The 70,972-nt window shown below is 39.8% G+C and overlaps 7 protein-coding genes across 9 annotated transcripts in view; 4 read left to right on the top strand and 3 right to left on the bottom strand.

Moving 5' to 3' along the window:
* LOC120294407 overlaps nt 1–82 on the bottom strand; it is a 768-nt gene extending 686 nt beyond the window's left edge. Inside the window, exon 1 of the mRNA XM_039314473.1 lies at nt 1–82. This exon is cut by the window's left edge and continues 287 nt beyond it. Coding sequence (XP_039170407.1) covers nt 1–82 — 82 coding nt within the window.
* Nucleotides 83–5,166: 5,084 nt separating this feature from the next.
* LOC104449097 (LRR receptor-like serine/threonine-protein kinase) lies at nt 5,167–8,678 on the top strand. The gene is given in 3 exon segments (XM_018875557.2): nt 5,167–8,130; nt 8,226–8,643; nt 8,645–8,678. Coding segments are annotated over 3 exon segments (3,267 nt in total). The 5' UTR covers nt 5,167–5,315.
* A 522-nt stretch (nt 8,679–9,200) lies between these two features.
* On the bottom strand, nt 9,201–14,450 carry LOC104449096. The gene is made up of 6 exons (XM_010063117.3): nt 14,235–14,450; nt 13,811–14,118; nt 13,140–13,323; nt 12,471–12,563; nt 11,540–11,627; nt 9,201–10,115 (listed from the first exon to the last, which is right to left on the bottom strand). Exons 1-6 carry the CDS (start codon nt 14,306–14,308, stop codon nt 9,825–9,827), a joined length of 1,038 nt encoding a protein of 345 aa, XP_010061419.2. The 5' UTR covers nt 14,309–14,450; the 3' UTR covers nt 9,201–9,824.
* Nucleotides 14,451–29,467: 15,017 nt separating this feature from the next.
* On the top strand, nt 29,468–38,373 carry LOC104449095 (uridine kinase-like protein 3). Of its 3 annotated transcripts, none has more exons than XM_039315050.1 (15): nt 29,468–29,689; nt 30,402–30,583; nt 31,047–31,138; nt 32,074–32,143; nt 32,445–32,563; nt 33,226–33,322; nt 34,635–34,714; nt 35,348–35,542; nt 35,691–35,774; nt 35,883–35,943; nt 36,525–36,585; nt 37,160–37,253; nt 37,367–37,431; nt 37,794–37,884; nt 37,994–38,373. In XM_039315050.1, the coding sequence occupies exons 2-15, from the start codon at nt 30,427–30,429 to the stop codon at nt 38,168–38,170; spliced, it is 1,443 nt and encodes a 480-aa protein (XP_039170984.1). In that variant the 5' UTR covers nt 29,468–29,689; nt 30,402–30,426; the 3' UTR covers nt 38,171–38,373. The 3 variants fall into 3 exon arrangements, with proteins under 3 accessions (XP_039170984.1, XP_010061417.2, XP_010061418.2); XM_010063115.3 differs by having other exon boundaries at nt 29,469–29,689; nt 37,367–37,438; nt 37,802–37,884; XM_010063116.3 differs by having other exon boundaries at nt 29,478–29,689; nt 30,410–30,583; nt 37,367–37,438; nt 37,802–37,884.
* Nucleotides 38,374–38,952: 579 nt separating this feature from the next.
* LOC104449094 (fructose-bisphosphate aldolase, cytoplasmic isozyme 1) lies at nt 38,953–40,772 on the top strand. The gene is made up of 3 exons (XM_010063113.3): nt 38,953–39,114; nt 39,380–40,062; nt 40,175–40,772. Exons 1-3 carry the CDS (start codon nt 39,087–39,089, stop codon nt 40,535–40,537), a joined length of 1,074 nt encoding a protein of 357 aa, XP_010061415.1. The 5' UTR covers nt 38,953–39,086; the 3' UTR covers nt 40,538–40,772.
* A 5,180-nt stretch (nt 40,773–45,952) lies between these two features.
* Nucleotides 45,953–47,355, top strand: LOC104449093 (sufE-like protein 1, chloroplastic/mitochondrial). The gene has a single exon (XM_039315837.1). The coding sequence runs from the start codon at nt 46,051–46,053 to the stop codon at nt 47,137–47,139; it is 1,089 nt and encodes a 362-aa protein (XP_039171771.1). The 5' UTR covers nt 45,953–46,050; the 3' UTR covers nt 47,140–47,355.
* A 529-nt stretch (nt 47,356–47,884) lies between these two features.
* Nucleotides 47,885–49,221, bottom strand: LOC104449092 (NDR1/HIN1-like protein 10). The gene has a single exon (XM_010063111.3). It carries the CDS (start codon nt 48,832–48,834, stop codon nt 48,013–48,015), a length of 822 nt encoding a protein of 273 aa, XP_010061413.2. The 5' UTR covers nt 48,835–49,221; the 3' UTR covers nt 47,885–48,012.
* Nucleotides 49,222–70,972: the final 21,751 nt, after the last annotated feature.

Below are 70,972 nucleotides of genomic sequence, written 5' to 3'. Positions count from 1 at the left end.
TGATAGCTTGTCTATCCTTAGAGAAGAGATTGGCAACCAAAGCCTGCCTAGAGAGACCGGAACTATAGATGTGGGGATCCATGAAATATAAATTCAAAGGACCCCTAGGATACCAATTATCAAACCAAAGCGACGCTGATAAGCCATTGCCTAACCTCCAGTGGAAGCGAAGCCGGCGTCTGTCCTGAGTTGTAAGATTTTTCTCCACGCCTAGGAGCAACAGGTTGGCTTTTTAACTATCTAGAAGTTCTTGGTTTTTAAGAAGGTTGAGTGGACCCACTTACACCATAACGACTCCTTATCTGAAAATAAATTCCAGATATGGATCATTGGTATCTTTAAAGTGTGTCGACGACAATAATTAGTTGTTAGCTTCATATCTTCATCGTCGAACTCTGCTTCTCATCTATATGAACTAACCACTCGAGGGCAAATAGTAGATGGACCATAAGCAACATAATAGCCATACTTTCCACTATGTTTTCCTAGAGTCCCAATAGTAGGGTCTCCTTCTTTGTATCTTTGTTTGAATGACTTTTTAGCTATTCAATGCGTATGAAACTTCCTGGAGAGCCTTATTTCATATACAACGGGTTCTCTTTGGTTAGAAGCACCAAAGTTGCGTACCTCATTACTAATCATTGCGCAATATTGATTGTGATGCCCCCTAGAGTAATACTTCCGTTGCTGGATCAACTGCTTACATTTAAACACAGCTGAGGACCTTGATTCTTACCAGATTCTGAATCGCATAGTTCAACCCTTTTCTTTCGATAAGCATAATGTTGACTAGGATAAGCAGGCTCATTTGGCATTGGTCATTTTTGAAATAGGGCAATCAAGCTTGAGTTGAGTTCCCTACCAACAACCCTTTAACTAAATTCATGATACTTGCACTTGGGACTATACCTCCCCTGTCTAATCACTCACTTACATCTTACATAGAATCGAAGCTGGTGATGACCCACAAGTATGAGTCTTACTTTAGATGATATCATTCCAGTCATGACAGGGAATGGGTCCACATCAACTTCCATGGGAACTTTATTCTTGTCATCAACAAACTTTATTTTCCATTACTTGATCGCATTGTGAATGTTTAAAAAAAAACCATGCAATTGTTGGTACTATGACTCCTTGAATAATGTCATTTATAGTATCTCTTCCCTGCTAATTCTTCTTTAGCAAGTATACTCTGCCCTTCAGTCAATCTTATCTGGCCATTAGCTAGTAATAGATCAAATATCAATTCAGTCTTTTTGGCATCGAAAGAGTAGTAGACAAGCGCCTTGGCTTTAGGCATGAGGTTGGACTTCTTCTTTACTTTGGCTGGCTTTAATGCTTGAGAAATATATAGTTTATCTATAATCATTTTAGCAATAGCAACTTCTGCTATGTCCACCTATTCCAGCTCTTCATCTGCTTCCACAACATCAGCCCATTGAACTTCTACTCTTCTACCATGTCTCTTGTCTTTTTCTTTGAGTAAGCTCTCTTACTTAGTGCTTATGGTGGATAGCTGAAACAAGTCATAATAGGGTTGTCCTACCATCCTTTCCTGGATCTCAAATTTCAAATCGTCAAATGCAAGATCTACAAATGTTTTCTCAAGCAAGGGGACCAAGCACTTACTGGCTCTCTTAAACCTAAAAATGAACTGATTGACTGACTCATTATGCAGTTGTTTCATAGTCAATAAATAAACGACTGACAATTATGGGACAGCTCTTTGGAACTAGGTATGAATAGTCTTTCCATTTGTTCCCACAAATTAACCGAGTTTGATGGTAATGTCATATATCAAGTGAAGACAGTTTTTAAAGATAAAGGGAATAACATTAACTTTCAATGATATGCATGTGTTGCATCCCCACATTATGCCAAGAAACAACTAACATGCTCGAAGGTTGACCAATCCTCTTCATTAGTAAACATAGTAAACTTAGGTATATTGAAACCCCTCAGGTGTAGTATAGTATCCATCCAATTCGAGTATGGCTTTCTGTAAATATTAACCAAACATACAATGTCACTACCTTATCCCCTTAATAATGGTTCACTATTGGCTAATTTGGAATTAAAGCCATATTAGGAAACCCTAGGCCCTATTGTACAACATGATTGGGTTGTAATGCTAGATTTGTATTTTGTTGAGGAGCTTAATAGTATTACTGCTAAGACCCATAGAACTATGGTTGTAGTTGCACTACAGGTACCAGATTTATTTGTGGGTTAGGGATATTCACCTAAGTAGAAAGAAGAAGTTGCTGCAAAATTTGGGTTGAACATTCAGAGGTACTTGGGGTTGGACATTTGGCATCCCCATTTAGGGTAACTGGGCCTGAATGTTCACTTGTTGCAGTTGGTCATGTCCCCTAACTAGGCTCATTACAACTCTAGGGACTTTCACCATGATGGGGAACTTGTCTGAGGCATCAGAATGTGGCCTGGCTAAGTTAGACCCATTCCTGAAGCATTCTCCATGAATGCGTTTTGTTGAGTCACTAGCGGAATGAACACTGTAGGATTATGATTAGCGTTTGTAACAACATGCGTATTAGTAAACCCATTTGCTTGCACGGTTACAAGAACTTCTCCCCTTTGTAGGATTCTAAGGGAGCCCAATCGACATGGATTGTCTTGCATTACTTAATGTTACTTGTGAAGCTGATGATACAGGAACATGCCTGGTTGAAATAAGGACTTGTCCGATTTGAGGCTAAGTTGGGTTCGTTAGGACTCCATGTTGTCCTTGGGTACACTCATGATAAGTATTGATGATTAATGGCCTGACAATGTCAATAATTTGCTTGATCATGTAATCTGCAAACTCATTTTGAGTCTCTTCCATTGTTCACCTCATGGTAACAAGCATGACCGGTGTGAGGTCCGCCTACCTTCTTTCTTCTACACGATGCCTCGAAGCATCAACTCCTTCCTCTTGGACTTGATTTGTGACTTCATTTCGAGGATGTTGGTTGCTCGTCAGTGGCGTTATTCAAGTTAATTCAACTTCAAGTCCGTGGCGTGGCAATCTCTCAACTCAATGCAATGGAGGTCCCATTAGGCGTGCCCTAAAGAAGTCTCATCAGTTTTGATTCCTGCGAAAAATCTTTCACCAAATGCTGCATTTTGGTTTTATTATAGGAGACTCAGGTCCTATGTTGAGTTTGGATAGAGAATGTCAAATGCAAAGGAAAAATTTATTATTAACTTGTATATATAACCCTAACGATTGATACTTGGAAGGCTCAAAGAATACTGATTATGGGCACAAATTACACTAGAATCTAATCGATGATGTATAGGACACTAGTAACTAGATAGTCTATGTTTCAGACTCAAGCTATGTCAGAATTTAATCAATGACACAACTTATTTTAGGCATAAAGCTGGAATCTAATCAATAACAATACCCCTAGATAGGAAACACGACGTCAGACTTTAATCAACAACGCTGGGCTTGTGGAACAACATTAGAATTTAATTGACAATGCTGGACCAAATAGAGATGCCCGCTAGAATTTAATCAACAACGAGAATCTTGAAAACTACAGCTAAAAATGCGATAGAGTAAAAGTAAAGTAAAGATAGTTGTTGTGTTGCTCAGGAGGGCTCTTCGTTGAACAAACTGTGGTATTTAAAGGATGAACTAGTGGCCATCAGTTGATTTCCTTTCCTTGGGCATTACTCCTAACATTTTCCACATTTTCCATTCCTTCTTAGCACCTTTATCCATGAGTAACTGCTTCTTGACTTGTCAACAATGCCCGTGCTACTTCCCCATCAATTAGATAACTGCTCCTTATTTTTACGCGCATTTCTCACAGCAGTTGTTCTAGGTTGAGTTTTAATGCTAATTTCACTTAATCTTCAAATTTGGTGTACTATCCCCATAGCTTGACACGTGGCAATCAGTTACCTGGCTATCAATTTTAGAACTCACTTCTAGAATTCGATTAAGGCTCAACTTAAGTAACCTCCACGAAAGTTGTTTACTTTTGACTTTATGAATGAAATGGAGTGTTTCACCTATTATCTCCTCGTGACCAACACGTAATACCAGAGGTAATTTGGGTGTAAACACAATGCCACCGGATCGCTGTGCTGAACCAAAACATAAGCTGGGATGAATAAACAATTCGGAGCCGGCGGGACATTGTCTCTTCCACTTTAAGAACTGGGTGTTTAATTTAATATTCTCTTGGCTTTCTTCTAGTCTTTAGTGGCCAAAAGCTACAACTAGACAGCATGATCATATCTGGATCCCATGTATCTAGCAATGTCGAAAGGCTCCGAGACATCATTTTCCTTCCCTGCATGTGCATTTAACCGCTCCATTTCATTTGACATGCACACACAGCACGCACACATACTCCCCACAATAAGCAAACTGAAGCTGATATGCATTATTGCTCTTAAACAATTACTAAACGGGAACTCTAGTGCTTCACTCAAACAGTGACTCTTCAGATCTGTAAAGTCCCATCTTTCCCCAACAAGACAATGTGAAAACGTTCATAAGGACTCCCTCTGGTGAGACCCAGTTCGCCAATCCGAGACTTGATCATGTTCCCTCCTTTCTTCTGTCTGATTTATACTGCTCGAATTGAATTTCATCAGCAACCGGTTAACAGCAGACTTTGGCGAGATGCATTAGAGTAGTACTGGGTTATGGATCGCTTTAGACTGTGTATGTTTTAGCAAACATGGGTCATTTTGAAAGCTTATTATTAGCTAAAGCACTGGGAGAGTGTTCTATACTCGAACTGTTGTATTCAAACCCGCCTTTCCATCATGCTCGTTGGATGTAAAACCAACTCAGCAGAGTGACTTTAATGCGATAGGAAAACTTGGTGTGGTGAGATAAGACGATCATACAAGGAAACAAGATGTAATGAGCAAGCAGCATCGAAGTTGCTTGCCTGAAAGCTACTCAACGTATTTAAAAATCACAGATGATTATACAATGAAGCAGAGCGTAATGGGTGAGCAGCTTCGAAGTTGCTCTCTCAGGAAAAGCTACTTGAAATATAAAAATCGGCAAAGCAGTGAGAAATTGAAGCGGACATTAATTCCATTAAACTTTTTCTCATTCCTTTACATTCATAGAAAAACAAAAAGAGAGAGATTTAAAGAAGGGCAAACAACGCATCTTCGTCACCATCTCCATAATAAACAATTTAACTATCTAGTATAATATTCGGAAAATGAAGGCACTCCCGATCTGGATCCTCTGGTTTTCTTCTATATAAACAAAACATGGGGTTTCGCCCTCAACAATCCCAAAGCAGATTGACTGTTCTTCTGCGGCAATGCCTGCAACTCTAAGGAACCCCCTGCTCTTTCCAAACATCTTCACTTTCGCCTTACTTCTGTCAATAAACCGCCACCTTTTCCCATACTGTGAATGTATCGATATTCAGGGTCAGGCTCTTTTAACATGGAAAGAAAGCCTGAACAGCTCTGCAGGTGCATTAAGATCATGGAATCCCCTGGACCCGACACCATGTAAATGGTTCGGAATACGTTGCAACTCGAATGGCGAGGTGATTGAAGTGAGCTTGAGATTAGTGAATCTGCAAGGCTCATTGCCTGTCAATTTCCAGTCTCTCATGTCCTTGAAGAGCCTCATCCTCTCGTCGGCAGACCTTACAGGCACAATCCCAAAAGAGTTTGGGGAATATCAGGAGCTCAGCCTGATTGACCTCAGCGACAATTCCCTCTCAGGCGAAATACCAGAAGAAATATGCAGGCTGAGCAAGCTACAAACTCTATCTCTCAATACAAACTTGCTCGAAGGCAAAATCCCCATTGCGATTGGAAACCTTTCAAGTCTCACCTATCTGGCACTCTACGACAATCAACTTAGTAGCAAGATACCAAGAAGCATTGGAGCACTGAGCAAGTTAGAAGTCTTCCGGACAGGGGTGAATAAGAATCTCCGAGGTGAGCTGCCTTTGGGGATTGGGAATTGCACCAACTTGGTCATGCTAGGATTTGCTGAAACCAGCCTTTCTGGAAGTCTTCCTAAATCGATTGGATCCCTGCAAAGGCTTCACACTTTAGCCATATACACGGCTTTATTGTCGGGCCCCATTCCTGAAGAGATAGGGAACTGCAGCCAGTTGCACAACCTGTACCTGTATCAAAACTGGCTCTCAGGTCCAATCCCGTGGCAAATTGGGCAGCTAAGAAAGCTCCAGAGCCTGCTTCTGTGGCTGAATAGATTGGCTGGTGCAATCCCTTACAAGCTTGGAAGCTGCACGGAGATAACGGTTATAGATTTGTCTGAGAATCTTTTAACCCGAAGCATCCCCGATAGTTTTGGAAACCTTTCAAAACTTCAAGTATTGCAGCTGAGCACCAACCAGTTATCTGGTACCATACCATTAGAAATGATGAACTGTACTGCACTGACTCATCTGGAGGTTGATAACAATGACCTCTCGGGCAGCATTCCCTCGCTTATCGGCAATTTGAGGAGCTTGAGTATCCTCTTTGCATGGCAGAACAAGTTCACCGGCATCATTCCTGGTAACCTCTCCAACTGCCGAGGTCTTCAGGCTCTTGATCTTTCATACAACAATCTATCTGGTCCAATACCGAAACAGATATTCAGACTAAGGAATCTCAACAAGCTGCTGCTGATCTCCAACCATTTATCTGGTTTCATACCGCCTGATATCGGAAATTGCACAGCTATGTATCGCCTGCGGCTGAAGGGCAACAGGTTCGTGGGCCCCATACCAGCAGAAATTGGAAAACTGAAGAGCTTGAATTTCCTTGATCTGAGTAACAACCAACTTACGGGAGGAATCCCTCCATCAATTTCGGGATGTGGGAATCTCAAGTCCATCGATCTCCATTCAAATGGGCTCACAGGTCCTGTGCCAGATATGCTACCAAGGAACCTAAGTTTTGTGGACGTCTCCGACAATCAGCTAAGTGGTCTGCTGACTCAAGAGATCGGATCACTGACTGAATTAACGAAACTCAATCTCCAAAGGAATCAACTCTCTGGCAGAATTCCAGCGGAGATTCTGTCTTGCAGTAAGCTTCAAATGCTTGATCTTGGAAGCAACAACTTTTCAGATGACATTCCAAAGGAGCTGGGCTTGATTCCATCGCTGGAAATTTCTCTGAATCTTAGCTGCAATCAATTCTCTGGCAAGATTCCGTCCCAGTTTTCTGGTCTAACTAAGTTATCGGTCCTTGACCTCTCACACAACAAGCTACAGGGCGATCTGAATGCCCTGGCAAGCCTCCAAAGTCTGGTTGCACTCAACATCTCTTTCAACGATTTCTCCGGTGAATTACCAGATACCCTAATTTTCAGAAATCTACCCTTTAGTGATCTTGCTGGAAATAAGGGTCTCTACATCACTGCTGAACCTGCAAACACAGACGGCCATGTCGAATCTGCGAACAGTGCAAGATCTGCTGCAAAGTTAGTGATGCTAATCCTAGCAAGTACTGTTGTTGTGCTGCTTCTGCTAGGAATCTACGTGCTCGTCCATGCTCACACTAACAGACCCCCGGGAGATGAAACTTGGGAGATGACTCTCTACCAAAAACTCAATTTTTCCATTGACGACATTGTCAAGAGTCTAACAACATCCACCGTCATCGGCACTGGGAGTTCTGGAATAGTATACAGAGTGACGACTCCAAATGGAGAAACACTTGCAGTGAAGAAAATGTGGGCCCAAGAACAGTCAGGAGCATTCGGTTCAGAGATTCAGACTCTGGGTTCTATCCGACACAAGAACATCGTTCGGCTTCTGGGTTGGGGATCGAGCCAGAACATAAAACTGCTGTTTTATGACTACCTTCCGAATGGAAGCTTGAGTTCCCTCCTCCATGGTGCGGGGAGGGGAGGAGCGGAGTGGGAGACTAGATATGATATAGTGTTAGGAGTAGCACACGCACTTGAGTATTTGCACCACAGTTGTGTGCCGCCAATCCTTCATGGAGATGTGAAAGCCATGAACATTCTGTTGGGTCCTCGATACGAACCTTACCTTGCTGATTTCGGATTGGCTCGCATTTTGAATTGTGACGATGATGATATCTCCAAACAGGGTGATAAACCTCACCTCGCTGGTTCTTACGGATACATGGCTCCAGGTAGAGATCTTGACGGTCCAGTCTCAGTTTCAATGACGCATTTACATAGTACTTCCACTGAACTACAACTCATTTATAGTCTTTTGGTGATACAGAGCATGCGTCCCTGCAACCAATTATTGAGCAGAGCGATGTCTACAGCTTCGGAGTGGTTCTTCTTGAGGTATTAACTGGAAGGCACCCACTGGATCCTTCTTTGCCCGGGGGAGCTCACTTGGTGCAATGGGTTCAAGGCCACGTAGCAAGGAAGGGAGACCCGGAGGATGTTCTTGATCCAAAGCTTAGAGGAAGGCCTGACCTGCTTTCGCAAAAAATGCTGCAGACACTGTCTATATCTTTAATGTGCGTAAATACCAAGACCGATGATCGTTTACTGATGAAAGATGTCGTTACTCTGCTGAAGGCAATTTGACATGTAGAGCTCATACGGCCAGGATCCGATGCGAAGAAAGGAGGTCTATTGGTCGCTCGCTCATCGCCTCCTTTGAGGCATGTTGTCTCGCAAAAATCGTCACTGCTCATTCGCTTTCTCTGATGATTCAGTGTGACAGGAAATTAGTCAGGTTTCAATTATCTGCTAATCCCGTGTCACGGGTCGTGTTGTGCAGGAGAATATGTACAGCTGCTGTATTTTCGTGATTCGATGTTACTCTAGGTTTAAGTATCCGACATATTGTGGTAGTTTTACATTCCATGCAGTATACCAAGGATCAATCAGGGAATGTGAAGGAACTTCTAAGGTTTTGTAATAAAATAAGCTATCTCTAGGTTTGACTTGTCTTGGTGTACTTGAGCTTATGATTGGTGTCCTTGGATCACGCAACTTATAATCAATAAAATACATACTCTCTCCCTCTCTCTCCCTCTCCCTCTCCTCTCTCTCTCTCTCTCTCTGTGCAGACATTCGAGCCTTGCTCACAAGGTCCCAAATTTCTCCATGGGCTGCACAGAGAGACTTTTCATGGCCGAAGGTCCTGAAAACTTGTCAATACCGACTTCCAGGATTTGTACTCTCCAATTTTCTCACATGCTCTCGGAGGAATTTGAAAACTAACTTCCGAAGAAATCAATGAGCAAAAATTAGGCTTGGCCAGCCGAGTTCATTGAATTTTCTGGACTCATGTCACAAATTTACACAGGAATGAGTTTCCTGAGAAAAAAAAGAGAAAGACTAGAAGTCCATGCTCACTGGAGAGGGATCTTGTGTAGACATTGCAAAATGTCCAAGATAAACAAAGATACAGTGATTTCTACAACTGCAAATCGACGAACTTAAAATACAGAACATTAAATGAGGAGAGAAAAAACCCACTCACTCAGATATGGTTAGCAACATCCCATTAAACTTCCCAAGTGGACAACTCAGATATGGTTAGTAACATTCCATAAAGCTTCCCAAGTGGACAACATCACCTGTGTCTGTAACGAGGTTTGCACGGTTATGTTATTTACTGAAACGAGAGGAAGCCTTGGCTTTGTGATGCAACATTGGCAGAATGAACAGCTTGAGTGACTCCTTTAGCAGTCCCATTGCACAACCAGTAATCCATGTAGGTGAACTGCATTGCGCCCTCCAAAATTTAAGATGATTGCCAACAACATTATTTTTAGGGCAGCGGAGGACAGTTGCGAAATCAATGTCCACCAAAACAGATGCTGATCCTTTTAGGAACAATTGCACCAGAAGGTTCATTTTATTTCTTCTCCAAAGAAGCCTGGGATTCTAATTTTTTTAGGATGACGCTTATAACACCCCAATTGAACCCACGGTACTGAAGCCACCTGACAATCCTTGATTTCCGCGTATCAATAGGCACACCCCCACTTCGGAGCCACTGCTTTGAGGCCTGAGAAAATAAGTGATCCAGTGCCACCTTTGACAGACCGAGTCTTGACTCTTGCTCAGTGCTAGAATCACACTCCTCAAAAACCAGTTTTACAGCTTTCTCAGCATCAAATTTGCTGACTCCCTTCTTGAACAGTTCCTGATCCAGAAACCACAATGCATCAAAATTTTACCATCATACAGGAAACCAAACAAATGTGCACAATTCGCTGGCTTTCTCAGTACATCATGTATGACAAACTAATGAAGCTCCTGCATACATATGCAGATCTTCTAAACATAGATTTGTTAAAAGCAACAACTCATGGATGGTAAAAATAGGTGAAATGACACCAGTAGTTCCTCAACTTTTTGCCCAAAACTTAAAACCGTCTTTCTCCTATTTTGGTTCAAAATGTACCTCTATTTTTGAAAAAGTGTCCATGGCAGTCATTGAGTCGGTCTAGTGACGGAATTTGCTGACGTGGACTTGATGCCACCAAATGTTGACTTTTGTGGACTTTTTAAAAAGAAACAAACCTGACCCCCCCCTTCTCCCCTCATGGCCATGACCGCTTGAGCTCAAGCTTGCGACATCCCTGGTCACTTGTCCTCGAGCTCATGGAAACTGGGGCTGCTCATTGTCCACAGCTGCGATCAGCTCAAGCTCACAGCATCCATGGCTTGAGTTCGATCTTGCCACATCAATGACCACTCAAGCTCGAGCTTGCGCCATCATGGCCATTGCTTATGGCATCTAGGGCTGCAATCCACTTCAGCTCGAACTCACGCCATCCATGGCGACTTGCCACTCAAACTCATGGCGTCCATGACCACAATCTGCTTGAGCTCATGCCATCCATGGCCGCAACTTGACTTCACAGCGTCCATTGCTGCGATCAGCTCAAGCTCAAGGCAGCTATGGCTACTCAAGCTCAAGCTCGCAGCATCCATGGTCCACTTGAGCTCGAGCTCATGATCATGACCACCAGATCCGAGCAGAACAGCAATGAGCAGTGCCATCAACATCAGTGAGGTTGTCCAGGCTGCAGGGGCAATGGCCAGGGTGGGGAAGGCCGGCAGCCGATGGTGGGGAGTGCTTGGATGTGGATGATTTAAGGTTAGGGTTTGTTAACTTTTTAATTTTTTAGCACCACATAAAAATTGAGTGTATTTTAACAAGACGTGTAATCCTACAGTTCATGTCAACAATTTGATAGTCCACATCAGCAAAAATCGATTGGCAATAGAAGAAGTATAACAGAAGGAATAAAGTGTGGAACATTTTAAAAAGTAGGACGGTTTTGAATTTTGGGCAAAGTTTAAAGGGACTGCTAGTGCGATTTCACCTAAAACTTTTTGTACTCCAAAAGCCTAGCATCAATAACTAAAACTCAAGGGCAAACCAACAAAACAATCAGAATGGTATAAAGCTGTTAAATAATATAAAAGGAAAATCAGAAAGAAAGCAACTATAAGCAACACTGGCACAAATAGCATCATTTAAAGAATTTGACTCATGATCTTGCATGCAAAACTGCACAAAAGAAAGGAACAATTGAAAGATGCATGCAGTCTACATACTTGCTTTATTCTCCTAGGACCCCAGCAGGATGAAGACCATCTAGATCGCGAATACGTCTCAGCATAAAGACCATCATTGATGAACCCTCTACAATAGATTGAAAGGCAAAAGAAATGCCAAACCATGTTAAATGCAGATCTCACTTGAGTGTAATTGTACATGAATATAGTGGGAAGCAAAAATATGGATCTTTATCTAATATAAATATATTTGGTTATGCCAAAGTTATAGCTTTATGTCAGCTATTGTGATGCATCTAAGGACCGTAGTAAAATGCTCAAAATTGGCTGCACTCTCCTCCAAGGAAGAAATGTCCTGACAACATAAACAACTTACTGACAAATCATTCCAAGTTTTCACTCTGAGGATAAACCATGCCATATCATCAATGATGAATGCACATCGATCAAAAAGGACATGATGATGCTTGCTTTTTATTAATATCTACCATGACGGAATAAAGAGATATACTTAAAAAATGGAAATGCGACACAAAAATATCAATAGTGAAAACGCAGTTGCTCTCACTGAATGCTCCAGTTTTTTGCCAGCTGAGAAGCAGAGATGCATCATGCCGCAATCAATCAACTTCTAGAATTTCTAAATTAGTACAATTTGACTGGAGACCTAATTGGACAATAAAGGTACTATTTGGAAAACAAATTGACAGAGAGACTTCTTTGTTCTTTCAGATTTTGTTCCTGCATTTGTAATCAGTATGATTCTAAATAATCCCAAAATGGAAATAAACTATTGACGAGTACATGTTCATATATTATACCAGAACTACCTTACGACATAGTGTCCCATCCCCCTACCCCCACTAGGCCCCAAACCAAAAAAGGAAAAGCAAAAAAAAAATGTACTTATAGAAAACAAAATGTGGCCAGTCCCTCAATGGGGATGCTCTCTTGCTTTTCATTTACTAACCTGCTCTTGAAATCATTCACCACAGCTTCAACAATAGCAGGAGGAAATCTCTTCCCTTGCAATTTCTTTGTCATTGCCACTGCTGTATATGCCCTGTAGCGAGAGTCTGGAATTAAAACTAAAACCTCTAAATTTTTTCTGTGGCATAAGCCGTGAGGAGATACTACTGCCATCGCTTAGAAGTTAACTAAAGAAATTTTTTTTTTTTTTTTTTAACTTCCTTTGGTCATTTTTTTCAAAAGTCAGAAATGTCAGTGGCAGTGATGTACTAAAGGGAGTTGATCATACTCAGAGCATTCTCAACAATCACACGAAAGCCCAAAGCCAGTTCCCTTAGTGGCATCTGCCTTCTCTAAACAGGAAGAGGTCATGGATTTGAACCTTGGACATCAAGTTGGAGTGGGGAAACCACTCTCCCTTGCCATCATTTTACTTATGGGAGAAAAATTAACAATTTGATAACAATGCTTTGAGTAGCCAAGATGGATTTAGATAATTTCCTGTCTCATCTCTTCAGTTCATTAGCCTGGAAATTGACAATTGGCCCGACAGCCTAGCCAGCCTAACAGTTAGCTTGCAACTTACTACTGCTGCAACAACTGAGACTTGAATTTACAATGATTTGAATGTACAAATCTATTCATAAGTAACATAAGATATAATCAAAACCTGGTAGCCAGCAATTTAAAGGCCAAATCTTCGGCATCTTTTCTAGATTTGCCACCTCTTAGCTCACTGCCAACATTACTGTTATCCCCTTGATGAACTTCAATCTCGTCAGCATCTGCTTCTATTCCTTCAATAAAGTCATCATTGGTCTCAATGATATCCTCAATGGTTTCTTCCCCCAACCCTACAATCAAGTACTGCTACATTACATCCGGAAAAACTTGTTAAGAAAACAGATGTCGTGATGTAACACGAGAGCTGATGCTCATTGTAACAACATACCTACTCAATTTGAAAAATCATACACGACACACCTAAAAAGCAAGCACACAAGCACAGATGCACCTGAGCTCACACAGATGTGCCGTCATACTTGGTGGGCACAGCTCATACAAGCATGGCACAGCCATGCAGCAAGAGCTGAAACAGCTGAAAAGGAAATATATAGAAAACCAACTACGAGTAAAACTAAAAAGACCCAATACTACCATTCAATTTTTAATCCCTGCAGATTCAAACCCCGATTTTCATCAACAGAAGAAATGGAGAGGATCGTACCAAGATAGAATTAACTGTTCAAGCCCATTACACTATCCTCAAGAAAACCGCATATTAAGCACAATCTCATAACCTCAACATCACAGCCAAATATAATTTGATCAAATTCCTACCGGGCGTGGCATCAGTAACATTGACTACTGGCATCTGCTTGTTTACAGGGCTCCGAAACTCTGCACACACTAAACCATTTGCGACCGCTTCTCCTTGACCTTTGCGATAAACCCGAGACCTCATCACATCAGCATTTGACATGCTCCGAGCTTCACTTATCTCTGGACTCTTGGCTGGTGGAGTTTCAGGTTTCTCATGCTTGTCAGCCTTGTCCATTTTCAAAGGCACTTTGGGAACGTACCTGACTGGAACGGAAGAACCAAGGTCCCTCCTTCCCAAACACTGGATTGCACCACTCTTCCTAACCCTAGAAACCCAATCAGAAAAAAAAAAAAAAAAAAAAAAAACCTCAAAACCTATTGTTGAAGCAGCCTTAGAACGATATCCTATGAAATTCGGGTCGATTAAGGAGAAATCACTCACCATGCGATGGAGAGGGCCCTGCTCTGAAGCTGAAGTGTCATCCTGAGGGAGAGATTTCCAGGGAAAACCGCCATTTTCGTTCAAAATTTGCAGAGGAATCAAGCAGACCCAGAATAAGAAGATGGAGAATACAAAAGGTTGGATTATTACAGCGGCTCCGCTTCCGTTAAGAGACCCCGGCCACCGCCAGGCCCAATTTTGATCAAGTCATGTAGACGCAAATGACCGAAACGTGAGCTTTGGTCCAATTAATTCAATTTGTTCTTGAAATTTAACCTAACTCGAGAATTTTTAATTTATTCAGTATGGTCTCTAAATTTTTTATACACATGTAATTTAATTATTAAATTATATAAAAATATTCAATATTATCATTGAATTTGAATTAATGGAGGAACAAATTGAACATTTTTATACGGTCGGAAAACTAAATTGAACATGCACTGAAAATTCATAGATTATATGAAACAAATTAAAAGCTCAAAGACGACATTACACGTTGGGTAAAGTTCAATGACTACATTGAATAAATTTAAATTTAATAGACCATATTATATATTAGGTCAAAATTCAAATACCATTTGTGTTATTATCCCTAAATCATAATATCTAGCCGAGATGATTACCGAACAATGTTATGTGATGACATGGATTAAATTTCTAGTTGGCTAACTTTATCCACATCATGCTCTAATATTATCTAAATTGACTAGATTTTTTCATACTGGGCTCATGTTGGACATTCGCATCATATGTCAGCATTGTTCGATAGCCAAGTAAGCCGAATTCAACAAGATTCAATGTTAGGGGACTTAATTAGAAAATTTGCGAAAGCAAAAGCACTTGATCAAATAAATTAAACATACATAGACTTGATTAAGAAGCCTAAAAATATAGAGATAAGAAGTAGATATTTCCCGATGTACCCCCTTTTTTCTTAAATAAAGTTCGAAGTGGATATTGTATCAAATAAGAGACGTGTAGTCTTAAATAAGAACCTAAAGTGGCTAAGGTAATTTCAAATAAAAGCATAACCTTGTCAGTCGTCCGGCCAGTTAAGTATTCCAACTAATCAATGACATTTTCATCAAAAACTCAAAAAAGGTGAAGTACGAAAATGATCTTGACCCAACTAGAAAGTCAAGCCCTTTTTAGGGAAAAAAAGCACTTCACGCATTTATTTAGAAAAAGCTCACTTCAAATTCTTATTTGAAAAAATAATAGCATATAAAATCCTCATTTGAAATTTTTCCTTAAAACTAGACAAAAGCTTCCTTTTCTATTCCGTTTTCTCTTTTCCTTTTTATGGATAGATAGATAAACTGTAGATAGCTTTCTGTTAACCAAATTCCCTCCGATAGGCGACAACTATGTTTTAAATACTTTTTCTGTATTTTGTATTTATGAGACTTTGGGCCTGCATGGTTGTGTTCTTTTTTTTTTGTTCAAGAACGGATTTTCTATTTTTTCGTTTCCGGGAATAAAAAAGAAACAAAAAAACTTATTTCTTGTTTTTGAAACAATTTTTAAGAACAAATTTTCTCTCTCCTTTCTTTTCTTCTCTTTTTTTCTTCTTCTTTTTTTCTTTTTTCTTTCGACGGATTGCCGCCTCGCCCATGGCAACGACCGTCGCCGCCGAGGGCCGCCGACCTCGAGCGTCGCCGGCCCCCGGCAAGGCCAAGCATCGCCGACCTCGGGCGAGGCTCGGCCTCGTTGGGCCACCGCCAGGTGATCGGTGGCTGGGCGAGGCTTGGCCTCGCCCAACCACGACGAGGCTCAGTCGCCGGGCGGCGAGCCTCATTGTAGCCGGGTGAGACCGAGTCCTCGTCGAATGGCCGACGACCGCCGAAGAAGAAAAAATGAAAAAAGAAAGAAAAATATTAAAAATAAAATAAAAATATTAAAAATTAAAAGAAACAAAAAAAGAATACAAATTTACCAAACATGTTTCTATTCTTTTTTTTATTCTCAAAACAAGTTTACCAAACGCGTTTTCTAGTCAAAAATTATTTGGAACAAAAATAGTTTTTTCTATTTCTATTCCGTGGAATACTTTTGAACAAGTAAAAACACAAACAAATGCACTCTTTTTTAGACTATATTTTATTGAAGAAGCCTAATCTTTCATATCTTATCATTCAAAAAGTTATGATAAAATGGCTGATATGACATAAAAGATAAGAACAAAAAGGGGTGGAAAAAGTTCCCCCAAAACAAATAGAAAATGAGAGTAGGGGAAAAATCGAGGTTTGAAAATGAAATATACATTTGTCTTATGAAAAATCAACAACTCGAAAAATATTTTTCTAAAATAATCGTTTTAATTGAGAATAATTGTACGAAAAGTCTTAAACCTATTGTACAAAGACTCAATTTAATCTTAAACCTTTCAATTTTGCCAATTTAATTCAAAATCTTCTAACAACTTATCAATTTGGTAATAAACATTTTAAATGTGCTAATATAATTCTAAAATTTTTAAAGATTTGCCCAATTAGTCCTAACTCTTCTAACAAATTGCAATTTGGTCATTCCGTTTAATTCTGGTCAGATATCGTTGAGTTATGGCCCAATCAATGCCAACTGTCCTATTGGTGTAGTCGGCGCTAACATGAATTTTTTTAATTTAAAATAAATAGAATTTAATAATTAATTTAATAATGAGTAGGGATAGGGGTGTTTTATGAGATTTTCCTAACAAACGGGAATCACAAAGCGAATTTGCTTTGTTGGTGATGACCCATTCAAGCATGCTAGGTGTAATAATGGCAGAAGTATCAAATGAGATGGTGTTGGTGGATGGAGACGTGGCATAAGAACCCGGCAACCAATATAGTCCATCCTTAAATGAACCTTGGAGTAGTGGTATTGATATACAAATCCTTCACAACAAAGTGAAATGGATCAAAGAAGCAGTTGTTATCACGTGTAAAATTGTATACGAAAAGCAAATTTTGTTTAATGGTAGGAATGTGAAGGATATTTGAAAAATTAAAACCTTGTTAATAGGAAGAACCGACATTAATAATGTTTAAACATGGTCCACTACCTACACGAAGAGATTCGTTACCGTTACATGGTGTAGAAATCTGTAAATTGACAACGCCAGGCATCACATGGTGAGTAGCTGTAGAATTTGGAAACTAGTTGTCACGACCCCAGCTCTATCATTAGGGTCTCGAGCTACAAGAATTATATTTCGCGACATCCCAAGCGCGTCGTTGTCCCATTTCTTTTTAATCTTCAATTTAAACACATGCAGAAGCGTACATACAACACTCAGACAACAACAAGTAGCCAGAAAAACAATAACTTGCAAACACACAACTACATTAGTTATATTTACAAGCCTATTTTTTTCGGCCTGTTATCTACATGCTCTATACTCAAAAAGGTCAGGGTAAACCTTAGCTCCTCTATCGAAACTGCAACTCCTCTATACCTACAATTTTGAAAAATAATGAAGTGAGTCATAGACTCAGTAAGTAAAACCTTTAATTATCTACTAAGAGGACATCTCATCATCAAATTCTAACAAGTATAACACTCGCAATACAATGTTTATGGCAAATCAATAACAAACTTATTGTTATACCTCAACTACATGTAAATGTCCATTATTGTATTTTTCAATGCATGCTTACCTTCAGTATATCAATGAACACATCAACATATCATGCTTATGCATATATTGGCACTCATAACATGATTCTATTATCATCGTCTTGGCTCGACCAGGCCCTCTCGGCTTGACCAAGGCTTCTAGCATCATATTGGGCTTCTTAGCTCAACCAGGGCATTCTAGCTCAACCAAGGTATCCTAACTCTAGCTCACCAAGTCATCTAGGCTCAATTCAAGCATCCTAGCTCAGCCAAAGCATCTCGAGGCTAACATACCTGAGGCATCCAAGCTCAAACTGAGGCATCTTGGCTCAATCAAGGCATCACGTTCAATGAACAAGGCGTTGCCACCAACGCTATGTGGCGATAAACGCTTTTTCCTCTTTAAGTGCATCATAAAAGTACATCACACTAGCCGGTTCTTACTTTTCTTCTTAGTCCACTAATACATGGCCCGAAAGCATGCTCATTCAAGAAAGTGCGCCGTGACTCTTAACATTATACTATGCTATGCCGAGCACGATTCTCAGTTTGTGACTTGAGCTGCACGCCTAAACTAATGTTTGCACCAAGCGAGACGTGGAAGTGGCACGCTTCAATGCCTATCTAAAGCCTTGTGGCTTAGGCCTTCACAACTTGATGGCCATTTCAAGCCGAGTGAATCTTGACCTCGTCCCAGAGCATGAACACATTCAAGCATGCAAACATAAGCAAACCATATAAAAGGATATTACAATATACACACGTCTTACACAGGTTAGCACACCACTAAATTCAACGATGTAGGCTATCGCCCTAGCCAATAGTTAGAGATTCTACTTTTGGTGAACCTCGATAAACTATAGGTGGCTTTACTAAGAGAGAGCCGTCTTGTGAGGCGGTGAGCAATCAAGGCCGAGAGAAAGAGAGAGAGAGAGAGAGAGGGGTGACGGTAAGAGGGCGTGAGAGAAAAAGAGAGAATAAATGAGGGAGAAGAGATGGGGCGGTGTGTGTGGTGTGAAATTGAGGGGGGCAATGCCTCTATTTATAGGCAAACCCCTCCTAATTTCCCTTCCAAGTGAACCAATCACATTTCTCCGGTGGACAACCTAGGATGAAGAAATGGCGAGCTAAAGAGATGGGTGGCAAGTCTAGTTCTTAGGAGAGACACTTACTCCTCTTTCCATTGGTCCACTTAAAGGATTGAGTCATTATGGAATGATTTCATATAATGATTGTAGGGACACCTAAACCATATGACACACCTCTCATTAATTGCCAAGATTTCATACAATCATTAGGCATAGATGTGTTCACATTACCCAACTTGCTCTCCAAGTTTCTTCTCTTTAACACACTAAGGTCCAAAAGCATTTAATGCATTCTTATCTTCAAGTCAAGAAATCTCTAGATTGGAGTTGAGCATGCAGCCCCCTTCCCTTCCAAGTTGATTTATGACCCTCTTATCTTGGGGTGAAAAACAGTTTCAAGCAATTCCCAAAATCAGCATCGATACCTTATCAAACAAGTTTGAAAATTTATAAAATTTTAGTATGTTGTAGAGAAGACCTCAAAAATCATTTTTCATGAAAGAAACTTAGCCAATTTTGTGCTATGGAAAGAACAGCAATTTATTGAACACAACCCAAAAATTCGTCTGTCGAGTAGATTCGTCATTTAGAGAGAGAGACTTATTTCAAAATCCAAATCTTCACAAAACTCTTTAAAATTTTAATATGTTGTAGATATGGATGTCATTTATTTTGTGAAGAAAGCATGTCCAAATTTGAAATGGAAGATTTTATAAAAATTCGAGAAAGCAACCTGGTTACCGTTTCCACTATACTGGGCAAATTCTATACAGTAATTGATCGGGCTTTTGTCCCAACCATTTCACCTCAGAAAAATCTGAAATAAAAGTATGTTGTAGATCAAGATGTTTTGAACAACTCTTATCAAGAAAGTTTCTCCAAATTATGACCATAAAAAGCTCTATAAAATTTGAAAACTGTGAGAGTCCAACAATTTCGAAAACATAAATCAAAATTAGAACTTAAGAAACCAAAGGTGGCAAGCCTATGAAGGAGGGGTGGCGCCCCTAACAGTCTTCCAAGACCATCCCTCATTAATTCTTCTTGGCCAATGATTCATCAAGCATTTAAAGTTAGAAAGAACTTGTCTTCCAAGTCTCAAAGTAGAGGAAATGATGACCCTAATCTAATAGGGACACATGGACATGTAATTCACCTAATTCATTAATGGTTTGTCATGATGAATATACACCTAAGCTTATGAGTCATCTTCTTTTATTAATTACTTGGGATACCTAAGCCTCTATACTCATTACTCTCATTCAATGCATTTGACTCTTGTTCTTCAAGAAAATTGACCTATCTAGCTTAGTCTTCTAGTTTGGACCAAAAGAAGGGCCAAAATCGAGAATGTTATACTAGTTTTGCTACAATGGGGTAAGAAGAATCCTAACTATATTAGCAGTAGGTTGATGTGAAGAATCCTAACTATATTAGCAGTAGGTTGATGTGCATTAGTGTTAGACTACGAGTATTTGAAATAACATCTTACAGTCGTATGATTATAATTTGATGAATTTGGCGTTAGTTTTTCCATTTTTGGATTAATTGCCTAGGTTTCTATGATTACACCGATTGCCTTGTCGATGGTATTAAGGGTTTTTGGTGATAGATAGTTGGAAATTGAAATTTGGTTTTAATTGAGTGGTAGATGTGGATGATAGAGGAGTGTAAGTGGTAACATTTGCTTTTATAGGCAACGTGGTAGACTTCATTCGAAGTTCATGATTAAGGAGCAATTGATGAAGTTTAGGAAAGGTTATCAAATCAAATTTTATAGCAAAGGCAGTAATAATGTCAGAAAAAACAAAACCAAGAAAACGGAAGACAATGGCATTTAATTCTTCATACCCTAGAGGGTGATTGGCAACAACTAATTGATTTGAAATGTACTTTACCTTGTGGAAATAAGTTGAGACAAATTTGTTACTTTTGGATGTATTTTGGAGTTGCATATGAAGCTGAAAGACGCTTGTATGTGATAAAGATCCAAAAGCACATTGTAGAGCCTTCTAAACATCAGCAACGGTAGTTAATCCAACCACATAGGATAGGACATTGGGTAAATGAGAAGACATCATTCAACTAAAAAAAGTTGGTTTTTCCAAATCCATTCGGAAGGTATGGTGCAACCGTAGTGGAGCCCATGGGGGTAATCGTTGGAGTGAGATAGATAATGGTATTATCAAGGTATCTCATTAAGGACTAGATGCAAAGCAACGGAAACAACTAGATTTTTTATAATAGAAAGTTATCGCTAGAAAATTTGAGGCTAAGGTGTTGTTGCATAGCTATAGTGGAAGTGAGAGATGACATCATGAATAGGAGAGGTTGAAAAATGGAACAGAGAGAAGAAATAGTTGAGGTATTTCCAAGTATCCTAATGGTGCTCGATACCATTTTAAAAATAGACTCTAAGTTTAAGTGTGAATTTCATTTATCCTTTAGATCTACGATAACGTTTGTATTTATAAAGTTTATCTACTAACCACATGAGATATAAATGAACTTATTAAAAATATTTTGAATTTTGAATTACTTCGTTACGGTAATAATTACAATAAGTGCATGAGATAATAATTAATTAATTCAAAATATTTTAAATTTGAACAAGTCATGTGTTGTTATCCTTAACAAATGCAAGACTGTGACCAAGCAAGGTAGAAGCGGCGATACAAAGAAGAGAGTTTGTCAGAGAAGATGAACCGAACCATATTTGTCGCTAGGGGTTTTTTTTTTTTTTTTTTTCCTATGTTATAATGAAGAGAGAACATTAGGTAATTGAAGAAAGAACATCTAAGTTATTATTATTTTGAAAAAAAAATTAAGTTATTTCCACATGGCTTGCCATGTCACCATGCCTCATCCACATCAGCAAATTTAACAGTAAAATTCAATAGAAGTTGATAGATGATATATTTGTCACAAGTTGTTGGAAGCTGCACGGTAAACCCGGAGAAAAGGAAAAAATGAAGGAAATTTCTACAGCTTATCAAATCAGTGGTGCTAATGCTGATCGGTCTATCACAAATGAACAATACCAACATTGATGCAGGCATTACGAAATTAGACACCTCAAGCAAGGGAGGAAATTTCTCGGTATTTCTCGTTGCCTAATTAATAATATCTCAAGGAAATCCTGGATAATTGATTCCGGGGCAAGTTATCATATTGTTTGTGAAAGGGCATTATTCTCAGATATACATGAGAATTTGGATTTTCCTATTACTGTGCAATTACCCAATGGGAATGTCACTCATGTTACAATCACTGGCACAGTCAAACTCAGTCCACAAATTATACTCCAAAATGCTCTTTATGTCCTAGAATTGCGGTTTAACCTTGTTTTTGTGTCCAAAGTCTGCAAGAAAAATTCTTGTCGTGTCTTGTTTGATTCTAACACTTGCTTCTTTCAGGCCCTTTCGACTGGCAGAATGATGGGCTTGGGTAGTCTCTCTGAAGGGCTGTTCCTTTGGACAAATTTTCCAAATAATCTTGATTTAGTGTCATCTCTTTCAAATAAAATGTCATTGTGTAACACGACTACCAATGATAGAGATTATTTTATGCATTCAAGATTGGGACATAGTGCTTCATTTCCTTACTCTAAGTGTCAAATATGTCCTCTTGCCAAACAGTCACGCATTCCCTTTCCTTTTAGCAAAAGCCGTGCCAAGAACATTTTTTCCTTGATTCATATGGATGTCTGGGGCCCTTATCATACCCCACATCATGATGGGTCACGTTATCCTGGAAATTATTTCAGAGGCTGGTTTATCGGGATGCAAACCTTCGGTCATTCCAATTGAGCAAAATACTAAGTTGACTACCAAGGATTATGATGTTGGAACATCTAAGAATCATGACCCTGTTCTCAATGATCCTTCAAGTTATCAGAAGCTCGTTGGGAAACTCATATATTTAACCATGACCGGACTCGACATATCATATGCGGTACAAACTCGAGTCGGTTCATGCACGATCCCAAATTGTCTCATATGAATGCTGCTTTGAAAGTCGTGAAGTACTTGAAAAAGTTTCCAGGATTGGGGATTCTTTTGTCCAGGAAATGTAATATGGAAATGTCGGCATACTGTGATGCAGACTACACAACATGTCCTATGAGCCGAAGATCTATTACAGGCTTCTGCATTAATCTTGGAGAATCTCTTCTTTCATGGAAGACTAAGAAGCAAGCAACCGTATCATTATCCTCAGCCGAAGCAGAGTATCGAGCCATGGCAAAGACTACCTGTGAGATTGTATGGATACGGGGATTACTTCAGGATCTCGGGATAAAATTGAAGGGTTCGACAAAATTGTTCTGTGACAATGATGCGGCGCTCAAACTTGCAACGAATCCCATAGTGCATGAAAGAACGAAGCATATAGAAGTGGATTGTCATTTCACTCGAGATAAAATTCAAGAAGGGATAATTGAGACAAGAGGAATTGGAACAGTAGAGCAACTGCGGATGTTTTACCAAGCATTTATGTCAAAGACAACATGCATATCTATTGAGCAAGCTAGGTGTCTTAGATATCTACCTAGGCCACCGCCTTAAGGGGGAGTGTTGGAAGATATGCATTAGATCGAATCCTGAGATATGTTTGGAATCTTGGTTGATTATAATTGTGCATAAATTAGTTAGGAAATTAGATTATGATTTTATTATGATTTCCAAGATATATTTTTTCCATAAATTGTATCTAGTACGTATTATAATTACAAGAGAAATGTACAGCAGAATATAGAATGAGAATACAATTCTTCCACATTCCTCTCGTCTTCTTCCAATATTTCGTCTCCTTTCACAAGTGTATCGATTTAATGTTTCAGTAGTCAAAAAATTAATTTTGAATAAATTTACTACATATGTACTAATTTGATATTTTTAGCGATATCAACCCATTTTTTAATTATTAGATTTAAAAAAAAATAAGGAAAGCTTGTTTAAACATGCTAGCTTGTTGATAAGCTCAAGCTCAAGTTGACAAAATGCTCAAGTAGCTCAAACTCAAATTTGACTTGACCAAATATTTGAGTAGCTCGAAATTAAGCAAGTCAATCTCAAGTGGTCATCAAGTTGGACAAAGCAAGAGTTCGAGCTACTCGTGTATAGAACTTGACCTAATTCCACCTCTATGATTATCTTCAATCCGAAACATGTCCTTACATACCATTGCAAGATTTTCACAAGTACACTTCGCAAGATGATTGAAATAATAGAGTTAAGGGTTTTTGAATAAATAGTTTCGACCTTTTATACACACAAAAAAAGGTATCTCATCAAGATTAACCATTCTCACCGATTTACAATGCATCTATTTATGTTAGTTAATCATGTGAGCTAATATCAATTTACATGATGCACGTATGTTGTAAGATATTAGAAAGCATTTCTATACAACAAATTTTAATTGAAACGTCATCGAATGTGCCCAATCATGTATCACTTTCAATAAATATGTCATAATCCCATCAGATGGAAATTTACTGTAACACGCTTAGGAAACAAAAAAAATTGTAAAATTGATGATGCTATATCTTAATCAAGAATAATTTCACCACCAATCTCGAATATATGACATTATGACAAGTTATCATAATATAATGAAGTTTTAGAAAAATAAAATAAAATAAATAAAAGAGGCAACAAACATTTATCGATTAGTAAATTTAGTACGTGGTTCATCATCATATAATAAATTCATTGACCGATTATGGCCGCCCAAATTAGGGGCATGCATGGAAATTGGACCAATTAGACCAAATTGATCGGTTCTAAGCAGAAAATATTTTCCAGTTATTTTTCTAGATGTCGGATCGATCCGACAGGAATGATGTTCTTTTTAATCTTTTGAAAATGAGGGAGATTGCCAAAGCTCGGGCTCCTAAATTGGACCGATCCAACGGGTAATCGGACCAACCCTAGCCCAGAGCATACGTGGGGACAGCAACAGCCTACCTAGAGTCTTGGTGGGAGGTCAATGTGATTCGACGTCAGGTGGGGCCCAAAGCTTTCCCCTCGAAATAAAGTCGAATTCCTGCAGCAAAATAAATCGTCTTTTTCACGTAAATTTCCCGCCCTTCACCTGCCTGGCCCCACCCTAAGAAAATGCTTAACGGGGAGGGAGAGAGAGAGAGAGAGAGCGCCTAACGCAACTTCTCTTTTAGTGCTTAACTTCTTTCTTTAGTATAATAGTAAGTAGTTCGTTAACGTATGCCGACAAACCCTTTTTATAATCCTTAAAAAAAAAGTTGTGCAATCATAATATTTGATATTTTCTTTAAAAATACATATATATATTTTTGAATTTCATTAGTGAATCCAATCTACATAAGATAAAATCATCTAAAACTAGATGATGTTTCATTTTAGTTTTACATTTTGGGCTTTTGACTTTCGACTTTTTGGCTTTTGCTTTAATCTATATAAGTGGATGCTAAATTGGTCTACTTAAAAAAATGTAAATACTAATGTTTAAATTATTTCATGCCAAAGCCAAAGCCAATCCCAAACAGTAGGTTTGGGGGCTTGTCGAATGAAAGTGATCGAGTGTGGGTTGTTAGATTGACAATCATCATCGTTTGTTGGATCAAAAATGATTTTAATCATATTTTTTTTAATAATTCTGCCGTGTTTCAACTCTTGGCACGGTAAACAAGTCCTGGGGCTTGGTTTGGTTTTTGTTCCCTAGGACTGTTTGGAATCCCTCATGCTTATATTGCTCTAAGATGAAAATAGGATGAGAGAAGAAATGAAATAGCGCCACATAGTTATTTTTTTCCATTATGTTTGAGAAATGGTATTGAAAAAAAAATAATGAATATTAAACGTAACTCTTGAAAATGATGCATTAGGATGTTAGAAAAAGTTAAAAGTACACTAGGGATGGAAAAAGATGTGGCGAAAAAGACGGCCATCATCCTTTCGGATGCACATGACACGTCAAAATTGAAATAGAAAGTCGGACGCAATTAAAATTCATTGTCAACTAACGCGATAGATCTTTAATAGATATTGAACTTTTTCCTTCTCTTAATAAAAAAATAAGCAATGGTTGGCTCTAGTAGCGACCCGAGGAAGATGGAGAATTTGATTCCTCATCTTCTTAAAGGAGTTGGGATGAGGATAATTAGGGCATGCATGTTTGTGTTTCTTTTTGTTGTTCATGAATAGATTTTTTGTTTTTTTTTTTTTCGAGAATAAATAAAAAAATAAAAACGCGTTTGTTTGCGTTTTTCTTTTCAAAATATGTTTTTTTGTTTGGGGAACAAAATTAGAATGTAAATAAGAAAAAAACAAAAAAGTTATTTTTTTGTTCCAAAATACACTTTTGAAGAATTGAATGAATAAAAAGTTATTTTTTTCTTATTATTTTCTTCTTTTTTTCTTTGGTCGGTTCTTTGGCCTTGGCTATGACCGGCGACCAATCGTTGAGGGCCGGCGACCTCGCCGGAGGGTCGCCGGCCCCGGCGAGGCTCAACCTTGCCGGCACGGGCGAGGCTCGGTGAGCTCGGGCTCGCCCGCATGGGGCGAGGCTCGGCGAGCTCGGACTCGCCGGATCCGGGCGAGCCCGAGCTTGCACGGCCAAGGCGAGGCCAAGCCTCGCCCAACCACGTCGAGGCTTGGCCTCGTCGGGGGCCGGCAAGCCTCGCCGTGGTGGGTGAGGCCGTGGCCCTTGTCGGCCGGTCGCCGGCCATGGCCGAGGCCGGTGACCAACCAAAAGAAGAAAAAAAGAAAAAATAAAAAAAGAAAAATAAAATAAAAATATTAAAAAATGAAAAGAAGAAAAAAAACAAATTTACCAAATGTGTTTCTATTCATTTTTTATTCTTATAACAAGTTTACCAAACACGTCTTTCTAGTAAAAAATTGTTCTTCGGAACAAAAATAATTTTTTCTATTTCTTTCTATAACACTTTTTGAACAAAAATACAAATAAACGCGCCCTTAGCTTCAAACATGGATTTCAACTATCATGTCTTACAAAGAGATAAGACAAAATCCACCGGTGGGTAACTGATTGGTTTGGCTTTGGACATTTCATCGCAGAGGTCCGAAGGTCGAAACTCCATAACTGCTAACACGTTTTAAGTGGGGGTATGGTGGTGGGGTCCTGTGTTAGTCTTCCCGAGATATAGGGGCCCGGTCCTTCGGTGCTGTCCGAGCTCGGGAGGCTCGTGGTAGAGTTCTCGGTTACCAAAAAAAAAGATAAGACAAAAGTCAGAAGTGATTTTAGAAAAAATTAAAAGCACACTAGGACTGGAAAAAGAAATAGTGAAAAAGACTTGCCATAATCCTTTCGGATGCATGTGACACGTCAAAATTGAAATAAAAAGTCAGAACAACAGTCCTTTAACACAATTAAAATTTATCGTCAAGTAATGTGATAGATCTTCAATAGACATTGGATAGCACTTTCTCCTCTTAATAAAGAATATTGGATTACTAGTACGTCGCCCTCTAGCACAATTTTGCATCGTGTCGTTCGTACACCGGATATTAATTTTCGAAGAAGGTTTTCCTCAAGTGATATGCCGTGGAGAGGCGATTGATCTTAATGACCTCGTAAGAAAATACAATAGGAGTCCATACTTGGTCTAATCAAGGGGATGACTCGAGCATACTGAGTTGGATCAAACCAAAAGGTCATTGTCTCGATCCATTCATAGACCATGACCCACGAACACAAGAAAATATGGAAATCTCTTCCATAAATAATTAATCCCCAGTGTACCTAAGTGAGTATAACTAGAGGTATCCAAACTTAACCGAATAAAATTTTTTGGATGTTTTTGGTTCAGCTTGAGTAATGGGAAAAATAACTTTCCTTTTTGCCAATTATGACCTGAACCATTGAAGCACATCACCCTACTTGTTTTATGAATCGCCTACTTTGTTATTGTCTTTTAAAGGCGTGAATGATAACTATTTTGTTTCATAAATCAATTTATGTTCAAGAAATAAGCTTTTCTATTCTAATTTATTGAACAAATGTCTAAGAAAAAATGCGCGTTTCATAATGACATAAAATTTCTCCCTCTTAAAGTATGGATGGCGGGCGGCGATAGCAAATGCCGACCTTCGACTAGCAATAGTGGCTTCAAGCGATGGCAAGTGGACGGTTGGCTAGTAGTGAGAGGGAGTAGTAATAATGGTTTTTATTTTTCATTTTTATCTCAGAAATAAAGAAATATAAGATTTTTTTTCTTTTGATTTTTGTTCTAAATATATTTATGGACTAAATATTTGTTTCAAAAATAAAAAAATAAAATTACATTACCAAACAAATTTATATTCTAAACACGTTTTCAAGAACATAAAAATAGTTTCGGGTCGACCGTATATATATAATAATTATCGTTTGCACTCTAAAAAACCTGTAATAGTTATCGTTTGCACTCTAAGAAACCTGTACCCCATCCCCTTTCTCCCTCTCTCCTTCTCTTGGGTGGTGGTGGTGGCGGCGGTGGTGGGTGGCAACCACTTCTTGTTGATGATGATGGCGAATGGATGGTGCTGACGCTGCACTGTCGAGTTCTTGAAAATAAATTAATGCCCCTTCCCAATTTCTTTGTTTCATTTCTTTTTAAATAAATATTTCGACATTTTTTCCTGATTTTGTTCATTTTATTGGGTGGGCGTGGGCTCACTTCCTGAGTGCAGAGACCTGAAGATTTTAGGCGGAGCAGAGGAACTTCATGCTCGAACGGTGGCGTCCGAAAAAGAAAACAAATGCAAATCCGAGAACGGAACTAAACTGAACTGAATCACATTTTCAATTGGAGTCATATTTGGGTTTCGGTTCAATTCAGGTGTCGGGACCAGCAAACCTAGTATGACCCGGTCATGGTCGCTGTTTCAATGCCAACCGCACAATTTTCAGGTCAATCCAATCCATAGTTATTGTTCACGAATTTTTCACGTTGGGAGGATCCTTGAAAACTCGGGCGAAAAAAAAAAAAAAAAAAAAAACGACCCGGTCATTGGAAAACCCACCCAACAATTTAAATCACAGCCGTCGATCATCCGATTCGGGTCCGGGCTAATGAATTTCTCGATGTCGGGCGATCCTCTCGGCAAGTGCGCGCTCAGGAGTGGGGTGGGGGCGGCCCGTGGGGCCCACCCCGCGGCGCGACATCCAGCCTGTCGTCCTCCGACAAAGGCAAGGCGGGGGGGCCCGGTGGGCCCCACGTCCGATTCGGCGCCACCGTGGATTTCGGTATCTCCGAGTCGTGTCCCGATCGGATCCACGCCCCCACGCACCCAAAAAAACCGCATCGGATTTTTCACCCGCGCACCGCACCGCAGCCCACATGTACGGACGCGATGACTAGCGACAGCAGTCGCCCGACCGGCCCCGCACGAATCACGAGGAATCTGGCCGATCCGAGCGAGTGGCACCCCTCCGTAATTTCCTCCCAACTCCGGGCCCAGTTTCCGCCACCCCCACCCCGACCCCCGCGCTACGAAATTTCTCTCTCCCCACTCCCCCTCCCCCTCCCAACGTCTCCCTCCCCCACTATAAAAATCCCAATCGTCTGCATCAGGACACTCCTCTCTCGCCGCAGCTCAAGGACAAATCGAGGAAAACGAGGAGAAAGCAAAGAAGAAGGAAGAAGAAGACGACGAATCCCCACCCCGAAAATCCGAGATAAAATATCTATCTCGTCTCTTCCTGCGCGCTCGCCGAAGGCATTTCCCCCCGGTCCGGATCGTCCGCCCGCCGATCTCCCGCCCCTTCCTCCGCCGCCAGGTGAGAGCTCGAATCTCGGCCCCGATTCGGTTCCCCCGATCGCGGTTCCTCCGATCGCGATCGGCATTGGGCGCGCCGCCGCGAGGCTTTTTGTTGTCCGTCGGCGCCGGGGAGACGTGGGGCGATCGAATGCGGAGGCGGAGCGGATTCGTTTGATTCGTTGTTCTTCCGTCTCCGATACGAAACTCGGGCGTCGCTTTGGAGACCGCGACGTCGGTGGTGTAGCGGGCTTCCTTTTCGTTTCCTTCTTTTCTTGCTTTTTTTATTCTCGGTTGGAAAGGTCGACGACTTCCTCACGTATCTACCTCCGCGGAGGTATCTGTGTACGTGTACAAGATTACAAGTTTTGGGACGGGGCGAGTTGGGATAGTGGGTCACCTCTTGGTGTGACTTGGGCCGGTGCTGTTTTCGTTTGACCTGTGTTGATACTTGATTGTGGTGCCGTGGGCGTATTATAATGGGAATTAAGTAGTGTGTTTAAAAAAAGTGTTCCGGGATCGAATCTCGTTTTATTAATGGGTCGATGGAGACGTTTGTGCAAATTTCGATAACTTTATGCGATCTGAAAAAGTTACAAGCTTTGATTTTTGAATTTTTTTTTTTTTGATTCTGTCTGTATATAAAAGAGAGAAGCAGGATGAGTAGTGACAGAGCGGTGCTGAGATTCGCACAGCTATTTTGATATCCGTACTCATGAGTCTCAAATGTTCAGTTTTTCAGTCCAGTTCTTTCCCTACATGGATTCCCCATCAGTTGTGGACATGATAGAGGCCTCCTCAGGGGCTCACTTTTCGGGATTTCACATGGATGGGCTGCAGACAAGACATGTGGTGGAGCCGCCGTCGACCTCCATGGCTGAGTCTGAAAACATGCACATGCAGCCATTTGTAATTGGTGCGCGTGTCTACTTGGGTCTTAGCCTAGGACACTCTCTTAAATGCATGCTTATAGAGTAGTTATGAAAAGTGCTTTAATAGATTGATTTTGAGTTAAATGCACTGGCATGTTTAGTATTCCCCTCACTGAAATAATAAAGGGTAACTCATGACATGAAAGCTCAGAGAATATTTCCAGTTGAAATTTTCGAAATTTTCAAGTAGCACTTGCCTTGATATCCTCTTTTGTCCACGGCCTTGATATCATTGTTTCTGCACCTCTTGCTATCTATGAGTGTCGACATGTTGTGAAGTTAAATTATTGCAAAGGTCTCATCAGTTTTAGAATTTCCACATCGCAAATTACAGTTTCCATTTCCAGAACGATCATGATGGTGGATCACTGTTGTTCCTGCATCTTCTGTGAGACTTTTTGACATTGAGGGCAAAAGCTCAGTAGCTCTTAAATGTTTGACTTGCAGGAGTTGCTGGAGGGGCTGCAGCTGGAAAAACTACAGTTTGTGACATGATCATTCAGCAGCTTCACGATCAACGTGTTGTTCTTGTTAACCAGGTATTTCTTCTTAGTTCGTTTTGTGGTTAAGCATGAGAATTTTTAACTGTGACTCTTGTATTGCCTTCTGAGATCGAACATGGGATTGTCTTGTAGAAATGACTAGTGTGAAGATAGGGACTTCTCTTCATTCTTCATTAATATGAGGCTATGTGATATTATTTCTTATTTTTTTGAGATGTTATTCCAACTTGTTGACTCTGCTTCCTTCCCCTTTCCGTTTTTTCTTTTCAGCCTAGTCATTACTTTCTATTTGACCTTGTTTCTTTTTTAGTGAAGAGTCATCATATTAAATTGTCTCCATTCCTAAAACTCTAATTAGTAGTTGCAATTATTTGGAACTTGATAATACAATTAAAGAGGAAGCACAGCATCTTCTTTTCTGATAAAAGATTTTAAGTATTACCTGTAGTCAATAGTAGATGAATGACGAGGCCTTCACTTGTCTTTTACACTAAAGAGAGACCTGTTTGAGTTGGAGGGTATTTGTATACAATACAAGGGCTGGCACCATCTTGAAGCTTTCTCTAGAAACTTGTGTTTCAAATTGTTGAAAGATGTAATACTGAAGATCTTCATAATCGAAAACATAAAACGTTTGCCAATGAAGTTACATTTTATTTGGACCTATTAAATGGGTCACCGGAATCCTTGAGTTTCTCCATCTAGTTGCCGCTATTTTTTTAATTTTTTGTGATCTGGTTTCTGACATTTCTTTTAGGACTTTTTAGTTGTCATTATCTTGTGCCCCTCAGTTTTGCAATACCAGACTGGTGAGCTTGGTTTGGTGTAGGTCACATTACTGTGGTCATTTCTCTTACTCTTTGCTGCTGAAAGAATATACATGATCACCTCCGTGTTGCGTAACTTTGTACATTTTTATTTACTGTCCAAGGAATTTTATTGAGTAAACATATCTATATATGACGTGGCAGGATTCTTTCTATCATAACTTAAGTGAAGAGGAACTTTCACGAGTCCATGAGTACAACTTTGACCATCCAGGTGAGGATGCCTTTAATGTATTATATACATCAGATATGCGGGATCAATCATATCATCTATATCCAAGCACTTTATTGACAATTATCTTGCTGTTCAGATCCTTATTTGTTAATAATAACTGTGATTGTAAACTGTTATTTGTTTATTTGGTATTGTGATCCTTATTTGTGTGTAACTAGTTGGCTTTTAGACTTTATGGGAGAGAGTCACTAGTCTTGAAACTGTGCTACAGCCATGATACTTATTGATAGCAGGATGATGTCAATATTTCTATTTAAAGTTATCTCCTGTCTATTTTCAGATGCTTTTGACACTGAACAATTGCTATCTTCCATGGACAAGTTGAGGCATGGGCAGGCAGTAGATATCCCAAATTATGACTTCAAGAGTTACAAGAACAATGTGTTTCCAGCAAGAAGGGTATGGCTATCTCATTCATGGACTTTGAAAGACATGCCATTAGCATATTACTTTCTTATATGGGTGATTAATTTTGACCTTGAAACACATGGGGCATATGATACAACTACTTTTGGGCCGATGCTCAAAGTTTGACTTCCTTGGTTATTTTCTTTCCTCAATTTGCATGCATTCTAGCATCACATGTCTAGCATCTCTCCCCTATTAAAGCACAGATGTTTCCATGTTGAAAGAGCTATCTCATGAATTAATTGGTATATTTCACAGAAAGATATTCAGAACTGGGCATTGGAAATGTTTATGTGAGTTTCCATTTCTCCTTCATAAATTTGCTTTTTGATGGAAACAAGTCCAAGCACAACCAAATGGTGAAGCTGAAGTGTCTTTGGATGCAATAGTAGTTCCAATTGTCTTGTTGAATTCGTTTACCTGCTATGTCTTGGGAGGTCTTTTGGCATGTTAACTTTCTCTTATGGGAAACTTTACAATTGGGTCAAGTGGCCTCTAGCATAATTGTCTGTCTTTTCTAATTAAAATAAAGGACGTGTACTTTTATACTCTACAAACTCATTTCCCAGATTAATAAGAACTGTAATTGCAATCGTACGGTCCTTTCAAATTAAGATAGTTTGTTCCCATCATTATATTCATCCTACATGCAGGTCAATCCGTCTGATGTTATAATTTTGGAAGGCATACTAATTTTTCATGATCCTCGTGTTCGGGAGTTGATGAATATGAAGATATTTGTTGATACAGGTTTGTTCCTTCTCTCTATGACCAGAAGGTCACATTTCACTAAAATAAAAAAATACAGTATTTCCATGAAAGTGATCTCTTTGTTATGTTCTAAGGGCTCCTTCAATAAAACAGAAAATAAGTAGAGAAGTGTCAACTTTTAAAGTAGCCCTTATCAAGGGGGCTCATTTTAGCATGGTATCTGAACCAAGTTTCACCCTGAGTTTGTTTCACATACGGCTCCCTTTCGTTAATTCCTCGTGTCTTTTTTAGTTCAGTTTGCACAGAGATGGGGTGTTAAAGTACCACAAATTCCTTGTCCGTGGAGTCTCAACGTGCCTTATATGCATGTAGTCCTTACAACTAATAGCTTAAGTTTTTTGTTCGAATATTCTAAGATTGACTATCTTAAATGTTGAAAGTAGAAAGAAAAAGTTATTCGACAATACTTGAAGAGTTAGTGGGTAATATCAGTAATCTCTCGCCAAATCTTATGGATAATATTGGTAAGTTTTGTCACTTGTAATTGTAACATCCTAGGTCTCATTAGATCCCTCTCATTGAAGGAATTAGTTAACCCTTCTTTACCTAACCCATCAGTGAGTTTTTGACTTAATTGGGTTATTTTGAGTCAAAACTAGTTACGATTACCAAACAAGCCTAATCCTATTAAGTTCTGGGTGTTTTGATTTTCAGCACGGAGTGAGATTATCCAATAGGCTCTAAGGAATGAATGTTATCCTGTAGCTTGTGTTTTTTTTTTTTTTTTTAATTATTTGTAGATTTCACTGAAAGACTTTTTACAGATTGTCAATCTATAACACGCAACAAGCAGTGGGTATATTGGACTTGAACAAGTTACTGTTCTGTTGTGCTCAGAACATTCAGTTCAAATATGGAAATTGGTGTATTTGGGTGCTGAAGGTTTAATTATTTGAAATCCTTATATAGTCAATTTGATTATTTAAAGGTATTGCTAATGCTTTCACAGATAGTATCTGAGTATTAGATGCTTGATGCTTGTCTTCTTGCTGTGTCATTGTCTCCCAACTCCATAAATAGATCTTCAAGATGAAAAATAAAAGGCTTTCAAATCACCCTGTGGGAAAGAGCACTAGAACCAGTGTGAAAACTGAACCAGCCCCTATTGCACAATTGTTGAGCGAAGACGAGGAAATGTCAACTAAGTGACTTATCTCTTTCTCATTCTTCAATATACCTTTTCTTTTATGATTTTCCCAATATTTTTGGTAATCTTTAGCATGTAGAATTTCTAGTTCTTTTTCGTGTTACTAAGTTGAAATGTTATTTCACATTGCAAATTTCAGTGCAGATGCTGATGTGCGTCTAGCGAGGAGGATAAGACGTGATACTGTTGAGAAGGGAAGAGATATTGGTTCAGTTCTTGATCAGGTCAGATGCTCTTCCTTCTTCTTGTTCTTCCTCTTCTTCCTCTTCTTCTTCTTCTTCTTCTTCTTCTTCTTGGGTAAATCATGTTAATTTGGTTCTACAAGTAATTTGTTACCTTGATGCAATGCTAGTATCGTTTGACATGTACATATTGAGTTGACTAAACATTTTACATCAATTAGCTAAATAACCCCCCCAAAAAAAAAAAATTGCCATTGTGAATTTTTTCATTAGTAAAACTAGGTGCATTAAAAGATCTTGAACTTGCTTTTTGTGGTTCAGCGTCCCTCTAGAGCAGGTAGATAAGAAATGTTGGAAAACTTGATAGATCTTATGCAAGACCTGCTGCTAGAGGAAGAACTGCTCATTTCAAGTAGAACAAGACATATGCTGGCCACAGAAAAAGGAAACTGACAAGTAAAGAATTTGCTATTTTCAAAATATAATTTGCCGCACGCATTCTGTGTTGACAGTATAATTAAAGACTCTGTACAGCAAAATATTTAAATCTCTCAGCAACATCCCCAAAGTTCCAATTATTCTTTTGCGTGTTCAAACATGCACAGACATCATGTTTAGGATGGTTATTGGGGGTTTCTTACATCAGTTTTCGATGTGTCTTCGAATTTGATGCAGTACTCAAAATTTGTGAAGCCTGCTTTTGATGATTTCATTCTTCCAACAAAGAAGTATGCCGATATTATTATACCCAGAGGAGGAGACAACCATGTAGCTGTTGATCTGATTGTACAACATATAAGGACGAAGCTTGGTCAGCATGACTTGTGTAAAATATACCCAAATTTGTATGTCATCCAATCAACTTTTCAGGTATCATCGACCTTCTATATTTTTTAATTTCATAAGTCTTTTTTCTGAGCTCTAAATGGCAAAATTATGCTATGTTCGTGTTCACTCTTTCATGTTCATTTACAATTTTAACATTCCAGTATCCACTCATGCCTTCAGTCTTTTGCAGATACGGGGTATGCATACTTTAATACGCGATTCTCAAACGACAAAGCATGACTTTGTATTTTATGCTGATAGATTGATTCGTTTGGTGAGCATATGTTTCTTCTATGACTTTGATGATTTATTCACTTTTGTGTTTAAAATGTGATTTTTGGTTCTTTGAATCTAAATATTCAGTCTTCTGTGTGTCAATTAGGTGGTAGAACATGGCTTGGGGCATCTACCATTTACGGAGAAACAGATTATCACTCCGACTGGTGAGCCAATACCTTGCTGATCTTTTTTATTTAGCCAAACAATTACTTCCTGAATGGTTGGTGCTACGTAACTTTTCATTTCTTATCTGGCAATATACATCAAACGGTTACTGGATGCTTGTGCACCATCACATGAAGGACAACATGTTTGCAGCCACTTTTTTCTGTTAAGAGTATTTGTGCTTGTTACGTAAGCTAGTTGGTATCTAATGGCTATGAAATTATTTCTTCCTTTGCTACATATTTAGCTATTACTATGGAAGAGTTCATTGTACTGAATAATGTCCTTATGTTTTGAGAAACTGTATGATATTTCATTTCAATATCTATTCACATATAAAGTGCAGATTTCTTATCTCTTTTTTTCTTAAAAGAGAGGTATATTTACACAGTAGGTATTCATTCTGTGTATTTCTGGCTAATATTGATAACAGGGGTGTGGGACGAAGAGAACATATTTGATTTGGGAGCTCTTTGCTTGCATGACTTTGTGGTGTTTTTCTTTTCTTTTTATTTATTTATTTATTTACCCAAGTGCTAGCATGTCTTTTAGATTGATTTCCATGTTTGTGTCATTGCAGAATCAGTATATAGTGGTGTAGACTTCTGTAAGAGATTATGTGGTGTCTCCGTCATCAGGAGGTAATTTTTTTTGCTACATAGTTCGAAACTTTTGGATCTAATCTATCGTTGCCTGCTTGCAAATTTACAATTCTATGCAAGTAAAGGTAATGGTATACGACATTGTTGTGATTAATTATCCATCTTTGGCTGCCACTGGTCTCGTACATTTATAGGCACTTACAGTGTTTGTTTATCATACCAAAAGAAAAAAGAAAAGAAGTTGTACTTGCATCAATCTGTGTATGCACATCTATCTTATATATTAGAATAAGCAGAAACTAACTCACTGCTTGTTGCAGAGTTATTCTGCACTTACTTTTTTGAACATACGTGTCTCTTCAATTGTATCAAGCTTGTCCTTTCCTAAATTAAAGCTCTACTTATAATTTTTGTCGCAAAACCTTTAAGTTCTTAAGGTTCTACCTTTGTCCACAATGCTGTGTATAATAATACCTTCAATTTAATTGGTTTGCTGGTGTTGCAAATCTTTTGGAGTTGGGTACAAGTATACATATCAGTTGTATCTTTTGTTAAAGAGAAACTCAAGTTAGCACCATATAAATTATTTATTGTCTTTTTGAATCGATTTTAGTGGTGAAAGTATGGAGAATGCTCTCCGAGCGTGTTGTAAAGGGATCAAAATAGGGAAGATTCTCATCCACAGGGAAGGTGACAATGGCCAGCAGGTGTCTCTCTCTTTCTCCTTCCTACCTGTGCACATGTTTACTCAGGCATGATTTCAGATTTTTGTGATGTACTTTGTCTTGCATCTTAATTTCTTTGCTTTTGTGATTCCCAGCTAATATATGAGAAATTGCCAAAAGACATTGCGGAGAGGCATGTCCTGTTGCTGGATCCAATTCTGGAACAGGTTTGTGTTTTCACAAAGAAAAATCAGTGTAAACTTTGCTGAAGTTATGATATTGGCAAGCATTGTTTACTTTCAATCCAAAAGAACCCGAAATGGTTTGTGAAAGTTCTAGAATCTCAATGTTGTCTGTATCGTCCATTGTGCGTGCACCCAATCAAGTGATCCTAGTCCGTGCTATCAACCCTCTCTCTTTGTTATTTTTCTCTGGATAATATGTTACACTTCTGTTCTATAAAAGCCAGCCTGTGTCAGGCTTCCAGAATACTTGCCCTTTTCCTGTCCTTTGCATTAGAATATGCTGTGTTGTCAATCGACTTCCGTGGTAAATATCCGTAATGATATTCTCCTCTCTCTACTCTGCAGGCAATTCAGCCGTTCAAGCTATTTCTTTGCTTATACGGAAGGGTGTTCCAGAGCCAAACATCATATTTCTCAACCTCATCTCTGTGAGTTAGATACGCTGGTCCCCCTCCCCAATTCAGCCCTGAACTTTGTGATACCGTTACTTAACTAGGGCATTTCCTCAACCCTGTTCATTTTCATTTCTCTTACCAGGCACCTCAGGGGGTGCACGTGGTCTGCAAAACCTTCCCAAGAATCAAGATTGTCACATCTGAGATCGACACCGGTTTGAATGAAGATTTCCGTGTCGTCCCTGGCATGGGTGAATTTGGAGACCGATACTTTGGCACTGATGACGATGACGAACAGGCGGTGGACCCTGCACTATAGTTCACCTCAGAGCTGCTGCTCGTGCAGTTCGGTTCGGTTGGGGGCCCATATTCATGTTTTACCCCATTTACATGGGAGATAAGCATAATTTTTTGATAAAATGATGTATTTGTGTTTGTATTTTCACTTGCAAAACAATTTTGTCTCCATGGACTTCATAATTTCTCTATTTAATCCTTGAGAAACCTCCCAATTTTCCTCTCCGTGTTTTTATAGAAGGGCTTGTGGGTCCCCATGAAGTACCCGTTACTTAATTTCAAATCTGCCGTAGAAAGGCCTGCAAGGAGCGAGGCAGGTGCACGAAATCAACTGTCACCTTACATCTTTTGTCTCCTGTTCCTTTTTCCCCTTTGGGCAGAAACCCACCATTCTCAAATCAAAAGCATCCTGAATTTAAACCGACCGTCGTTTTGGCAAAAGATATTGACCGTAAACGCAATATCATCATGCACAGCTTCTTTTATTTCCTGTGTTTTTGTGGGCAAAAAGTCATGCCTATTCTCGAATGCCCAGAGAGAGAGAGGGAGAGAGATCAAAGGTGTACTTTGTTTTTAGTCGGAGTAGAAGCCAAATAAGTACATTTGGTGCCTGAGCAGCCCATAGGACGGTCGAAGAGAGACCGGATTATGAAGTAGAGCCATTCCACACAAATTTGTTCCGAGCTCATTCGGAGGAGTGGGTGAATCTACTGGACGAGCGACACGTGGCGAGGGAGGGATCACTCGTCGCTTTATCCGAGGATGATAACCTTCGCAGGGATAATAGCTCGACACGTGTCGGGGGGTGACACGGTGGATTCTGCTAGTATATTCCCTCCCCAAGCGCCGACTTCTCTCTGTATAAGATTTGTAGGGCAATGAGAGTTTGCTTCAGACCTTTCTCCCTCTATCCGCTTCTTCCTCGAAGCTAACAAACCATGTCTGCCTTCGTGGGAAAGTATGCAGGTACTCTCTCTCTCTCTCTCTCTCTCTCTCTCTCTATAATCTTCCAAATAAAGATGGGAGTTATTGAATATAACATGAGTCTACTAAAGGTGGCAAAAGTTATCATCATGGAATTATCACTCAAACTTCCATACAATTGACTTTTTTTTAGTTCTAGCTTCACTCCTCGAGTAGTCTACTGTGTTTAGCATGCTACTTATGATGAACCAATCTCGATGTATCTGCATCAAGATCCATTCTTAACCAGAAAATGTTCTTTCCTCAGATGAGCTCATCAAGACCGCCAAGTACATCGCCACCCCCGGCAAGGGAATTCTGGCTGCGGACGAGAGCACTGGCACCATTGGCAAGCGCCTAGCCGGCATCAACGTTGAGAACATCGAGTCGAACCGCCAGGCTCTCCGTGAGCTCCTCTTCACCTGCCCCAATGCCCTGCCCTACCTCTCCGGTGTCATCCTCTTTGAGGAGACTCTCTACCAGAAGACGTCCGAGGGGAAGCCGTTCGTCGAGGTCCTCCAAGAGAACAATGTCATCCCCGGCATCAAAGTGGACAAGGGTACTGTCGAATTGGCCGGGACGAATGGCGAGACCACCACCCAGGGATTTGATTCGCTCGGCGCTCGGTGCCAGCAGTACTATAAGGCAGGTGCGAGGTTCGCCAAGTGGCGTGCGGTCCTCAAGATTGGGCCTACCGAGCCTTCGGAACTGTCCATCCAGCAGAACGCGCAGGGTCTGGCCCGTTATGCCATAATTTGCCAGGAGAATGGGCTCGTGCCAATTGTGGAGCCGGAGATACTTACCGACGGGAGTCACGACATCAAGAAATGTGCCGCCGCTACCGAAACCGTGCTCGCAGCTGTTTACAAGGCGTTGAATGATCAACATGTTCTTCTTGAAGGCACACTTCTGAAGCCCAACATGGTCACTCCAGGTTCTGACAGCCCCAAGGTAATCTTTTTCTTGAATATGCATAGTCCAAAACTAGCCACCACCCGAGTAACCACATGTTACCCGGTTCCAACCCAAGCATGAAGAACAATTTTTATAACCATTTGCTCAGGTGCCGCCTGAGGTGATAGCCGAGTACACAGTGACGGCACTCCGCCGGACTGTGCCACCAGCAGTCCCGGGGATCGTGTTCCTGTCCGGGGGGCAGAGCGAGGAAGAGGCGACCCTGAACCTGAATGCGATGAACAAGCTGGACGTGCTGAAACCATGGACGCTCTCCTTCTCATTCGGGCGGGCGCTCCAATCGAGCACCCTCAAGACATGGGGTGGGAAGAAGGAGAACATTGGCAAGGCCCAGGAGGGGTTCCTGGCAAGGTGCTTGGCCAACTCCGAGGCCACTCTGGGCAAGTACACCGGAGGGACCGCTGGCGGGTTGGCCTCTGAGAGCTTGTTTGTGAAGGGATACAAGTACTAGAAGGAGAGAGAGAGAGAGAGAGTCATGCTGGGTGGTTCACTGATTAATCAAAATCAAATTAATTGTGTATTGCAATACTTTATATCTTTTTCTTTTATTATTTCCTCCCTTTCTATGCTTACTTTCAGTACATACTCTGAACCCAAAGCACTGTTTACTCTCTCCAGTCTCTACCAATTATATTGTAACTTGTTCTAAGTACTTTGAACTTTTAGAGGAGTTTTAACCATGGATATGCAGTGTCTTGTCTGGATAATCCATCTGTGTGAATGCCCTTCTGTTGTTTAATCTCTTGGATCTAAGTTATGGTGTGTATTCACTAGATTTTGGGCATTGGCCGATCGGGTTTGGACTATGAGCTTCCAACCATTGCAATTCGTTAACGTTCATTGGTTGGGTGAAAACTCGGAGGAATGCAGATAATACAGAATAGTTCATTGGACAGAAGCTAATTTAATTTGTGTCGATGAGCAGATAAGATCGAAACTATCAACATTCCTAGAGCATCTGCCATGCCCGTTTTTTCTTTGTCTACTCTGGGCTACTACACTTAATCGTGCGTCAAAAGGGCAATCACACTCAATCACGGATCACTCCGTGGCTTTCACAAGGTACACCCGTGATTACTCTGAAGCTATTAATCATCTTGATGTGGAGATCAGACCATTTAAAAGTTGTTCACATGAATATAAAGCACTGACAGTACTTACCATCAGCAAGAAACAGCATGAGAAGATCTTGCCTTACCAATGAGTCAATAAACTCTTTTCAACTGGGCTGTTCTTGAATCTTGGGACGCTTTGTTTGCTAATTTATACCATTGGTTTGACATTGTCTAGCGTTTAGGATATGTATCTTGGTTTAATTGTCTTGAACAAGGACTTGATTTTTCAAAGCTGTCTGTTTTGGGGTTTCTTCTCCTTCGTTTGACTGGCGTTTCTCTCTTTTCCCCCTAGCTTTCTCTACTTGTCTTGCCGTTTCTTGCTATCTTGTTTGTCTCCCTCTCTACTATCCCGAAGCCCATCTTGCCATGTGCTTTCATTATTCGTCAATTGGGATTAGAGGAATACCAAGTTTTAGATAGTGTAGACAGATAGACGTATATGTCTTTATGGTTATAATTATCAGGATTTCTAGAGGTTCATCGAGATTATTATTATTCTTATAATTGAATTATTGAGATTATCAGGGCCATTATGATTGTCTTATTTATCGAGATAATTATAGTAATTTTGATTGTCAGCATTTGCAGTGGAACATTTGACGATCCGTTTAGAAACATTCATCCATGAGAATAGCTAAATGATTGGGGTTTTTCAACCGACTAGATTAGAAAAATTATAGCTAACTGCTCATTTTGGGACTAAGAATATCGTCTTCCTTAGTTTCGTTGTTAATATTTTAGGGTTGAGAATAAAGAAAATAATTCGACTAACATCAAAAGAAGACTAACACGCATAAGGGGTTTTCAGCAGAGAAATTGTCTAATTGGTTATAAATCTATTATATGACTATTAATTCAATCATAAATTTTTCAATCTTGTTAGTTTAGTGCTAAATTTTTTTGCGAAATTTCAATATAATCTTTCGACAATTTCTTCTTTTTTTTTTTGTTGAAAATCATTGACTAGGAGGTACGCCTATGTATGATGGCCAACATAGGATGGCCAATGATGATTGGATCATCAAGTTAATGATTTTTGGTAAAAATTGATTGAAAGGAATACTTTGGAATTTTGGGTAAAAGTTTAGTATTAAATAAAAAATAAAAATTTTATGACTGAATTAGCATCTATACAATAAGTTTTGAGCTCATTAGACAATTTTCCTAGTTTTTAGCTGCATTATTGTTTTAATTTGTGGAGCACTGACAGTCGTTAGTGAAGTTACTTTATTCATAAGATATGTTTACTAGGGGTGTGTTTGATAATGTTCTTGAGAACAAGTGCTTATGTTATTTTATTTCCAAGAATAGAAATAGAACAAAAACATGTTTGGTAAAAAAACATTTCTCGAAATTAGATTTGAAACAGAAATAAAAAATAATAATTATAAAAAAAAAAAACTGCTTCTTGTTCTCAGGAGCAACTCTAGAAACAAGAATCAAGAATCAAGTTTCTTTTTTTCTTTCTCTTCCTCCCTTCTTCCCCTAGTCGATTGCCGGTTGGTGATTGGCTAGATGAGGGCCCCGAGCCTCGCCCAACCACCGCGAGCCTCGCCGATGGCCGGTGAGGCCCCTTGAACCTTGTTAAGGTTGGGCGAGGCTCGCCCTTGCTTAGATCTGGTGAGGCCGAGCCTCGCCCAACCACCGCAAGGGCGAGGCTCGGCCTCGCCTTGGCCAAGTGAGGCCGACGTTGCAATGGCCGCGCGAGGCCAAGACTCACCTAGCCATGGCAAGCCTCGACCTCGTTGGTGGCCGGGCAAGGTCACCTCGCCCAATCACGGCGAGGCTCAAGGTGACCTTCCGGATGGCCGGTGAGCCTCCCATGAGGCCGACCTTGTTGGCCCTTCTGGCTACCGGCTAGAGGAAGGAGAAGAAAAAGAAAAAAAGAAAAAAAGTAATAAAAGTATTAATAAATTAAAAGAAATTCTAAATTCAGGTCGTACCAATCGCATTTCTTTCTCAAAAGCAAAAATTTTGTATAGTTACCAAATGCATTCAAATGCTTAGAAACTGTTCACAAGCTCAAAAATAGAAAAAAAGTGTTATTTCCCGTAACAGAAACGTTATCAAACGCATCATAGAAGTTATAAAATTTGTCATAAAAATGCAATTAAATCTTAAAACTTACAAAAGGTGTAATTAAGTCATAAAATTTGTCAAATTAATGAAATTTAATTATTTCATTAACTCTGTCTAACTTGGCTAATCGAAAATGTTGACATAGCTTTTTAAAATATTTTCTCTTTGTTATGTAGCTAAAACATGATATATAAAGCTTAAATGATGTCGTTTTGGTATTCAATTCAAAAAATAAGCTAAATAAAAAAAAGGGGGAGGGAGATTCGTGGTGAGGGTTGCAACCCTTGCCATTACCATCCTACCCACGCCAAGTAGGGTATGGCTGATGGGGTCGCCAAGCCTCGGCCAAGGGCCGATGACCCTCATTGATGATAAGTAATGTTGTGACCCTCCCTAGATTGGACGAGGGTCAATGTCTCTTGGCTAGACTTGGGGTGACCAACCTCACTAGGGTGACCCTTGGCCACGTTTGGGCAAGGGTTGACGTCCCTTACCCTATCTAGTGAGGCTATAACCCTCGGCTAGGTCTAGGTGAGGGTCGCCGACCCATCATCCCCACCCTCTTTGGCCTTCTTGGTGAGGAAGCTTAAAAAATTCACTCAAAACACCTTTTAAAGGGATACTAGATATCAAAAAATAGAAAAAAGAAAAAGTAATAAATAGAATTGAATAATGGGTTATATATAATAATTAGCTTATCTTTTAAATTGAATTTCAATAAAATATATATTAAAAATCAGAAGGCCAGAACAACATTGTTTAGTAAAAACAACCACGTTAATATTTTCTATTAACCAAATTAGACGGAATGAATAGAAAGACTCGATTAAACCAATATAACAAGTTTTATGATTTAATTCCATTTTCACCAATTTTAGTTTTCAATTGTACCTTCATAACAAGTTTTATGATTTCTAGTGTACATGTTCCTTAGTTTATTAATTGTTTTTTAGATTTTGCCATATACAACTTTTATTCAAAATGGAGCACTAAATACTTTTTAAACTTTATTATTATCGATATATAAATCCGCATATACTATTTTTTTAAAGTTCGGATGACATTTTTAGTGGTGGAAAAATCAAAGAATAAGTACCTTATTATTTGGAAACGATTTTGCCAACGAAAATGTCCAAATAATTTAATTAGTAAAATAATAAATGCACGCTAAACAAATAATACTTTGAACGTTGTATAATTTCCTTTTATTTGTATTATTTTCTCCCTCATTTTTCTTTTTTTTCCTTCTTCTACTTTTGTCTTTTCTTCAATTTCGTTACTCCCATTAATTTAAAAAATTAACATCAGAAAAACTTCTAATTAATATATTTATGATAAATTTGCCCAAAATTAATTATTGATTACAAAAAATCATGTTTATTTATGATAAATTTGCCATAGATTAATTTTTCACTACCAAAACATTTGTAATAATTTTTTTTCGATTAGTTTATATTAAATTGAATTAATACCACAAAAAAATCATAGATCGCTACATTCGTGACAATTTTACCTTATAGTAGTTTTTCACGTATAATCCAATTCAGTAATTCAACGGTAAAATTTTAGAGCAAATTTGTCATGATGTATTAATTTGAGATTTCTTATGATAAAAAATTAGTTTGTGATAAACTTATGAGGGAAATTTCCAAATAAAGACCCGAATTACCCTTATTTTCTCAAATAAGAGCACGAAATTGACTTTGTTTTAAATAAGAACTTGAAGTGGTTATGGCTATTTCAAATAAGGGTTTAACCTCATTCACTGGTTAGCAAAAAATTCCGATTGATTAAGGGTATTTTTGTCCAAAAACAATTTAAATTTAAATTTAATTATAGTAAAACTTTAAAAAGAAAAAAAATTAAAAAAGGGAAGCACATAGGTGGTTGCCACCCCCATCATTGGTTGGGCGGTGGCAATGGTTAGTGGGACCGCCTCACCTGGGTGAGGGTTGATGACTCTCATTGACTAGAGGCGAAGGCCCACTGACCCTCGATAGGGATGAGAGAGGGCCGTCGCCCTCTCCCCTAGATCTAGATGAGGGTTGTCGCCCCTTGCTCATGTCTAGGCGAGGGTTGCTGATCCTCACTTGATGCCCTCGACCTGGATGGTGAGCTGGGAGCCTTGGGTGACCCTTGCTTAGAGGGGGACGAGGGTAGGTGACCCTCCCCCTTGGTTGGCAGGGGTCATCGACCCTCACCTAAGTGTGATGAGCTTGCTGGTGGTTGTCACTGCCCCACCATTGGTGGGGGAAAGAGGGCTCCCTCTCACTTGTAGTTTCCTCCTTTTTTAATTTAATTTTTTCAGAGTTTTAGCTTTATTTAGTTTGTTTTTTATGAAAAAATAGAAAATGTAATGAACAAAAAAATATTTAAAAATGTAAAATTACCCATCATAACTAGTGAGTTTAAACTCTTATTTGAGATTGATATGATTACTTGAAGCTCTTATTTAAAATAATATTAACTTTAAGCTTTTGAGAAAATGAGAATACTTTCAAACTCTTATTTAAAATAATATTCACTTGGAACCTTAATTAAAAAAATAATGTGATTTTGAGCTTTTATTTGAAATTTTTCTAACTTATAATATATATCTATTTGAAGTTTTTCGTGGCATTTACCTTAATTTAAATTTAAAAAAAAATAAAGAAAGCTTTGATCACTTCGATCGTTTCGGGACTTCTCTAGAACCAGAAGGGGAAACCGTCCCGCACCCACCAACCAGCCGTTCGCCGCTCTCTCTCTCTCTCTCTCTCTACACCCTCCGATGGCCTCCACCGCCACCGCCGCCCTCTCTCTCCGCCTCTTCGCCGCCAAGCTCCCCTTCCCTCGCCGCCCATCGAGGCCTCCTCCCCTCCTCCTCTCCCCTCCCTCCTCCGCCAAACCCATATCCTTCCAACGGATCGCCACCGCCCAACCGCCGCCGCCACCGCCACCGCCGCGCGCGTCGTCCTCCCCCTCGCCGGCGCAGCTCCAGCCCATCGAAGACCTCCCGCCGAACCTCCGGTCCATCGTCGCCCTCTTCCAGTCCGTGCCCGACCCCAAGTCCAAGTACCAGCAGCTCCTCTTCTACGGTAAGAACCTCAAGCCCCTCGACCAGGCGTTCAAGACCCGGGACAACAAGGTCGAGGGCTGCGTCTCCCAGGTCTGGGTGAGGGCCCTCTTGGATTCGGATCGCAACGTCGTCTTCGAGGCCGATTCCGACTCCGTCCTCACCAAGGGCCTCGCCGCTCTGCTCGTCCAGGGATTGTCCGGGAGCCCCGCGGACGAGATTGTCCGGGTCTCCCCGGACTTCGTGACGCTCCTCGGGCTGCAGCAGAGCCTGACTCCGTCGCGGAACAATGGGTTCCTCAACATGTTGAAGTTGATGCAGAAGAAGGCGCTGATGTTGGCTGCCGGGGCGGAGAGTAATGGAAATGGGGCGGTTCCGGCGGGGGAGGCGAAAGATGTGGGAATTGGAATGAATTCTGATACGGGTGTTAATAGGAGTTCAGTCTCGGAGTCAGATGTCGATGGTGGCAGGGAAGTTTCGGTGGAAAAATCGAATCTTGAGGTGGACGAGGTAGATAGTGAATCGAGTTTGGGGAGTAGAGGGCAGAGAATCAGGGAGAGATTGGAGAAGGAGCTGAGTCCTATCGAGTTGCGAGTGGAGGATGTCTCATATCAGCACGCAGGGCATGCCGGTGTGAGAGGGAGTGATGGCGAGACGCATTTTAATCTGAGAGTGGTGTCGAAGGAGTTTGAAGGAAAGAGCTTGGTGAAGAGGCACCGGCTTATTTATGATCTGTTGCAAGAGGAGCTGCAGAGCGGGCTACATGCCCTGTCGATTGTGGCGAAAACGCCTGCTGAAAGTTGATGCGAGATGAATAGGGGAGGTGTATGTTGACGAAATGTGGTCATTTCATCCCGGAATCATGTTTTCCCAAGAAGTCGAATAATTTTGTTTTGCTTGATAGATGAGGGATATTTCTTGTATAGTTGTTTTGTAATCTATTGAATTGGGAATGATTTGAATTTCAAATGATCAACTGCAAAAGTTTTATGAAGAATTGCAGAAAATCACATTAGTTCCTTTTGAGTTCCTCCAGTGCTTTTCTATTTACTCTCTGGTTGCTTGCCTTAGTGGGTGAGTGTACCATCTAAATGAAATATACTGATGATCGGAGTGACAATTTTGCAGTATCAAAAAGTTTCTCTTGGACATTCCCTCTGTATGTGCATGATCATAGTTTACTCTTTATTTTTTGTCAGGTCTTCCTTATGCACTCGGTCTGTCAGCTATTAATAAATTGGATGCTCCCTGTCAAAGTTACCTTTCCGAATGTCAAGGGCAAGTGAACTAACTCTATCACTGAGATACAGTGTGCGCATTGATGAAGAATGTATCATAATGCACCATGATTTTAACTGGGGCCAAAGATTTTGGAAAGCAAATGCAATTGCCATAGGATTCACATATATGTTGCTTGTAGCAATTTTACTTTACCAAGTTTTGTCAGTTTTAGAGTATGAAATTTGGAGATGCTACTACAGATGTTGCATATATGGAAAGTTATAGCCAAACTACTTTTGAGAATAAAATAGTTCTCATGAACTTAATCTGTATGATGAAAGTGAAACATAGCGTCATTGAAATTGATTTTATCCCATGAGTAGGCTACAATCAATTCAAGTTTGATCAGAAAGATGAAAGCAAAGATATACGAGGAAAAAAGCTGCCTCCAGATAGTCACCTCTTCACCTTGCAGATGTGGCCTAGTAGTACCCCAGTTGGTGGACTAGTCATTTCTAACTGGCATCGACCGTGCAGCCAATAAGAGAAATGAACCAAACCCAGAGTTGCTCTGACCTTGAAGGTGCCTCTCACATAGTAGTTAACTTTGTTGCTCTGTACCTCCTTCTGAAGTTGTATGCCAAGGTTCAGCGGCATGTAGACCAAACTTGATATCAAGTGAACTGATTCCAACCTCTTTTCTCCTTGTCTCAGAGTGAAAGGTTGAAGTGCCTGAGTAGCTATGAACCTGTCAGAGAAATACAGCTCTACATCCAGATACTCGAATCTTACATCCAGCTTCTTATTTGGATTGGAGAAATTCACAAGAAGGATCAAGTCGCCATTGATGTTGTCTGGTGAATCAAAGTAGATGCTGTTGAGATTGGCTGCAGATATGTCAAAAAGTGGATACCTTGGTTTGATTTCCTTGAAAATTATCAAAGTTGCGATTCCAAAGAAGATGAGAATGAGGCTAAAGAGCAGACAGAGTATGGCACTGCACCACACAAACAGATTAGTTCTGCGAGGTTGAGTTTGCTGAAGTACTAGTCCAGATCTCAACTTTTGCGTGCCAAGATCAAGCCTGTCGTGCTTTCTAGTAAGTGGACTAATACCTCGCCTTGATTTTGTGACTTGGATTGGTGAGATTGGAGTAGGTTGTTTTTTGGAGGGAGTTGTGCCCCGTGAACTTGGTGGTGATGCTGGTAAGGGTGGTGGTGGTAATGGAGGAGGAGGAAGCGGAGACGGGGGTGGAGGTGGGAGATTGAGCATTTTCATTTGCTAGAATGGTGTTACTGGTATCAAGTAAAGAAAATTAAGGGGAAGGGATGAAGATAGGTGTTGCTTTTTGATCTCTAAATAAGAAGGGAGTTATAGTAAAGCAAAGGGAAAAGAGGCTTTTGAATGAGCTTAGTGGGACCATCATGTTCTTGAAGTATGCAAAAGGGAAGATAAGTGGCTCTAAAGCGAAAAAGAGGATTCAAGAGTGTAGGTTTGAATTAGCTTTTCAAGATCTGCTGTATCTGCAGCACTTTTTGTGCCACTATCGTAGATAAAATTACCAAAAGTTCTTTTGGCTTCTCTTATAGTTCTGATGCACAGAATATACTAGCATATTGTCATTTAAACCAATCTGTGAAATGGCATTGTTTCTGTTGTGTTCCATGAGCACTTGGACAGCAAGCTAAATGCAGCCGAAGACATATCATTTGAATTAAAGGGAGAAACTTCCTTCTACAGATGAAGCCCTAGCAGGTGTATGCAGATGCGTATATAATGATTAGACTAAATAAAGACTTCATGACTGGATTTTTGGTACCCTCAGATATCGACATTCTTTAACTATTCCTAATGAAATCGGGGTTCAAAGAAAGTGATGGTGGCAAACGATACCATTGTTCGATGGCGATTAACAGTGACCATTCTTGTGTAAAAGTTTTAAGGCTTGTGCTAACAATGCCGAGATCAACAGAGCCTACAATAATTATTTAAAATTTCAGCATTGGGTTAATTGATACGAGTAGACACTCTGTGCACGAGTACACAGCAAATGGGATCATCGAAAGAATCTGCTCTTCGTGAATGATCGGCATCTCGGTCGTCCTGATCGCCATAATAGCCACTGTCTGGTCTGCAAATAATTTTTGAATCCAAGAAATTGGTATTATGTGGGATAGGAGAGACAGAACAGCTAGTATGCAGATAAGGTTTCTTGGCTCTTGCTAAGCTGTGAAGAAAGAATCTTCACAACTTCTAGAAGTCTGACCAGCTCAGGTAAATTTCAAATAAGGATATGAAGTATCGTAATTTTTTCAAATAAGAATCTAAAGTGAGATTTGTTTCAAATAAGAGCTTGGAGTATCATCATATTCTTAAATAAAAACTAGAAGTGGACCTTATTTGAAACAAGGGTCTGAAGGGACTATGAATAGTTTAAATAAGGACTTGACTTTCCAGCTGATTAAGAGCATTTTAGTCATTCTTTTTTTTTTTTTTATTGATTTTTCCTTTTTTCTTTCTTTTTTTTTTTCTAGTTTTTCTTTCTTCTTTGCTGGTGGTCGATCAGCCATCAACGAGGAGACCCTTGCTTCAGGGAGGCCGCCTTCATGGCCATCGGCGAGGTCGGCTCTCGCTAGATCTGGGTAAGGGTTGCCTTGCCACAAATCTACGCTACTAGCAAGGGTCGTCAAGCCCTTCTCAACCCTAGGCGAGGCCGATCCTGAGGGTGGTCTCAGCTGCCAGGGCTTGTAGGCCCTGGCTGGCCCTTACCAGCAGTCGGCTCATGTCTCTCGTTCCTTAAAGCTTGATGAGGTTTTAAGGAGCATATTAATGCAATTTTTTTCCTGGGATCGATAGGTCAGTTCTCACAAATGGATTTGATGTTAGAGAAATTTTCAGTAATTATATGCAGCAGAAATGGTTCGTTGTTGTTCTGGACGATGTATGGAGAATGCAAGATTGGGAACAGATTGTAAATCTAATTCAGAATGGTTCCAGTGGTAGTAGAAAATTGTTCACTTCTTGCAACAGCAATGTTGGTATGTCTTGTGTCAAACACCGCAAGTATGTCCATCAACTGAATCGTTTACCATTGGAAAAAGCGTTAAGCCTTATTCTGGAAGAAGGCTTTCCAGAGCTGCAATGGGATTTGCCCCCCTGAGCTGCAGGATTGGTCCGAGAAAATAATTAAGAAGTGTGAAAGGCTTCCCTTAGCAGAAATAGCAGCAGGCAACCTCCTATCAAGGAAGTGGCAAATTCCATATGAATGGAAGAAATTTCACGACAGCCTCGGAGACAATCTTCCTGTTATGCGGAGAATTCTATTGCCAAGTTACGAGGACCTCCTGAGTGATCTAAGAAGCTGCTTTTTGTACTTCAGCATTTTCAAGAGGACTATTCTATTCAGCGGCAAATATTTATTCGCCTATGGATAGCTGAAGGATTCATGAAGGAAGCGAGGAACACATCGCTGGAGGAAGTTGCAAAGAATTATCTTAATAAGCTCATTCAGAGGAATCTGGTTCATGTGACAGCAAGGGAAAAATATGGCCCTACTTTTCTATCACATTACTTTATTGTTTGGGGATTTATAATTGCTTCCGCATGTGCATATTAAAAAGAAAATGGTCGACGATACGTCCTAGGATATCATTTTTAAAATCGACCAAGATAAGGGATGTGCGCGTGCCTAGGGATCAGGGCGTGACAGAGGCCCTACCCAACTTTGACGCGCTCGAGTCTCGCCAGATCCAGTGAGGCTCAATCTAGCGAGACTCGAGCTTGTCGACGTCTGGTGGGGCCAGATCCGGCGAGCCCAGCCCGGTCTCACTTTAAAAACAAAAATATATATATATATATATATATATATATATATATATATACACACACATAAAATTAAAATAATAATAATTTTTAATTTATTTTTAATTTTAATACTAGTAATGCTAATGCTCATAAGGTCTATATGCAATATAATTTTAATGGATATTATTTTTTTGCTAGGGATTAAAAATTAATTCTTAATTTTCTACATTATTAAGCTTTAAATAAATAGGCAAAATTTAGGTGTTCACATATATATGAAACTATGCTTCACTGACAAGTCCATTTGCCGAATGCGATTACGGTGATTTAAATGAGAAAGCACCTCTTTCTCAAGAAGGAAAAGGAGAGACCGACGCACACGCATACACACACCCCCTTCAATCGAGTGCAGAGCATGACCAGTCCTAGGATCATGGCTCACTTTGCAACCATCCTGCGGTTTCTTGGGTGGGCTTGGTCTTGGGAGGGTAGAGGTGGGTGTACTTATTAGTTTCGTGCATCAAGAGCAGCCATACATGAGTTATAAGCTCTCCACCTCGCCGCAACAGCTTCATGTGGTAGTGAACTTGACTATTATATGCAGCGTAGCACATCTTCTCCGCCCAAATGCTGCTTATGATCTGCCACTTATTCTTCTTGCCCTTCAGTGTCGCAGCCAATTCCTGCGCATCCAACAGGATGGGTTCAAGCACGTCTCTTCAGACGACAATGTCCTCAAGGCCTCACTGCTGTCTCTGTCCCTGAGAAATGGCTTCAATATGGCTGAAACATGCTCCAATGTGATGGTGCAGTGCTAGAAGGTATATCATGCAATTGGACAGCAGTTGTCTTCCTTTGCAGTATGGAGAATCATCGGGCTCTGAAAGGAGGCAGATGTTCAGAGCCCGATGATCGTTGCCATGTGCCAAATGATGATGCTCTTGTCATATGCTGTCGAGATGTTTTTTTTCAACACTTCAAGCTCTTCCTGCATCCACTCCACATTGCCGCTGAGTTTGTGAGCTTCAAGCGTCCGCTCGCCCCGTTTGGTGAAGGGCTTTTGGTCTCTGATCATGTCGAACTTTTCCATATGTTCCACCAGCAATTTTTTGTGAGAGCCGGGGATATCCATGCGAGAGTGAATTTAATCCCTTCTCAAGGACACCTCTTTTTTGCCTGAGTATTTAAGGATTCTTCTGATGGGCCACGGCCAGTCGTGGCGCAGGCGACAATCCAACAAGTTGAGTTGCCCCACTAAGTTCGACCCCCTTTTCCGCTTCATAGACCTTTTAGCTAAGAAGTTCAACAGCCTTATCAACGCGGGACGGTTTCTTTACTGACGGTTCATCAATACAATGGCCCATGCTGAAAAAGGTTGCAGAACAATTTGGTAACCTTCTAGGAAGGTGACTCCTATCAACAATGCGTAAGCGTAGGTGATGTACATATCTATCATGAAGGCATTCTTGAAATTAACGGCAAATCCCCACAAGGCCGAGACTAGACAGGAAAAGCCAGTGAAGCTACCGATAAGACCAAATGGTTTATAGAGAATCGGTTGCTTGGTGTAAAGTACGTCATACATGAATCCAAGTTCGACCTCAGTTGTGATGAAGGCTAGATCACGATTTACAGTTAACCGAGATATGGATGGCGATTCCGGGTGGTAGAGCCAGTCTACAATGTGGGGCCTCAAGCAATAGAACCGATAGTATGCCTTCAAGATGATCTTTTGCTCAATCGACCATCCGGGCCTGTCCAGTCTGCCCATGAAACGGCCGACAGTTTCCTCGTCAAAGATAGACTTGGATGACACGTTCCACTTCAGTGCCCAGTACACAAAACTGAAGGCCTGAACCATCACCGCGGATTAGGATCCAGACAACGAAGCCAACGGTGACCAACAGATTCAATATCTCCCGGCTGCCGAGCTGGCTGTCCTCAAACGAGTAAGCAGTTATGGAGTTGGGATACCCGAGGTGCATCAACAGCAATAGCGCCAACAAGCCCTTGAGCTCGGTAGTGTAGTCCGGTCTTTCAGAATTGTTGACCTGGAGGACTATGAGTTTGCTGAGCGCAAGGGCCGCATTGGACGAAGAGAGAAAGTAGGCTGCGAAGATGATGCCTCGTACGATGATTGAGGTCATTACTTCCGGCAGTCGGCAAGGATGGCGAGGGTGAACTGGCAAGCGAGGCTCACGGTGACCAGGAATTCAATGCCCCATTCTTCCCATAAATGATATATCAGATGGACCGATTTCATGGGGACGTGATGCCTTCTGCTGTTCTCTCTGGGACAAAACAATGCAAGCAAACTTAATAATAATAACGATTAGAGTGCATAAACCAGCTTGGACTCGTTCTAAAGAATTAAACTTAAATCTCCAAACTTCTTGTTGCATTTGTGACATCCTTGATTAAATTCACTCGAGATATTGTTCACTTTGACCCGTCCTATACAAAAGCCCTTTGGCATATAGGGAGGCACTTTTCAAGGGGATTACCCATCCCAATAATACTCCCACTTGAGCAATGTTAAACTTGACATTACATTAAAAGGCACTTCCGTGAGTTAAATCTAATTTTCACATATATACTATAAGAATGTTCGCCCTCTATTTGGTGCCCGATTCGGTTCATTTTTTGTCCCCTTCGCCATCCTAAAATCTTATCAGGTTTTGCTTCGTGTCCAAGCTCTCTAGCTAATCACTCCCCGCTTTCATCAGATCGAGTCGTTACAGCATTCATTCAGTATATACGGTAAAATTTTAGGATTATACTGCTCTAATTCTCTCATTGTTGTGAGTGAGATTAATCACGGGGTGCGGCCCTACTTGAGGGAAACCGCTAAGGAAGAATGAAAAAGATAGGGAACTTTCAGAAGTTTAAGCAACGCAAGTTGCTAGTTTCGCTAAAGTTGATCTAACAAATTGACATGTTCCAATGAGATGGCTGATTGCGGAAGGATATTTAAAGAAGCGATTGATATTCAAACACCCAATTACAGTTTACTGCATTGTTTAACGGACCGATTTTGTAAACCAAACTTGGTACACCAAGCGTTTCCCAAACATCGAATATGAGATCATTGACACACACACACACACACACACATTTTGGGAGAATTACTCAAAAAAGTCATAAACCTATTGCAATTGTGCCAATTTAGTCTAATTTTTTTTTTTTTTTGCCAATTCAGTTCTAAATCTTTTGTAAGTGTGTTAATTCAGTCCATCCGACCAAATTTGGTCTACCGGCGTTGACGTGGATGACGGACGGTGCCGGCCGTCCGGCGAACGCTAACGTGGCAATTTTTTCTTTTGTAGTATTTTATATCTTTTTCGAATTTTTCATTAATTTGTTTTATTTTTCTTTTTTCCCTTTTCTTTTCTTTTTTCTTTTTTTCCCTCTTCTTCCTCTTTGGCTTCCTTAACTGCGGTGGCCAGCGAGGCTTTGGCGGGGCTCACTAGCCACTGGGCGAGGTCCGTGAAGCCCCTGCTAGTCGTTGACAAGGGTCACGGCCAAACCTCACTGGCAGTGTCGTCCGTAGTGCTAGGCCTCGCCTAGATCTAGGCAAGGCCATTGGCAAGGGTGGGTGAGGTCTAGCAAGGACCACAACCCTCGCCGGTGGCCGACGGGGTCTTTGTGGACCTCGCCCAGTAGCTGGCAAGCCCCACCGAAGCCTTGCTGGCCACTATGGGGAAGAAGAAGCCAAAGAAGAAGAAAAGAAAACATAAAAAAGGAAGAAAGAAAATAAAAAATTCAAAAAAAATATAAAAAAGCAGTACAAAATTGTCACGTTGGCATTCGTCAACCAGCCAAATTTGGCTGAATGAACTGAGTTTGCACAATTGCAAAATGTTTAGGCATGAATCGGCAAAAAAAAAAATTAGAATTGAATTTGTACGATAGCAATAGATTTAAGACTTTTTGGTAATTCTCCCCATAATTTTTTTTTTCTGAACCCATCATTGACGCACTGCTAGAACAGAACAAATGTTCATAGAGACAAACGAAACTAATGACCAGATGACAAATTTTCTGAAGAACAAAGGAAGTAGAAAGTAGTTTGGCAAGAAACCGAAACCTTACTAGGTTGTGCCACTCCCAAGAAGCTGACGAATTGGATTATTGCTAATAATAGAAGTGGCACTGAGTGTGTTTCAGTTCCTAGCACTTGTGGGGAAGATTTGTTAGATTCAATTCTGAAGAGAATATAAGAAGGACTATAAAAAGGCGAAAGAAAGCAAGAATTGATTATTTACTTGTAACTTTAATCTGTGATTCTTTGTCTCTTTGTTGGGCAACGATCAACTAGTTATGAGATTCTTGACTTTGCATTATTCGTTGAATGATTTTCGAGTGGTGTAGCAACGTGATTCTTGCACTCAATTGTGAATTCCGACTAAGAGCATGCAAAAGAATTAAGTCTTACGGTTTTTGGGGATAAAAGCCACAACAAGGCCTTAAACTATTATTGTAATTATGTAAATTAATCCCTAATCTTCTAATTTGCTAATAAAATCTCTCAACTTCCCATAACAGGGTCAAATTAGTTATTCTGTACTATTTACAAGTTTTCGTAACCACATTATTATCCAGATTTTCGAACATCTCTTCAATTTAATTCATCTCTTCAACCAACCCATAAAAACTAAACACTTGTTCACTCTTTATCTTTGGTACTGGTAAGTATTACAACAGTGACATTTAAATATGTTTTTTCTTGTGATCCTATAATAGTGAGAGTAGAAACTCATTTAAAGGTGTATTGGGTGGATACTCTTGATATTATGAATTAAACTATTTTCATAAAAATTTCTGGTAACGGTATTAATTTGACTATAGATACTCTTAGCTATAATAATTTAAATCTTGTTCCTAATTTCTTAGATTTTCACATGTTGTGCTTGTTATGTTTTATAGTGAAGGAGAGAGGAAGGGGGATTAACGGAGGGTAACCGCAGTACACAACAAGGAGAGCTACTGCCGGCGACTTGGTGGTGGCAGAGCAGCCGGCAACAACGGAGCTGGTAGATGGTAACAAGGAAGGTGGTGGCAGAGATGAGTTGAGAGTTTGGGCATTTTGAGATACCGAAGGCTTTTAGATGAGGCAGGGTTTTATACCCATTTCAGTTAAATATGGTAAGAAACTTATTATAGTTTTGAAATAGAGGTATGTATATATATATATATATATATATATATATATATTTTTTTTTTTTTGTTTCCGTGTGGGGCGAAAACTCAAGTATTTTTTTTTTTGGTGACTTCCCAGTTTTCAAAGTCCCATTTGCAATTTATTATTTTTAGAAAAATCTTTTGGGAAATAAGATGGCAATTTATTTTATCTTAGCGAACTAATGTGAAAATCTATCTAAACATAATATAACAATGTGTAGGTACTTGATATTTCATCTCTTTATATAAGCAACTTGAGTGTGAAAAACATTTGATTAAAAAAAAATGTAAATCTATTGACATAGACTCAATGTGCAAGTCGTGAGTCAGCTTGACTCTTAATAAATGATATAATTTTCTTTTGTAATCATATCTATGTCAAATGTACATTTGTCCCTGGATGTAAATTGGGTGAGTTAACATTGTTAAATTACTAGAATTATTTTTCAATTGCAGTTTTCCTATATCTAAATATTTATTTATAAATTGAAAAAATAATTAGGAAGAACAAATAAAATAATCATAAACAATAGGTACTTAAAAAAAACCTCTGCAAAACAATGGAAAATTACTAGATGATCATCTCTTCTTTTTCCTAAGCAACTCGTTGACACCTGATTTTTAAACGACTTGTCAAAAAATTGTTCAAAAATCGAGATTTGGATTTCTAATTGTGACAAAGCCCATTTCTTGGCCAAAAAGTAACTTTTTTGTTTCTTTCTGTTATATTGTCATTTTAAAGTAATTTTCAAGTCACTTTCAAGAAAAATCAGAAAAGTCAAATGGTTGACTTTTTAGTGGACTTTTTGGTCCAGCCCCGGTTAAAAATTGACTTTTTACCTACAAAGATTCCATTTAACTCTAATTTTACTTTTGTCAAATCAATTTCTCAAAAATTCAAAGATTTAACCAAAAAATCAACCTTTTAAGAAAAGTCGACTATAGGAAGTCAACCCTTTGGCCAAAAACTAAAAAAAATAAAAAATGCAGAAATACATTTCTTTTAACATCAACTTAACTTTTGTGTCAAAAATTTTGTAAAATTTGATTAAGAACCTTGTTTTCTAAATTTTTGGTTTCGGGTCTTAAATCGGCCAAAAACTAAATTACTTTTATTTTTATCATAATTAGATATAGTTTCTTCTTTAACATTTGTTTTGGGGACTATTTTTAAATCCTTTCGCGCATTCAATTTTGCGATTTACCGTGTCAAAATGCAAATTGCCATTTTGAGCCCTAATAGGGGACCAAAATCGATCATTCATAGCTTATAAACGGACGAATATTTCCCACTCATTCCTTACGATAAGTCTAAATCCGAAATCAATTTTGAGAAATTCACACCATAACTTATCAATTTGAAGAATTTTATCCTCCCAAACATAAGAAAGTCAAGCAATTAAGCTTCATGGTTATGGTTTAATTTTATAAATCTAGGTCTAATTTTAATATTAGGCTTAGATTTATTTTTGACCTAAGCACAAGCGCTTCAATTCAAGGTTAATTTGAAGGTGATAAGTGATCTTACACATGGTAAGTTCATTAGATAGGACAATTGTAATTTTGTAATTTTAAGATTAATTGAACTCAATGTTAGTTAATTTGTAAGTTTACCCATTGAATTGCAAATTTGATCACTTTAGCCCTTTAGGCCCGATTCAAAGCACCCATGCTTATGACCCGTTGTCTTTCACGATAATAATTCAATTAGGGTAATAAAAGACCCTTAGATCACATTCATAAGGTTTGATTAACTTAATTAAATCTCGATTGGCCAATTTCTTCTTAAATATGATAAATTTCCTTTTCAATTAGGTCATTTAGAGACCAAATTGCAAACTTTTAAACCCATAGGGACCTCAAGTGTGCAAAATGGGCAAAACTAGACCAAGTTAGTCAAGAATCCACCAAATCTGATCGAATCGGTCTTATCAGCCTAATCGGTCCGGCCGACCGTAGGTGGCACCTTTTGGTTTGGTTGCTTGTCAGCTTGTTCTAGACCTTCAGCAACCGGTTCTGGAGTGCTCACAATACCAATTTCATTTATGCACCCTCAATTTCTCAAAATTTCGCATATTAGTCTTCGGGTTTCATAAAATTACAATTTCACCCCTAATAGGACATTTTGATGCAATTCTCATTTTTGACTCGGGTTTTCATAAATCAAACCCATTGGATAGATTACCTAACACCTCGAGATCATGATGCAACCTCCAAAATTGACTTTTAACCGTTGGATCAAAATTTCAACTTTCGGATCGAACTAATAGACTAAATTGCTTAATTTGGAGATGGTACGTATACCCATTTTCCCTCTATTTTTTGGGGGGCTCATTTGGCATGAAACCTACTCTCTCTCCTCAGCTCTCTGTCTCTCTCTGCTCTCTCTATTTTCCCGCCTGAACTCTCTCTCTCTCTCTCTCCCCCAACTCCTTACGAACCAAATCGGTTCATTGCTGGCTTAGGCTCGCCGGCCTCACGCCAACGGCTTACCGATTGCCGCTCATCCCCACGGCCATCTCCTCTTCCTTGTTGATCCATTTGTGGCGAATTTTGACCAAGCTTTGACCAGAAGTTGTCCGATCAAGCTAGTTTCCTTCTCGACATTTATAGTTGGTCCAACTCGGACCAGTGGTTGGCGATCCTACCCAAAAGTTGAGGGCAGCTCTACCGTTCCCAAGCCATTCCGATCTAATCCTTAGGTCATCTCTGACTTGTGTGTTGTTGGGACAAGGACAATCGGTTATCGGAAAAGCTCCGATGGCCTTGATCTCTTATCAGCACATTTAGGCTGGTCCAATCGGACCGGTTTTGCCGTGATCCAAGCCAGCGATCCAATCGGTCTGAAGTTGATTCAAGTGGTTCAAATCTGATCCTCAGCGGTCCATGGTGATTCAAAGGTGTTCCGGCAATTAATTCCAATTGATTGCGATCAAAATCGACAAGATTAATCGGCTAGGATTAGGGTGATTCTTGGTCTTGAACCCTATGAAGTGAGGCCAGATTAATCGACTAGGATTAGGGTTCAATTTTTGGTTTATATGCTATGTTTTGATGTTAGATAAATGGTTTTGGATGTTGATTTGTTGTTCTTAATTGTTCTTGAATGATATGGATGATTAAACTTGATTTGGTCTTAATTTGGATTTTCGCGGTTCTATAGTAGGCTTACTATTTTGGAGAAAATGAGGTCCGAGATGACCTTATTTTAGTGAGAGTTATTCTAAACTTTGATAATACATATCACAAGCTTCGAATTGATAAGTCACATGTCCTAATTGAGAGTCATTTGACCCTCAAAAAACATCTCCAAAGATAAGCGATTTTGCAGTAGTTTAGGTTGATTTTCAGTTCTGTTATTGTTCTGAAATGTAATTTTGCTATTTTTGTGCAGCCTTCTATGTTGATTTCTGGATAACCTTGTCTCATCAAATTTGTTCTAAATTGTCTCATGCATGTCCTCTAACTTTTTCGAGATTTTTGGATGTATTTAACTAGGTAGAACCCACTTAGATCTGAGCCTAGGTTAGTCTGCTTTATGTTGATTTCTGATTTTGTCATTTTTTACTAATCTCTATGTTGATTTTTGAAGAAAATTTCCTTCATAAAAGTTGCTTGTCATAGTGTGGTGTATGTTCTTTATTTATTTTTATTTTTTTGGAATTTTTAGACATGATTAGTTAGGTCAAAACTACTTAGATCCGAACATGGGACAATTTGTCTTGCATTGATCCAAATTACATTTTGATAAAATTGAGTCTATAAATGAGTTTGTTTAGTCTCAAATCCTTTATCAAAGATGAAATACATACCGTATGTGTTCAATTGATGCATGATTTGCAAGTTTTAATATCATCAAGTGCGTCAATTGCATGTATTAATATGAAAATGTGTTGGAGTAGCATATAGTTTGGATATACCTTTTTCTTTTTTTTTTTGCCATTTTTTGTTATGACTCATGTGATTACAATTAGGTTTCAATCTCTTAGTGAAGAATATTTCTCATCGTATGTTCTATATATGAGATTTTTTGTTAGATTTTTGCATATCTTTAGGGGTTTGGAATCATGCTCATTCTGTGATACTAAGATTAAAATGGAATCATACCATATATGCACATTGACATGCTTGTTTGCGTCATCTAAAGTCCAAACGTTACCAGTATGCCTTATTGACAATAGACGACATGTCACAAGGTTTGTGTACATGTTTAGGTCATCTCATTTAAGCATCATTTCACATGTTAAACTTGTGTCGCAAAAGTATTCATCACATTTATGATTCCCAAGTATGTCATTAGGAATTTTACAACATCTCATAATGTCATTAAATTATATAACATTTTTGCATGCCCACTTAGCATTAAATGATTATCCAAATTGTCCGTCACATTCAATCCTAAGTCTCATGTGATTTCTTCATGCCGTTTGTGCATTATTTGAATGACTTTGTGGTTCTCTAATGCATGTTTGTGTTCTGTTTCTCTTAGGGGGTGCATGATAACCAAAATTTCTATTCCATAAATAGTTTTTCTGTACCAGACCTGTTTCTAAAAGAGAAATCCGTTTGATAAACCTATTCCGATTTTCTATTTCTGGAATAGATTCCAGAAATAGGTTTGGAAGAGAAATCAAAAGTAGAAAAAATCTACTTCTCTATTTCTGAAACATAAATCATAAATAATTTCTCCCACAAACCCTAATTTCGGTAATTCTCATCTCCTCTACGACGCCTTGCCTCCTCCTCCTCCTCCGCCGGTCGCCGCCCGCTGCCACCCGCCATCGGCTGTCGGCCCTCACCGCCGCCGCCGCCGGTCGTCGGCCGCCGCGCGGTCGCCGGTCACCGCCACCGACCGCCTGTCGCCAGCCGGCGACTCAGAAATGAAGAAATTTTGTGTCGTTAACAAACGAATTTCTTTTTTAGAGTAGAAATTTGGTGACGTTATCAAACGGTTATTTTTGCTTAGAAACTCTTCTAGAAATAGAAATAGAAAAATCTATTTTTGTTCCATAAACTATTTTTGGAACATAATGGTTGTCATGCGCGCCCTTAGTTACTAAGGGGGTGCATGACAAACTAGAATTTCTATTCCGAAACAATTTTTCTATTCCGAGACTTGTTTTCGGAATAGAAATTCATTTGATAAACTTATTCTGTTTTTCTATTTCTGAAATAGACTTCTATTCTAGAAATAGGTTTGGAATAAAAATTAGAAGCTAAAATTTTCTACTTCTCTATTTTTGGAACAAAAATGAGAAATAAACATTTTTCTCATCATTCGTCAATTTGGTCCTTCATCCATTATTGCCGACTACCGTCCATCCGTCGCCCGCCGCTTGGCGACCCTCGCCACTACCACCACACCTCGCCGGCCATTGCCGCCGCTGTCGCCGCCGCTGCTGTTGCCGCGTCACTGGCTACCGCCGCGGTCACCGCATTGCTGGACGCCGCCGTCGTGTCACCAGCCGCAGCCACCGCCAATCCACATCGTCGAAAGAAAGAAATTTTGTGTCGTTAGCAATTGAATTTCTATTTTTAGAGTAGAAATTTTGTGTCATTATTAAATGGTTATTTTTGCTTAGAAACTTTTCTAGAAATAAAAATAGAAAAATCTATTTCTGGAACAGAATGGTTGTCATGCACACCTTAAGACACACACCTTTAGAGATCTAGATCTTAGGGTACTAAATTGACCTAGTTTGGACTCGAGCCTTTCTAGGAAGTCATAAGGCACACTTAGAAATTTCCAATGCCACTAATTTTACATAGATTTCTCATCATTAGGGACACTTTCCATTTTTCAAAATTAGATTAGAATTTGGATATAGGATCAAATTCGGACCCCTGTTCTAACCCTTGTCTAGATAAACTTTTGATTTTTTTGTTCCATTTTTCTATTGAGATTCTGCACTTGGTCCCTGAATAAAACTTATTTGTTATCATGTTAAATATGTTGTGTGTAAATTTGGTGATCTTTAGACCTGTTTTGATAGGACAAATCCTTGTGATATTGGCTGAATGTCCTGTTATTTTGACAACTTTCTAACATGTTGTTGTTTGTTTTTTTTTTTTTTTTTTTTTTTTTTTTTTTTTGTAAAATCACGTATAGTTTGTTTAGGAAAATTTTATTCATGAAAGTTGATTGTTATCATGTCATGCATATTAAAGAATTTTTCTATTGCTAAATTATCATTAGACAATGCCCAATTTTGTTGTCTTTGCATGTTTGTTATGAAATTCCCTAACATGAACTTGATTATGATTGTTTAGATAAACTTCCTAGGTTAGTTTGTGCATGAACCTAGGTCATACCATCTTCATAAGAGTTGCTTAGAATATTTTGATATTCATTATTAAATGGTTTTCAACGAGTCTTCTTTCCAAATCAAATTTCAAAATGTTTTGGTCCATGTGATGTTTCTAGAAATTAAACTTCTGGAAATTCTCCTTCAAAGCTTGATTTAGCTTAAAGAAATGTCATAGTTTGGGCCATATTCAAAAGGCCCGTGATGCTTGTGAATGTACTTTTGCAAATTCCAAGCTAGTCATGACATTTGAATGTCCTCCATAACTTTGGCATTCTTTAATCCTAAATGTTTCCAAATTTTTTTCAAGCTTTGGTTTGACAATTGTGAAGGTCATTGTTTAGATTGTATTCAAAATGCCTACGATGCTTGGGAATGCATTTTTGCAAGTTCTAAGCTAGCTTTGGCAATTGAATGCATTCCATAACCGAGACATCACCTTGTCTCAAAAGTTTTTTTAATGATTTCAAACCTTTTTGAAACGTCACACGTACCCTCCATGCATATAATCCTGTCATTCACTAGAAATTGCCTGTATTTATGATTGGCGTGTGCCATTGTAATGAATGACCTATTCACGGTTCACTTCACTATTTGATTGTTTGAAAAATAAGGTCCGAAAGACTTGCATGCATATTTAATTCCCACAAATGCATGTGATTTCTAGATAAATGATAGGGTCAATGCATGATATCGAGGGTAAATCTTAGGATCACATAGATCATTTCATTAGGGACTTATAAGTGTTATCGGTCATGCGAGAATATAATTGGTCAATAATGGCTATAAGTCACAAAAATGGATTGGGTAGGTGTCTTAGAGAGGCCTACGCATGGAAGATAAAGGCCGACCCCGAGGCCCAAAATCCAATTTTTGCATTGAGCTTTCTTTGAGTAATCGATCTTGATATGATGTTGTGTTTTTTACTGTTTTGATGTGTATGTTTATCTCTTTCTATTGTATGTACCTACTTATAGATTTCCTAGAATAGATCTAGATTAGAACCCTAAAGATGGAGAGGACATGAAGACGGTGGAGGTCAATATCAATTCTGACCATTATTATGTAATATTCATTCCCCGACTTATGTCTCGGGTCCATTTTGTTGTATAAAAGCCGATGAGTTGTGAGTTCTTTCCTTCTTTTATTCTTTTTGATTGTGTTTCTCTTTTATATTTTCTAGGATTGCATAGTAGATTTATAGCTTTTCTTGATTGTTTACTTACTGTCTCGCTCTTTCAATTCAACCATATGTTTTCTTTTCATTTTCCTTATAAATAAAATAACATGAAAATAACCAACCACGCATGATCGCATAGTTTAGGACTAATGATCCTGAAAATGTAAGAAGATGCGCATGGACACCTTAGCTAAACATGACTTACTATTAGGTACCGAAAGGACGCTAATAGAGATATTGGCTTAACCCAAGTCCTAAAACCTAGATATTTGGTTACGTAAGAATCAAAAGAATACTTTTGACCCTTGATTGGGTTTTCTAGCGAACCCTCAAAATGAGGCTAGTGACGACTCCTGTTTTATTTTTAGGTTGTCTTAAAACAATTAGGCCATATAAATGAAACCGTCGCGAGAGGTATGAGTTTCGATGAAACTCACTATGGTTTAGTATACCCGTTGCAGAAAGCTCCTAATGGATGAAATGATGCCATTCTTAGGGAAGAGAGTATCCAAGGGAAGGCTATCATGGTAAAGATACCTTTAAATCCAATATCCACACCCGACGTCCTCTCTTGAGGCGTGTCACTCGTATGGGTATGGATCGTGCACTCCACTATCACGCGGGGCATGAGTATGGGAGAGCTCGCAATCTCGTGAAGGGATCTCATAAGAGGCTCGATCCGAAAGGCAAGGTGATGATGTCTTCTGGAATGCGAGCCATGAGGGAACTCTCATGGTCAAGTACCTCTAAACCAGACCTTACCCTTTCCTCTTCTTGTGATGGGGGATTGGCGGAAAAATCAGGTCGGGACACAACTTAAGTAGGAAAATTCTTTTGCTAAAAAAAGAAGAAGTTAAAATGCACTTAGGATTTAAATATTCTAGGCATCAATCCATCCTTGTAGCTGCCATTCTCTATTATAATCATTTTTCATTTTTTAGTTTTTATCTTACATTAATCTTCATCTCTCCACATCACAAAACTTCCAAGGATCCTTTTCTATGTTGCCAATAATACTGCCAATATCTTGCATCCACCCATATTCCAAACGGTGTTCGCATAAGAATTGACAGGTGAAACCCCTCAGCAAGTGAAGATGGTATTGCTTACCTCAGCAGTTGAAGATGGTATTGCTGGTATTGGATGAATCTTTCCATGGAGATTAAGGCATGGCAAAGAATCTAAGGACAACGTAGGAGAGGAAAATGTTGGAAAAGATGGATATGATATTGCACTGCACCCTGGTGATGGAGTGTCGAGAATCCACAGCTCACAAAGAGAAGGTTAAGAGGGAGGAGAAATAGGAAAGAATAGAGTTTACAGTAGCAAAGTATAACTTTAGGGACAAACTTTAAGTTATTGAAGGATACTGCTTGGCAACAGTACAAGTAGAACATAAAAAGGTGTGTTTGTGTTAATTTGAACTGTTATGGTGACAGCAATATGATCCAACATTTGGTTTATGGCAACAATACGATCCAACAGTGGGTTCCGACCTCATCTCTTCCTCGGATGATGATCTCCTCTCCCCCTGCCCTTCTCCAAAGGCGGTTGTGGATAAGAGGCCTGCCCTAGCTCCGGAACCCCCTCCTTCCACAATGCAAGACAAGTTGCTCGCTTTAGCTCCGGATCCCCCCCCCCTTCGGTGGTCCGGCCTGCTTCGCCCTTTATAAGGCATATCTCCTCAAAAAGGAGGTAATGTTCCTTTTGTAAATATGTACATAGGGTGTTGGAATATTAGAGGGCTTGTTGCCCCTCTTAAACAAGCAGAAGTGAGGAATTTTGTCTTGACGAACCGGTTATCCTTGATCGGGTTAGTGGAGACTAAAGTTCCTCACAATCTCTTTAATGCCATTTATGGAAATTTGTTGGTGAACTAGTGCTGGTGAGCCAACTTGGCGTATTCTAATAGGGGTAGAATTTGGGTTGGTTGGGATCCTTCTATGGTTTCCTTAGAACCTCTTTCGGTCTCGAATCAGGCATTTCATGGGGAACTTTGTTGGTTAGATTCTGGCGTGACCTATGTTATTTCTATCATTTATGCTGAACATTCTTTTACTTCTTGGCGTCCGCTGTGGGAGGATTTGGTGACTAGAAGTTCTTCTCTGTAGGATGTGCCTTGGCTCCTTATGGGAGACTTTAATGCAATTGACGATCCCTCGGATAGACTAGGTGGTTTGGACCATTGGTTGCCGTGCTTCAATTAGTTTGGACAATGTCTTGACCAGGCAGAGCTGGAGGACCTCAGGTATGTGGGGTTTCGTTACACCTGGTCCACTTCTTTAAGCCCCTCTCACAAGGTAAGGAAGATTGATAGGCTACTGGTAAACCCGTGCTGAAGCCAAGTTTTCTCCTACTTAGAGGCTTCCTTTCTTGCACTAAGGATTTCTGATCATTCATCTATGGTGGTGAAGGTTGAGAACCCAGCTCTTCGGAGAAGGTCGTTTAAGTTCTTTGATTTTTGGATGCTACACTCGGACTTTGACTCAATTGTGAAGCAGGTTTGGAAGGCTCTGGTATTAGGGGTGCCTATGTTCAGGTTTGTGCGTAAACTGAAGGCCCTCAAAGGTCGTCTAAAGCAATTGAACAGAGATTCCTTTGCCAACATCTCCGTTAGGACTTCCGAAGTGAGGGAAGCCTTAAAGCAGACTCAAGTTGGCCTCCTTCATGATCCTACCAGCGTGGTTCTTGTGGACCTGGAGAGGGTTCAATGCCGTTCCCTAGTAGAACTTCGATCTCAAGAGGAGTCATTCTTTAGGCAAAAAGTTAGAATTAGATGGCTCAAGAAAGATGATTGGAATAGGAAGTTCTTTCTTCATTATGTCAGCAAAAGACAAATGAGGAATAGAATTCTCTATGTGGTGGATGCTTCAGGTAACCAAATCACTAACCTTCATTTGGTACAACAACATTTTGTGGTCTTTTTCCGCAATCTTCTTTTGCCTCGAATGGATCGGGATCCCCTGTTGGTCTTAAAAATTCGAGAGGTTATTTGCTCTCGGCTGAATGACAACTAGGTCTCCTTTCTTGATCGACCAGTTACTGACCTTAACATTCGAGACACCTTTTTTTCCCTTGCTCGAGGGAAGGCGCCCGGTCCGGATGGCTTCACGGTGGAGTTCTTCAAGGAGAATTAGGATATGGATGGTCAAGTGGTCATGAAGTCGTGAAGGACTTTTTTATTTCGAGGAGGCTTCTCAAGGAAATCAACAACACCATTCTGGTGCTGGTTCCTAAGGTTCCTAATGTAACTATTGTTGACGACTACAGGCCTATCGCTTGCTGCAACACGATATACAAGATTATTATCAAAGTGTTGGCGAATAGAGTGGCTGCCGTGCTAAGAGATCTTGTGAGCCCTTCTCAAAGTGCTTTCGTTAAAGGACATCGCATCAGGGATAATATCCTCTTGGCGCAAGAACTTTTCGTTGGTTTCCATGTGGAACCCTATACTCCGAAGTGTGCTATCAAAGTCGACTTCAGAAAGGCGTATGATACCATAGATTGGCTGTTCCTTGAGAGTGTTCTTCTTGCTTTTAGATTCCCTGATCGACTAGTTCACCTCGTCATGACCCGTGTGAGGACTCCTCGATTTTCCATTGCGCTGAACGGGGAGCTTCATGGTTTCTTTCCTAGTGGGCATGGCCTGCGTCAGTGGGATCCCATATCTCCTTACTTATTTACGCTGGTTATGGAGCTATTCTCTAGGATTCTTGGGAGGTGCTCGCTTTAGTCGGACTTTAGGTTCTTCTGGAAGTGTAGGCCTATTGGCCTTTCACATTTGTTCTTCACAGATGATGTTTTTCTTTTCTGTGATGGCCACTTGCTTTTGGTCAAGCTTCTTAAGGAGGGTCTTCAGCGGTTCTCTTTTTGGAGTGGTCTCCTTCTGAATTCGAGGAAAAGTGAGGTGTTCCTCTCTGGCGTTCCATCGACCCTACAGGATCAAATCCTTTGTGAGCTTGGTTTCCATGAGGGGTCCCTCCTAGTTCGGTACACGGGGGTTCCTATAATCACTTCGAGGTTGGGGAAAGCGGATTGCGCCGATCTTGTTAGGCACATCACCTCCATGGTGCAATCCTGGACTCTTCAGTTCTTGTCCCTTGTTGGTTGTCTTCAACTGATCAGGTCAGTTCTCCATGCTATTCAGGCATACTAGGCTAGTGTCTTTATTCTTCTTGCAACAGTGCTGGATGAGATTGACTGGATTCTTAGGCTATTCCTTTGGAAAAGACCTCATTTGGGCAAAGGGGGTGCTAAAGTATCCTAGGAGGACGTTTGCCTTCCTAAGTTGGAGGGGGGTCTTAGTATCTGGAGATTGTGTGAGTGCAACAAGGCAGCGATGCTCAAACATATCTGGATCTTATTTTTAGATAAAGAGGCTTTATAGTGCAGGTGGATCCACTCGACCTACTTAAAAAGGAGGAATTTATGGGTGGTGAAGAAGCTAACCTTTTGTTCTTGGGCTTGGAAGAAAATTCTATAACTCGGGACGGAATTCCGGCTCCGATTCCCTTGGAGGATAGGCGATGGTCTTACCACATCGCTTTGGTTTGATAATTGGCACCCAGGGGTCCTTTGAATTTAATGTTCACAGATTTGCTCATCTATAGTTCCGGTCTATCCAGGCAGGCTTCAGTGGCTGATCTCTTCTCCGAGGATGGCCAAACTATTATATCAATGATCGAGACTTGGGTTTCGCCACTTCCTCCCTTGACCGATACCAAGGATCGGTTTTGTTGGAAGGAGGATTCGTCGGGCATGTTCACGGTGGCCTCGGCTTGGGAGCTTATAAGGTGGAAGAAGGATCGAGTTAATTGGCATGGTTTCATTTGGAACAATGCCATCCTGCCTCGATACCAGATAAACCTTTGGCTCATCATCAAGCGAAGGTTGCCTACACAATCTCTCCTCTTGTCTTATGGTAGGATTGATGTTGCTTCCTCCCCTTTTTGCAATGAGGTGCCTGACTCTATTGATCATCTCTTTTTTGGTTGTCGCATTACTTCGAGTGTTGCTTTCTTTTGGGCTACCAGATGTGGTCTTCCCGGAGTAACAAGCCTTGGGAGGAAACTCTTACTTGGGCCACCACCTTGCTCTCGAGCAAGGAGTTTTATGAATGCATTGCCCGTTTTTCTTTTGGTGCGCTCTGCCACATCATTTGGAAGAACATGAACAATATTCTTTTCAGGGGCGAGCCGATCTCTACCTTCGCCATGAAGGTACCTTCTTATGGTCGTTAAAGATAAGGCTCTTACCTTCAAGAATGTGGAGTACTCCTCAAGAAATAGAAGATTGCAATGCTCCTGGGAAGTGGACCCGGCTATCTTCTCCTCTGCTGATTGTCATCCGTCTGGTTAGGCGTTTGGTGTCTTTTGGTGTTTTACCTGCGGTGCTCTATGTAGGTCTTAGGTGCTCTTTTTGTTGCCACTTGGCCTTTTCCTCGGCTTCCTTCCACTCATAATGAGCATGTTCATCTTGAGTGCAAGCTTTTGAAGCCGACTGTTTGTACAGTTTTTACCTTCCCCAATATATTGCTTACTTTCACCAAAAAAAAAGAAATCCTATTACTGAAGAAAACTCTCAGCAAAACCATCATTTTGTTAAGGTTTTGGACGTTAAACCTTCATATCTCCAGGCTACAGAACTTCTGCCAAGTGTCTGTCTACGCTGCAACCACTCTCAAATACCTACATGCTCCAAAACATCCAGCATCAAAATTTAATACGATATAATAATGAACCCGGGGGGGGGGGAAGGTTCAATCTACAATTCCCTTACATCACTGCATTGTGAACTTGTCTTCTGTAAATCATGTGAAATCAGATAGCAAAGTGCTGGCTTAGGCACTCAGCTGATTCCAGCACCAAACCTTGACTCGACTAAATTACCGTCACCAAGTAATTATACAGTAAAAGAAGAAATGTCTCAAATTACTATCGGCAGAATGACAATTGCCAGTAAATCCCGGCATATGGTGTTACCTGAGCAATTAAGAGCAAGGTCTCATGACTGTTTCAACAATTGAAGATAAGGTAAACATTGTCCAGAAATGCCAATTCAACTCCCACCAGTTAAGTTCAAATGCACTTGAAATTCACTGTGGCACGCCATTAACATGAGATTTGCCGTCAGTTGCTGCCATCAGAGTATGCTCATCAAATCCTCTACAAATCCTAAGCTACTGTCTTGTCAACTGATTGGGAAGAAAGAGAGAATGATCAGAAATTATGAGAAGACTAACTTGCTGATATATCTACTTAGGAACCGACACTTACCATTTGATCATGGATTGAGGACATCATAAGCTACATTGTACATCATACACCCCTCTGATGCTTTTGCATATCATTTATTCCTGGCCGCAGCCTGCCCAGGATCTCAGAATTATACATGTAGAAATACGAAAAAGTGCAACGAGACTAAATGGACAAAAAAAAAAACTTCAAGAGCAGTGATCAGGTAAAACAACTCCATAACCACAGGGAACAGTAAGATTGAAACGTTGAAATGTAAAGGCCAGATTGCTGCAAGGCAACACCGTGCAATTTTTGCCAAAACAGTATATAAAGCATCTAAAACGCCAACCAACGAGTACCTCCTCTCCATTCTAACCGTTGAAGATAATATAGAATAGCAACTCTGAACAACAAATTATCCAGCGAGGGGAAGTTTTTCTTGACCAATTGATCGGTTTAAACTTAAATGGTATACTCTCAGCCAAAGCAAATGGAAATGAAAAAATCTAGTACAACCTCTTATATATCACATCTTAAGAGTTTTCGAAACCTCAGATAGCTCAAAAGTGTGGGTTGCACTTTGTTGGTGGCTATTATGTTTCAACAGCGTCATCTATAATTATACTGAATATGAAAACAGAAATGAAGATTTCGGAGCTTCAAAACCTGATATTTTAAATGTCCTCCCATTTTGACTCAGTTCGAATATT

This window comes from Eucalyptus grandis, chromosome 6, assembly GCF_016545825.1.
Source record: "Eucalyptus grandis isolate ANBG69807.140 chromosome 6, ASM1654582v1, whole genome shotgun sequence".
Taxonomy (NCBI): Eukaryota; Viridiplantae; Streptophyta; class Magnoliopsida; order Myrtales; family Myrtaceae; genus Eucalyptus; species Eucalyptus grandis.
The sequence above is the reverse complement of the archived record's forward strand: the minus strand, read 5'-3'. Positions and strand labels throughout refer to the sequence as shown.

Coding starts and splice junctions, on each gene's coding strand:
- LOC104449096 (XM_010063117.3), bottom strand. CDS start 14,308: ATGGCGGTTTTCCCTGGAAATCTCTCCCTCAGGATGACACTTCAGCTT. Junction 12,564..13,139: donor TTTAAATTGCTGGCTACCAG/GTTTTGATTATA, acceptor CTCTCGCTACAG/GGCATATACAGCAGTGGCAA. Junction 11,628..12,470: donor GTGAATGATTTCAAGAGCAG/GTTAGTAAATGA, acceptor AATCTATTGTAG/AGGGTTCATCAATGATGGTC.
- LOC104449095 (XM_039315050.1), top strand. CDS start 30,427: ATGGATTCCCCATCAGTTGTGGACATGATAGAGGCCTCCTCAGGGGCT. Junction 31,139..32,073: donor GTGTTGTTCTTGTTAACCAG/GTATTTCTTCTT, acceptor ATGACGTGGCAG/GATTCTTTCTATCATAACTT. Junction 34,715..35,347: donor TTGGTTCAGTTCTTGATCAG/GTCAGATGCTCT, acceptor AATTTGATGCAG/TACTCAAAATTTGTGAAGCC.
- LOC104449094 (XM_010063113.3), top strand. CDS start 39,087: ATGTCTGCCTTCGTGGGAAAGTATGCAG. Junction 39,115..39,379: donor CTTCGTGGGAAAGTATGCAG/GTACTCTCTCTC, acceptor TTCTTTCCTCAG/ATGAGCTCATCAAGACCGCC. Junction 40,063..40,174: donor CAGGTTCTGACAGCCCCAAG/GTAATCTTTTTC, acceptor CCATTTGCTCAG/GTGCCGCCTGAGGTGATAGC.
- LOC104449093 (XM_039315837.1), top strand. CDS start 46,051: ATGGCCTCCACCGCCACCGCCGCCCTCTCTCTCCGCCTCTTCGCCGCC.
- LOC104449092 (XM_010063111.3), bottom strand. CDS start 48,834: ATGAAAATGCTCAATCTCCCACCTCCACCCCCGTCTCCGCTTCCTCCT.